The sequence below is a fragment of the Dreissena polymorpha genome, chromosome 9, assembly GCF_020536995.1.
Source record: "Dreissena polymorpha isolate Duluth1 chromosome 9, UMN_Dpol_1.0, whole genome shotgun sequence".
NCBI classification, from domain to species: Eukaryota; Metazoa; Mollusca; class Bivalvia; order Myida; family Dreissenidae; genus Dreissena; species Dreissena polymorpha.
This window is the reverse complement of record NC_068363.1, coordinates 45,751,234-45,823,322: the sequence shown is the minus strand read 5'-3', so window position 1 is coordinate 45,823,322 and position 72,089 is coordinate 45,751,234. Positions and strand designations below refer to the sequence as shown.

General features: G+C 35.6%; 2 protein-coding genes across 5 annotated transcripts in view; one reads left to right on the top strand and one right to left on the bottom strand.

Moving 5' to 3' along the window:
* The window catches only part of LOC127845120 (metabotropic glutamate receptor 2-like), a 27,890-nt gene extending 5,395 nt beyond the window's left edge, over positions 1-22,495 (top strand). Inside the window, exons 1-3 of one of the 2 annotated variants that reach the window (XM_052375820.1) lie at positions 17,166-17,229; positions 17,349-19,457; positions 20,191-22,495. In XM_052375820.1, the coding sequence (XP_052231780.1) occupies positions 17,349-19,457; positions 20,191-20,838 (2,757 nt within the window). In that variant the 5' untranslated portion in view covers positions 17,166-17,229 and the 3' untranslated portion in view covers positions 20,839-22,495. Of the gene's footprint in view, positions 1-17,165; positions 17,230-17,348; positions 19,458-20,190 lie in introns of those variants that run through there. The other variant, XM_052375819.1, reaches the window with a different exon arrangement.
* A 5,515-nt stretch (positions 22,496-28,010) lies between these two features.
* Positions 28,011-62,253, bottom strand: LOC127844397 (uncharacterized). Of its 3 annotated transcripts, none has more exons than XM_052374538.1 (10): positions 62,111-62,253; positions 53,980-54,169; positions 50,493-51,064; positions 48,611-48,910; positions 38,647-38,827; positions 36,792-37,040; positions 36,214-36,371; positions 34,861-35,062; positions 32,382-32,497; positions 28,011-28,241 (listed from the first exon to the last, which is right to left on the bottom strand). In XM_052374538.1, the coding sequence occupies exons 2-10, from the start codon at positions 54,149-54,151 to the stop codon at positions 28,107-28,109; spliced, it is 2,085 nt and encodes a 694-aa protein (XP_052230498.1). In that variant the 5' UTR covers positions 54,152-54,169; positions 62,111-62,253; the 3' UTR covers positions 28,011-28,106. The 3 variants fall into 3 exon arrangements, with proteins under 3 accessions (XP_052230498.1, XP_052230497.1, XP_052230496.1); XM_052374537.1 differs by lacking the exon at positions 62,111-62,253 and adding an exon at positions 59,478-59,747; XM_052374536.1 differs by lacking the exon at positions 62,111-62,253 and adding an exon at positions 58,865-58,951.
* Positions 62,254-72,089: the final 9,836 nt, after the last annotated feature.

Here is a 72,089-nt window from a genome sequence, read left to right as displayed (position 1 = left end):
CATAAGGCGTTTTATACAGGAAATCAATTGCAATGTCAGACATTGGCTGGGGGCAAAATAGCAGCAATTGAGAATAAAGGACCTATTATTTACAAGGATATTATTCAGATTGAACACATGACAATAAAATGACCACATGGATATTAGTTTTTGTGTTATACACTGATAACATGGCAGACGATTGACGCACTTTAAAATCTATTTCAACATTAATTATATTGATCATATCTACGGTACGCTCTTGTGACATAATAGTAATACAGGGTCATAATTATACACCACATATCACCCGTCCTAATAGTAAGTATGACTTTCAATAGTTTCTTTCATTCGTTTATTCTTTCGGCATGCCTGTCGAAAATAAAGTTCGACCAATATTTCCAGTACAACAAAACACCCATGCTGTATGTGTATACTTCAGTGTCACAAGAGACGACAGCGACTGACAACAATCATAATTGCATGGGAACAATGCGAGTTCACAGTTATTACCTTGGATTTGAATGCACGGAAATGTCTAGTAATCTAATAAGAGACTAATATCATGATCATATATGACGAAATCTGGTCAGATTATCTCATAACTTGACCGATTAATGCGCCATTAACACCACCAAACCATTTCTGATCGACTTTGAAAATGTGTCTGAGGAAAAGGACTAAACATTACTGCAGCGATGAGCTACCATCTTAGTTTGTAATGGATTTGGTCTTATTGTAGCAATTATGTTTGTCATAGTCTAAATTCCAGTCTCCAATAATTTCGCGCGAACGTGATATCGCAGTAATTGTACAAAGAAACATGTCGAAATGTTAACCATTTTGTTACTATTGCACTGAGAAAGTTGGTTCAATTCTTTCGAAAATGGCTGACCTGATACGTATTCTGATTGGTCAGCTATCGTGTGCGCAAGTAATAGCTATCGCGTCAGAGCTTTTTAGTGAATGCCTTATAAAATATTTCATTTGTCATTGTGATGGCACCGTTAATACATACTTGTGAACATGTTTTATTTAGAGATATACTAAGTATCCGTATCAACACTGACGTAAACACAACCATGAACATAATAAGGTTCTTTTTCTTCCATGTTTGTTGTAACGAGTCCACCAGCATTTCCTTCTTTACCATTTATTCTCTCAACGTTAGCTTTCTAAATAATTAGTTCATTAAAGACATTCCTCAAATAAATCATTGTCCTTATTGGCTCACTTAGTTTCGTCTTACCGTAATGAGTTTTATTCTCTAGATAGTTTATTAGGCATTATTGGAGAAAGGTTATTAACATATATATTTTTGTCCAATCCATGTTCGTTTGAAGCCTTCATTACGCTGGGAGTGTCCAAGTTATTATCGTCGTGTCTTGTAAATCGCAAGTACACAGTTTAAAAAATCAAGCGAAGGCGACCATTAACTTGTTAAAGATCGGTCAACTATTGCGTTTTGCAATTTTAGGTGTGCTAACATTAGCATGATTTGCGAAGTTCAATAACCATTCCACATCGACTTAAAAAAGTATTCCTTGATGAAATCGTTCATTTATGACATCTCACTAACCAAATTTCAATCATAAAACACCAATATAGGGACCACACTAAATCTTTTAATGGGATCAATTTCAGTAGCTCGTGCAATCCGCGCAGGCTAATTATGGACGGCATTTTCCGCATACACTTTCGTTCTTGCGTAAAATGTTTGAATTGTGTGAGGGCTTATGTTTGACCCTGATTCATATACAGTTTACACGTTGAATGTTGGAACGGATTTTAAATCCACAATGGTTAACTTTTACGCTAAATGCAATTTAAAACTATCTACATTTTAATACTAACTAGTACCGTGCAAACAAACACATTTACACATATTTCCATGAAATAAGATATAAACATGTACTCTTACACGAAAGTTTAAAAAAACAAAACAAAGCTGGAGCATCTGTATATACATGTAGCATCTGTATATACATGGAGCATCTGTATATACATGGAGCTTTTGTATATACATGGAACATCTGTATATACACAGCATGGATATGATTCAACATCTGTTTTTCACGTTTTAAAGTTTTGTTTTGAAGTTTACTCGTTTCAATTCTATCAGTATAAATTTATTTAGTTTTTCTCTAAGACAATTTCAGAAATGTACCAATGATGGCAAACTGTTAATAAATCAGGGTCAAAGCATTGTCCATAATGTGACCTACAGATGACTGGAGCATCAATCTCGAAAAATAGAGACTTGTAATAACCCGTTTTGCAATAAACCCGTTTTGCAATAAATGTATTGCAAAACGGGTTGGAATGTCTTTGCAATTTGATTTTTTTTACAACAACCCGTTTTGCAATAAACTCGTTTTGCAAAACAATTATTGCAAAACGGGTTGTAGTGTTTTATTAATTCAAATGGATTGGAAGAGTTAAAAGGGAGTTTCAAGTGTTGTATTAAAATAAAAATGTTATAAAAATAGACAAAACTGTGAGTTAAGACTTAAAATGCATGGAAGATGATGCATTTCGAGATTTAATACTAATTGTTTCATATTGATTTGAAACGGTATAACGGAAGTTTTAAAGTCGTCTCTAATGTAAATATGATCTTTACACTTTCATGACTAAGCGAATTTAACCCAGAAATCCAATAATGTTATTGCAAAACGGATTGCAGTGTCTTATTGCGATGTAAAAAAAGAAGAAAAAGCCCGTTTCACAATAAACTCATTTTGCACTAATACATCACACATGTAGTAATTAATTTCAATTGATTAGACACTTTTCGAAGAAAGTCTCAATGTTGTTAAGAATGAATAAGTTATAAGAATTTTTTTCAAAATAAGACAGAGGTGTAAGATTCGACCAACAAATAAAAGGCAGTTAAAGTGACCAATTTCATGAGTAAATGTGATTCAACAACACCGAATTGTTGTAGAAAATGATTTTAACCAATGCAATACTTAATTGAAGAAAATCGAGAAATGATTTTTTTTTATTGCAAAACGGGTTAGAGTGTCTTATTGCAATTTGAAATTTTCATAACAACCCATTTTGCATTAAACCCGTGCTGATTTTATTGCAAAACGGGTTTATTGCAAAACGGGTTGTTGTAAAAAAAGATCAAATTGCAATAAGACACCCCAACCCGTTTTGCAATAAATTTATTGCAAAACGGGTTTATTGCAAAACGGGTTGTTATGAAAATTTTAAATTGCAATAAGACACTCTTACCCGTTTTGCAATAAAATTATTGCATTTCTCGGTTTTCTTCAATTGAGTATTGCATTTGTTGAAATCACTTTCTACACCAATTCGGTGTTGTTGTATCACATTTACTCATGAAATTGATCACTTTAACTGCCTTTTATTTGTTGGTCTAATCTTACACTTCTGTCTTATTTTGAAAAAAAATCCTTATAAACAACATTTGAGACTTTCTCCGAAGTGTCCAATCACTTGGAGTCAATTAGTAAATGTGTGATGTATTAGTGCAAAACGAGTTTATTGCAAAACGGGCTTTTATGTCTTCATTTACATCGCAATAAGACACTGCAACCCGTTTTGCAATAACATTACTGGATTCCTGGGTTAAATTCGCTTAATCATGAAAGTGTTAAGATCACTGTTTATATACATTCTGTGTTTCTTTATCACATTTACTAATGAAATTGGTCGCTTTTAATGTATGTTTATTTTAGGTCGAATCTGACACCTCTGTCTTATTGTGTGTATAAAGACTCCATATATACGACAGTTGAAACTTTCTTTTCAGCGTTTCAAATTAATTTGAATCAATAAATTCATCTGTAATGATTTTATTGCAAAAAGGGTTTAGCGCACAAAGTGTTGTTATAAAAAAATGCACATTGCAATGAAACACTGCAACCCGTTTTGCAATACAAGTATGCACTTCTGGGTATTCTTCACTTAATTCCCAAATTGGTGAACATCACTTTATATAAACATTCAGCCTTGTTTTATCATATTTACGTTAGAGACGACTTTAAAACTTCCGTTATACCGTTTCAAATCAATATGAAACAATTAGTATTAAATCTCGAAATGCATCATCTTCCATGCATTTTAAGTCTTAACTCACAGTTTTGTTTATTTTTATAACAATTGTATTTAAATACAACACTTGAAACTCCCTTTAAACTCTTCCAATCCATTTGAATTAATAAGACACTCCAACCCGTTTTGAAATAAAACTTATTGCAAAACGGGTTTATTGCAAAACGGGTTGTTGTAAAAAAATCAAATTGCAATAAGACACTCCAACCCGTTTTGCAATAAATTTATTGCAAAACGGGTTTATTGCAAAACGGGTTGTTACAGAGGCTTAATGCAAGTGCGTAAGGTGTCGTACCAGATTAGCTCGTGCAATCCGCGCAGGCTTATTATGAACGCCACTTTCCGCCTTAACTGGACGTTCGCTAAGAACTGGCTTCATTAAAATGAAATATACCATATAAGCAGAAAGTGTCGGCCCTGATCAGCATAAGCATTTGACTGTTTATTAACCAATTATCAACAAAATTAAATCTCACTGATTTTTCATGCCTTTTCTAAACAAATAAAAAACGAAAACACATAACTTTATGAAGTGTATGCAGCAAATAAAGTGTATACACTTTTTTTCTCGATGTCTTAACCTACACTTCGAGATCTGACTGTGTTTTATCACATATAATAATGAATTAGGAACGTGTCTACAATAAAAACTACTTTCAAGCGTTTGAAGCCCCGCTGACCTTTCGTATCCTGAAGCCCCGCTGACCTTTCGTACTTTGAAGCTCCGCTGAGCTTTCGTATCTGTTAATCGTAACTTATAAAGTAACAATCAGAAAATAAATATCTAAAATACGACTTGTTCCAGTTTTAATTGATCGTAATAAAGTTTTGTCCGCACATTACTAAGTCGTTATTACATTAAGCAAAAACAAAAGACATACAATCTGCTCAATAATAAACATAGCAACATCGCTATGTAAAATTACACGATTATGCATAACATTTAATTATTTTAACGTTGATTATATTGACCTTAACGCTTAATAACTGTGTTGACCACATACATTCGAAGAAACCTGTAACAATATCGGTCCGTCCTATTGACGGAACAGATTGTTAGACAACATTGAAATAACCAAGAACCCTCATCTTAGTTCATCCAGCAATTGCTCTTGCTATCTTTAAACTAGATGAAGACGATCGGCGTTCAAATTATCACTGATTTCATTTTCGATCCAAATCAGCACGTCAAAATTTACCAGGTGAAAGCGGCTGTGGTGGCATTGAAACCCTTTCTGGACAATGTTGTACTTACCCTAATCTAAATGATAAAATCATCCAGGCGCCATTTAAAGAAGAAATGGGCTAGTTGTATGCTTTTCTAACACACAATATGTTGGATATTCCTAACAAAGACGCAATTAAAGACGTAAACGTTTTAGTGGTTGTCAATGGTTTAATAGTGTAGCATCGATGCACGGCAGGTTAGAGTAGTTCCCAGAAATATACGCCAGTGTTTCTGCAGATTTTGCAGCGCGCAAAACAATAATGATATTGTTTCTCGAAGCGTGTTAACGTTAACATTCTTTGGAATATGTTTTAAAATCTGATAAATTACTTCTTAAAAGATTATTTGGAAATGTATTTTGCTGTTTGAAAAAGGTAAAGTAGTACTATAATGTATAATAAAAACACAAACAAACTATATTTTATCGACAATTCATTATGATTTGATGCGTCTCTAAAAGTTCGTGTTCGTTGTTTAAATATCGGTGTGGGCAATGAAAAAACAAACACCTTACAGCTGTCTTTGAAATAATACTTATGCCATGCTCTACGAAAACTGTGCTAAATGCATGTGTCGTCATACATGGACTGTGCAGTCCGCAATTGATTGTGGGTTATCCGTGTCTTTGACATGTTCTTGTTTAAGCTTGCTCGGACAGGATTTTTATGTTCGAACATTCAGTTCAATGCGTTACATGTGTTAATGGTAGTAACCATTAATATAATGACACAGGCTATTTTTCACGAGAGTAAATAATCTCGGTTAATGAACCAGTTCTGTTTTATGTAAAATACCACCATATGCAGACCTTTTTGTATACAATAGTGTTTGCAGCATGTGTTGTTGTACATAAAATTGTTGATGTTTGTCAATGAGAAAGGCTATAGTAATCGTATTACCTTTCAGCAAGAATCAAAACGCGTTACATTATCTTTAATACAAGAGGGTTATTGAGGCCCTGTATTGCTCACATTGAACACGATGCGGTATTGTTCTTGTTATGTCCTGTTATAGTTGTACCGTTATTTATTATTTTCTAAATTGAAAGTCATCAGATCTTTATTAACCTTTTTTTGAAAATACCAGATGGGCCTTAACTAGCTTGCAAATAATATTCGGTAATTGTATGCGTTTTATCTTAACCAAACAGTGTATGTTTTAAAAGAGTATCAATCAATGTCTTTATATTCCAATGTTGTCTTAGATTAGGAAATAATATAGGGCTAACCAACATGCTATGTTTTGGTTTCTGTCGTTAGATGTCAGCCAATATTTTACTATACAACGTTATCGATATATGTTTGAATCTGATTTTTATGTGTAAATGTTCTTGATATTTATCAGGTGCCTGATCAATGGTAGATAACATGTGACTCAGACGCAGGCCTGTAAAAATGTGTGTTGTCGGGGGAGGGGGTAGGAGTTGCTCTTGTCAGTCCGTTCGTATGTACCTACGAATCTTGTTTACTCGATTCGTGTTGAACTGCTGGGTGAATTCCTCTTTAACGTGATCTGCCAAATGACCGTTATGTGCATACAATCGTAGAGGGATGCATTTGGACTGCGACGAGTTTTGGCCGAAATTGCACCAGTTGTTTCACCATTACAGAATGTGTTGTTAAAATTGTAATGTCTCAACTCCTTTCAAATTCTTCTTGGATTTCACTTAAAGGTTCAAAGCTTTATGGATTTTATGCCGATTGAAATGGCATACATTGGCTTGGGCAAAATAGAAACTAGTAAGAATTAAGGACCTATTATTAACAATGATATTATTGTGATTGAACACACGACAATAATATGACCACTTAGATATGATTTTTGTCTTGTTGTACACTGATAACATGACCGACGATTGATTCACGCTGACTCTATTCCAACAATTCTATTATCTTGATCATATCAAAGTAACGCTCTTTGTGACATACAAGTTATACGGGGTCATAATTATGAATCACATATCACCCGTCGTAATTGTAAGCATGACTTTTCAATAGTTGTTTTCATTCGTTGGTTATTTTGTCGTAATTGTCGCAGATCAATTTAAATCTATATTTCTTGTACACAAACAAGCACTCTAATACATGCGTATCACTCAGTGTCATAAGGATGTCCAGCCACCGACAACGATCATATTTGCATTGAAAAATGCGAATATATGAACATACAGCACTGACCCTGGTAGGGTATGAACGTCAATTTCTTATAAGAAAATAACATACTAATCTCATGATCAAAGAGGACACAATCTGGTCAGATTCTTTCATAACTTGACGTCATTAGCACCACTTAACCATCTATGATAAATTAAACAAAAAGTTTATTAAGTAAAGGACTAACTTATGATTGTCAAAGTCCTAAATTCCATTCGTCACTTACTACGTGTGAACGTGATAACGCACTAATTGAAGAAAATAAACTTGTCGAAATGTCAACCATTTTTGATACTACTGCACTGCGAAAATTCGTTTATTTTTTCGAAAATAGCTGACCTGATACGTATTTTCATTGGTCAGTTATCGTGTGCGCAAGTTAAAGCTATCGCATACGCGCGTTATAGTTAGCGCTAAATAAAATATTTCCTTTGTCATCTTCATGGCACCACAAAAACATAACTGCAAGCATGATTTATATAGTGCTATAAGTAGTGTGTGTATCTACTCTGACGTAGACACAACCTTAACATAATAAGGTTCTTTTACTTCCGTGTTTGTTGTAACGAGTCTACCAGCATTTCCATCTTTTACCATTATTCTCTCAACGTTATGTGTCTCAATAATATGTGCAATAGGAACTTTTAGCAAGTCAATTGTTTTTCTTATTGGCTCACTAAGTTTCGCGTTACCGTAATGAGTTTTATTCTCTAGATAGTTTGGTTTGTATAATTGGAGAAAGGTTATGCAACATATATTTTTTGCCCTATTCATGTTCGTGCGAACTGTTTATTACTCTGGGATCGTGCATGTTAATATCTTAGTGTCTCGCAATTCACAAGAGCACAGCTCAAAGAATCAAGCTATGGCGTTCATTAACATGTCAAAGTTAGATCGGTAACATTTGTGTTTTTCAATTTATGGTGCACATTAATGAGCATGATTTGAGAAGCTTAATAACCATTCAACATCGACGTAAACAAATTATTCCTTGTTGAAACAGTTGCCTTATTACAGCTCTCTGACCATAATTTAAGCATAAATCAAGCAAGGGATGACACTTTAACATTTAATGGAATCAATCTCGAAAAACAGGGTTTTAATGCAAGTGCGTAAAGTGTAGCACGAGATAAGCTCGTGCAATCCGCGCAGGCTAATTATGGATGGCACTTTCGCTTTAACTGGACATTCGCTATGAAGAGACTTCATTGAATCGAAATATACCATACAGGCAGAAATATACCATACAAGAGGAAATATACCATACAAGCAGAAATATACCATACAAGGCAGAAATATACCATACAAGCAGAAAGTGTGTCCCTGATCAGTATGAACATGTGACCGTTTGTAATTTAAAAAAATCAACCCATTATCAACAAAATTTAATCTTACTGTATGTTCATGCCTTATCTAAACAAATTACAAACAAAGCACATAACTTTACAATGATTATATAGAACCTAATATGTATACACATTTTGTCTCGCTTAATGTCTTAACCTATACGTCTAGATGTGACGTTGTTTTGTGACAAAAAATAATACATTATGAACGCGTCTAAGATAAAAACTACGTCCATTTTGGAGAAACTGGAGTTTAAGGCGTCTGAAGCCCCGCTGAGCTGTCCTATCTTTTATTATTAATTTTAAAGTAACAATCAGAAAAAATATCTGAAATACGGCTGGTTCCAGTTTTATCAATTGTTATCGTTCACAAATGACGAGAGGCATCAACAACAAAAGCAATGAAATCTTCTCAATAATAAACATAGCAACATCGCCATGTCAAATTGCAAGATAACATTTGATTATTGTAACGTTGAGTATATTGACCTTAACGTTTAATAACAGTATTGACCACATACACTTGAAGAAACCTGTAACAATATCGGTCCTTCCTATTGACGGAACAGATTGTTAGCCAATTGAAATAACCAAGAACCGTCATTAGCGTTTATCACCCAATTGCTATGGCTATATTTAAACTAGAAAAAGACGATCGGCGTCCGTATTAAAACTAATGTTATTTTCGATCAAAAAACCAGCACGTTACAGTTCACCAGGTGACAGCGGCTGAGTAGGAATTAAAACCCTTTCTAGGTTATGTCGTACTTAACGTTATCTGAATCATGCAGGCGTCAATTGAAAAAACAATTTGATGTTTTTATGCTTTTCTAACACACAATATGTTGGATATTCCTTTCAAAGATTCACAATTAGTGACGTAATACTGATATTGTTCCTCGCAGCGTGTTAACGGTAAAATTCTTTGGAATACGTTTTGAAATCTGATAAATTACTTTTAAAAAGATAAGTTGGACATTTATTTTGCTGTTTAAAAAGGTAAAGAAGTATTGTTATGCACAACACAAAACAAACAAACTATATTTTATCGATATTTCATTTTGTTTTTTTCTAAAAGTTCGTACTCGTTCAAATATCCGTGTGGGCAAACCGCTTGACTGTTATTGAAAATATATGCATTGATAAAGATAGTAATATTTGTCTTTTAAGAACCGAAAACTTAGACATATATCCACTATACTGGTAGTTATTTCGTTCAAACTAATGCAAACATAGAACATCAAACTTTAAAACATAAACTTAATTTCTTTGACCTCGCGCCTTTATTTCTCCAAAAAAGGAGGAATTACCCTTTCCATGCACGTGTCCGTCCATATGACGCCCAGTGCAGGCGTGTTACCAACCTATAATTTCCCGTAACTTTATCATGTTTCAGGCAATGTTTAATAAAACTCGCAACCAATTATTATGGTGGGGAGACGGTGTGTATCCGCCCTATCCCTAGTTTGAATTGAAAGGTTACCCTTGCAGGCCAAATTTTACGAATAGGCATAATACAATTCTTTCCGGACAGTAACTTTAACATTTGTATCACAACTTGCCTAACATTATCACCATACTGTCCCAGCTCAACGGTCAAACCAATAAGTTGAAGGTTGAATGCGGTCACATCACAGCGGTCTGTGCAATAATAATAGAGCCTTGCTCTACGAAAACTGGACTTGTCCTAGTTTAAGTTTATGTTTAGCTCGGATATGGTTTTTGTGTTCGAACATTCAGTTCAATGCGTTAAATGTGATAATGATAGTAACCCTTAATATAAGGACGCAGATTATTTTTTCACCGTAGTAAATTATCTCGGCCAATAAAAAAAGTTATTTTCGTATAAAATACCACCATATGCAGACCTTTTCGTATGCAGTAGTGTTTGCAGCTTCAGTTGTATTCATTAAACTGTTGATATTTAGGAAGCCGCTAGTTTATTTTTAACATTACCTCAAATTCTAAAGTTATTTACCTTAGAAGTAGCTAATGCCAAGTATGGCTAGTCACTGGTAAAATAAAAAGTACACTTTTGATTCATTGCATTATTTTCTTAATAAGGCAATTGAAGTTGAATAGTTAAAATATTAAATGACTTTGTATTATAATCTAATCTGTTTTAAGTCGAAAAAGAAGATTGAGAAAAAATGTTTTTTTACAAATGTGCAGTCACAATAACAATGTGTGTACTCATAATAACACACGATTTTCCGCTCTATTATTATGTATTATCTATGACAGCCAATGGGGATTGAACAATTGAGAGAGTCCAGTGTAAGTGTTTAGGACATTATGTGTTTGATTTTTACGTACGAGTATCATTTACTCCGCAATTATTTCAAACAGTAACCAAAAAATGAATATAAATAGTCTCAGTTGAAGAAACAAGCATGCAAAGCGCTTAAATCAGCTGTAATAATGAGCGTTTAAGTATATAAATGAACTGCACATGTTTGGCACTGCACCGGGTCATATCATTGTTTCATCAACATGTTGAATGTATAGTCGAATTTCTCCACCAGAACCGTTTTTTTAAGAAACCTTGGCGGATATGTTACTCGGAGGACATTGGTTGAATGGAATACCTATCAAGAAATTTGTAAATAAAGTACTAAATAGGGGGAAAATCCCTGCATTGTCAACTTCAATTAGCCATATTTCAATAAAGCCTGAAAAATGATAACCAGGATATTTCTAACATACATTATTATACCTCCTTTGTAAATACCAAAAGATATTTTAATTAAAAAATGCCTTTAAACAATTATAGAACTGGATTTACTTACCCTACCGAAAATTAGCAAAATTTAACGGAAACTTTTCACATCAGATCTGGTTTTCGGAGGTGTATACATTCCTTGCATTATTCCTTGATGCTACAAGCGCAGTTTTGTGGTAGGTATGTACATCTTGATGGAAATACGTATTGTACTTTCTGTTCTGCAGGGCTTCATAAAACAGTGGGTTGTCGGCGAAATCGCTCGCTTTTATTGCAGTGAGTGAAAAAAAAAGGTTGTCTGGGACAGTTCAAAATATGAACTAAGTGATCATTCAGCTGCACCATCAGGAGAGAATTCCTGTTATAAAAAGCGGTATTTTATTTATGGCAAAGCACCATTGCCAAACAAGTATGAACTATTCAAATGCAATAGATGCATGCACGTACAAAACAAAGTCAACAAACAACCAAAACTGGGATTAGCGCCTTTGGATAGCCCATGCACAGCATTCGGTGTTTAATAAGGTTTGAAGAAGCTCCTAACTCTAGACACAACACAAAAAAGTTCTCGTGCAGTTATAAATGACCAACATATTAACCGTTCTACATGTTTCGCTTAAAATTGTATTGCTAACATAAACATTGCCGATTTTACTAATTATCATGTAAATGTGTATTTATATGATCAAATAGATTTTGTTCTGTATGAAGTAATGATCGACTTACCACAAACACATTACATATGTAGGTTTCCAATGAGCATTCCATTTGTTATTGCGAATTAGCCAAAATTTCTTCATTATTCATGCTTGTGTTTGGCTTTATTGCTCAATCCATTCATTAAATTTCGGTTCAGTTAATGTCTCAGTAAAGAAACAAACATATGCCAAAGGGTTTTTGTTTTCGAGGTCATTTAATACGTTATCGTGACCGATATCCAGGTCTGCAGAAAACATTCAAATGTTTATTTTGCAAACATGTCATTTTGAACCCTAGTTTATTAGATGTTAATGATCTTCATATGGAAAGGTTAAGAATTAATGTAAACATGTGACATACGCCTCAGGTCTGTAAACGTGGGTGCGTGTGGGCGATGGGTATTAATAATTGCGCTTCGCCTTCCTTGTGTCAGTACGTACGAATCGAGTGTACTTTAACTGTTGTATTTCCCTTAAAAGTAAACCGCTGCATGATCTTCATGTATGTAATTATAATCTATGAGGATTTCGACTGCGACAAGTTTTAGCAGAAGTGTCCCTATTTTTTCCACTGCAGAATTTATATTAAAATTGTGTATTCTGAACTCATCTTTAAATTCACTCAACACGTTCACGGCTGAATGACATTCATGAGTAGGTTACCGTAAAGAAAGGAACTGTAAATGTTACGTATATAAACGTTATAAATATATATACATAATAGATATTCAAAACTATTTTTGTTAAAACTATTTGAAAGAATGGTTAGTTAATTTGTTCAAAAGTTCAAAAAATAAATGACAACCACGATGTTAAGACAACATAAATAGAAGGAATTGTAGCTGCAACGAATTTTGTTGAATTATGTCCTATTTGTAATATTTGTGAGTTGGTTACGTTAGTGTGCATATAATCAAGTACTCTTTAACTGTGTTTATTTGTCTGGATCTATATTAAGATGTCATTTGGGATTTAGTTTCTGTGAAGCATTGCGATTTTATAAATAATGATACATTACAAAAGTACATTTCCTTATTACAAATGTGTACTTTTCGTTTTCCTTCATTATATATTGATATATATGCAACTTTGACTGGGGACCATTTGGAAATTGGCATGAATTAAGGAGCTATAGCATACAAGGATATTGCTGTACAATAATATAATGTTCTTGTTATATCCTGATTATATGACAAGCGATCGACGCACATTATATCTATTCCTACACTTATTTTATCTTCATAAAACGGTACCTTGTGTAACATACTTGTTATATGGTTTCCAAAGTATATACCACATTCGCCCGTCCTTATAAGCATGACTTAACAATACTTATTTCATAAGTTGATTTTTTCGGAGTACCTGTCGAAGATCAAGTTAGACCTTTATTTCTTGTACAACAAAACACCAAAAACATACTATCGTATCAGTCAGTGTAATAAGGGTCGACAGCGACTGACAACAATCATATGTACATGGAAACATTGCGAACGTACAGCACTGACCTTGGAATGCACGACAATGTCTAGTAATCTAATAACTGACTAATCTCATGGTCAAATAGGACGTAATCTGGTCAGAAGTCTCACAACTTGACCGATTATTGACCTCCTTAACATCACTTAACGATCTCTGACCGATTGTGAAAAGGTTTATTTGGAATACGACAGTACATAGTTGCTGCGATGAGCTCTCATCTTAGTTTGTCATGGACTTGGTCTATCTCAAAACAATTATGTTTGTCGTAGTCCTAAATTCCATTATCCAATTACTGCTAGAGAACGTGATTACGTAGTAATTGAAGAAACTTGTCGAAATGTCAACCATTTTGTTACTAATGCACTTAGAAAATTGGTTCAATTCATTCGAAAATGACTGAACTAGAACGTATTCTCATTAGTCAGCTATCGTGGGCGCAAGTAATAGCTATCGCGTCCGCGCGTTATACTGACCGCTAAATAAAATTTTGCCTGTGTCATCTTCATGGCACCGTTTATTCAGTATACAATAGACATACAGTCCAAGAGCGTACATGTTCAAAACAAAGCAACATATATTAAGGCATATATACTATATACTAAATACTATTTATACAGTATACTGTGACAAAATGCTTTATGGACAAACATAGCGAAGTTTCTGTTGGTACTTGTATTATCGGATAGCATTATTATAATAAACTGTATAATTTTGGGTTTTTTTAAGCAATATTTATTTGTATTCAATTTCCTGATATCATCACATTAGAAACATTCCTATACAAAATTATATTCACTCTCAAGAAAATTGCAATGTTGACATTTTCTATCTTGAAAAAGTATAGCTTCAGGTTTATTTCATCTGTCTGATTCGGTTTCTAATCTATGAGATGAACCCCTTAATCTATAAAGATCAGATCTAAACTTATTTATACTAACATTTTACAAATAGGGTTACAATTTAAATTTACAAAACTGTCTTTAATGTATTGCACTTGAAGAATCAATAAGTTCTGACATCCTATTTTGGATAAATGTATCATCTTTTCATCAAGCATTTACCAAGGATGAAAACACTTTTCATCACCTTCACCTTGGTTGAGCCATGCATATTGAAAGCCTAAAGCTTGTAACAGATTAGAAACAGATTTTGCCCAAGAATGTGTATTTGGTTTATTTATTAAATTCTCACACGTTTGGCTATTTAAGCACATGACATACTTCATCTTCTAACTGAATAATTTTCAACAAATACCGGATTACATTAATGGCTCTTTTAGTAATCGCGGATGTTCTTCCAAGTTCCCTTTATTCAAAATTATTCTGTGTTTGAATATTCACACCTAATAGGGTTGGGGTTTTTCTCAATAGTTTAAGTGAACTCTGTCAATTGCTATTGAATCAGTTAAGCCGCAGATTTCTGACCAATAATTTAAAATTGATAAAATAGGCTTATCAAACAACTCTAATTGTGTATGTATTGAAAATATTGGGAAATTTACTAAATATGAGTTAAGCTAAAAACAGCCTTTGAGGCTTGGTCCGCAAGTTTTTTCTAAAGTTTTAATTGTGTTGTCCATAGTCTTAAACTAAAAATCCAGATTGAGAAAGAAATAGCCCTCAGTAATGACACATTACAAATCTTTGAACAAAAATGGAATCGGATTAAATTCTCATAATGTTTGTCCACTTATATACATTTCACTCTGATGTTAGTTTATCTTTCTAAAATATTTTTTGTATTTTTTTTCAATCTTATAAGATCATTGTGACTATACAACAAAACACACAAGTCCAATATGTTTTCTTCCCACTTTATACAACTCATCATTTTTCAAAACTATTATTCTGTTGTTCTTTTCTTTTCTCTTTAAAAAAAAAAGCACCTATCACAAACAACCAAAGAAAAACATATTAACCCAGTTTTTTTTGTTTTTGTTTTTAATCTTAAGGAAACCAAAAAAAGTATATATATTAGCATATCTTGTATAACATGTCTGAACTGTATTGCTTTGTACAATCACTTTGTTGTATGATCATATACATGTATACATTGTATGTATTATATTGAATTAAAAAAAGAAAAGTGTTTTTAAGTGTTTGAAAAAGATCCTCATGTAGTAAATACAATTTCTAAGTATGTAAATTATTTAACAATTTATAATGCTTGGTCTTTGTACCAAAATTTAATATTCCTCCTAAATTGCCCTCTAAAAAATCATAACATTTGTTTTATTTGTGTTAACACAAAATATCCACCTAAAACACTATTTCTATAACAGATACAAACCTTTAATTATTTCTTCCTCTTTTTCTGCAATTATAACAATGCCATGCGCATATGACAAAATTAATGCCAATTAACATATGATGTTCTTCTTCTAAGTCATTCAAATTAAATTTAAAAAAATGGTGATAATGATTTTTCTTGTCTTAAACCAACACACAAAAAACAGGGAAAATTTTCATTCCTTATTGTGTTACCTACTTTTATTCTTGATTTAACATTTGTATACATAGATTTGATGATATCAAGCATTTGCCTTTTAACGCCTAGCTTCAAAAAATTGTACCGAATGATACCCCTTACAAAAAAAATCGAACGCTTTGGTTTATAACCTAATATGACATATAATCTTTTTTACAAATAATTTATGACAATGTGTTATACAAAAATGTTATCAACAGTTCCCATATTTTGCCTGAATCCTGCATGTGGCTCTATGTAGACATGATACATAGTTGCAAACATGATTTATTACTCAGCAGAAGATTTATTGCATAAATCAGTCGGACGATTCCGGATTAGTCGATGTATCACGATCGATGATTTTCATAATGCTATTAATAGTGAGCGTATCTACACTGACGTAAACACAGACCAACGCATAATTATGGTCTTTTCCCTCCGTGTTTATTGTAATGAGCCTACAAGCATTTCCTTCTGTACCCATTATTTCATCAACGTTAGCTTTTTCAATAATTTGTTCATTAAGACCATTCCTAAAATAAATCATTGTTCTCATTGGCTCCCTTAGTTTTACCTTACCGTAATGAGCTTTGTTCTCTAGATAGTTTAGCTTGAATTATTGGGGAAGGTTATATAAATTGTATTTTTGTCCACGTCAAGTTCGTGCGAAACATTCATTACGCTGGAATCGTCGAAGTCAATATCTTGTGTCTCGCAATTGAAATAATAAAGCGAAGGCGTTCGTAACCGTGTCAAAGATTGGTCACCTTTTGTAAAAGTGTGCGTACATAAACATGATTTCCGGATTTACATAACCAGTCCACAATGACGTTGAAATATAAATCGTTGTAAAAAATCGTTCCGTATAGACATCTCATCTACGAAAACTCAACATAAAGGGATTTGGTGATTAATAGTCGTATAGCTTCTTTATACCACTGATAACGCTGACATTGATAGAATAGGTGTATTGAAAAATGTATGATATCTACTAGACTTTGGTAGAAAGTGGTGACGGAGGCGGTAGGGTGAGGGGAGAGGGTGGTTTTGAAAGGACAAGAAAGAACGAGTAAAAATTGTTTTGGGAATAAATAATCTGCAATAGCTCTATTCATTGACCCAGAGATAACTCAGGCGAGCTAACAAAACAAACATAAAAAATCAGTTTATGTAATATGTGTGTTTCAGATGACGTCACGCGTACCTGACGCACAATACCGTTACGTCGTGTGTTTCCTTCTGGTGTACACCTCGGCGCTGGGCCTCCCGGAAGACGTGTATATGGCTAAGTACCGCTGGGCGGAAGAGGGCGACATCAACATCGGCGCCATCCTCTCCATCCACTCGTCCAACTCGCTCTTCAACTGCACGGACACCATTCAGGACATCCGCAAAGTTCAGAACGTCGAGGCACTCAGTTTCGCCGTTCAGGATATCAACGCCCGGTCGGATTTACTGCCCAATCTTACCCTCGGGTTTCACATTCTGGACGACTGCCTATCACCGTCCATCGCCCTCGCTCGCGCGATCCAATTCATGCCGAGGAAGATACGGGAAGGCGCCAGTGACGTTCATGGGGAATCGTTGGGCAAGCCGTCCGTTGACGGCGGTGACGTTCAGACGTTCTATGACGTCGTGGGCGTTATCGGAACGTACACAAGTACGCTCAGCATCGTGGTGGCAAATGTCATGAGTCTGTTCAAGCTTCCACAGATCAGTCACACTGCGACGAGCGACGTCTTGAGCGACAAGAACAGGTTCCCCTACTTCTTTCGGATGGTTCCGCCTGACAGATATCAGGCTAAAGCCATTACTAGTGTCCTGCACGCTTTTAACTGGTCCCATGTGTCTATTGTATATTCCGAGGGAAATTATGGCAGAGACGGCGTGAAGGAGTTACAGAATACGTTTCAATCCGTTAAACACGGTGTCTGCATAGAGGAATCTATTGAGATCAATTACGGTTCCCAAGAGCAAGACTTCATAAACATTCTTGCCCGTCTTAAGTCCCACGAGGATACCAGGGTAGTGGTGGCGTTCGTTGAAATCAGCGACGCCATAGCATTGGCTGACGCCGTCGGTAAGGCGAACGTTGTGGGTCGGTTCGTGTGGCTCGGCAGCGACAGTTTTAGTTTAATTTTGGAAGAAGATGGCAACAAGTGCAGTCATTTTCCTGGCTCAATATTCGTGCATCCGTATGCTCAAAATATTGAACGATTTGGAGACCATTTGAAAAATGTAGGCGTGCATAACAGTCACAATCCATGGCTGCGCGAATTAATGGCTTCGGCACATGATAATACAAGCTCGAATGACATTAAATTGTTGTCGTCCGACGGGAAATTTGTTATTAAGCCCGGATTTGTAGATTCCTTCCTTATCGACAGTGTGTATGCGTTTGCGCACGCTATCGACAACGTTGTGAATAAATTTTGTTCCCCGCAGAATTGGACTCTTAAAGACATTCCGAATTGCGTCTCAAGAATAGGAATATTTAACGAACTTAAAACAATTCGGTTCAACGGTTCGCTGGGTGAAATAGAGTTCAATAAGTTTGGAGATGTTAAAACTAAATACGAAATTCACCAATGCGTCGTATATAACGAATCCAATGCAGCCATTAAGTCGGTAGGGTTCTGGGACATGACCGCCGAGGACTTACGGGTTTCCTTCGACGAGCTGATGTGGACCAAGCATACTCTGCCGTTCTCCGCCTGTCCCAGACCTTGCACAGACACCATAGGCACGATTTATTACTTCCGGAAGCAAACTTGCTGTCACGCGTGCGTGACCTGTAAAGTAAACGAAATCGTTACCACCAATGCAACACGTTGCGAAGTCTGCCCCGAACATTACTGGCCGGACGACGCTATGAGAACCACGTGTCTGTCAATACCTCCCGTTTTCTTTGGCCTCCAGAACGCCGTCTCGATCGGGCTCTGCGCGGCCGCCATCTTGGGTGTGATCACTTGTATCTGGGTCACCGCGACGCTTGTCAAATATCACGAGGAGCATGTTATTAAATGTTTCAGCGTAGAACTGAGCGGTATAATCCTGCTCGGGACGCTGCTTACGTACGGTCTGACCGGAAGTTTCCTCTCGGAACCCAACACGCTGAAATGCTACGTCAATCACGTGGGGTTCAGCTTGACATTCACGATCATCTACGCTCCGCTACTCGTGAAGACCAACCGAATCTACCGGATCTTCAATGCCGGCCGGCGGACGACGCGGAAACCTTGTCTGATCAGCAACAGCAGCCAGGTGACCATATCGCTGGCACTGATCATAGCACAGGTAGGCCACGTTGCAAATAAATTTCTAAGTGATGTGAACTTCCTCTCAAAGCACTTTATCAGCACATGAAGTTGCATTTAAATCCATTCAATGCTGATCAAGTTCTGCTTTGCACATGACAATAGCAATATGTTGTTATGTTTTAACAAACAATAATTAAATGGCAATACCGGTAATTGTAAAACTACTATAGAAAGAGTTGTGGTTCTTGCACATTTAACTTCCTCCAAAGGGTACTAACTCTGTTAATACTGAAGACAGACGGATGTGATCTGTCGTGTACTCAAAATATTCCCTATTATCAGGTACAAATATTTGAAGGTTCTTTTGTAGGCCCATAATGTACTTTGCACTTCGTCTTAATGTAACTTATCAATATACAAAGTGTATTTTAATACAACCATTGCTCCGCACACAAAACATTACTAGTATCAGAAGGGGAATAACTGTGTATATGGTGAAGAGAGAGAGAAAGAGAGAGTAACGGTTCATGTACGCTGTATTCCCCCCCCCCCTAAAGCCATCTATAAATATCTAACCTTCAAATATTTCCTGGGTTATGGTCTTCACATGTGACCTCTATAAGCCTACGTTATGTGGGAATATATAAAATGTTGATTTCAAGAGAGATAGCATGAGGTCTAAACAATTTCAAAAGCGGTTTTTAGGTAGTGTCAGTCAGTCAGTTGTGTGATTTGACGTAAATTCTTAATTGTGTGTTTATCTTTCCAAGGTTGTCATCGTCATCATCTCGACGAGCCTGCAGCCCCCGGAAGTGATACTGCAGATGCCACGCCGCAACGAAAAGTTCGTGGAACTATTTTGTAACCTTCCGCACGTGGGACTTCTTGTTTCGCTCTCGTACAATCTCGTACTGGTAGTTATTTGTGCTTTCTACGCGTTTAAGACGCGGAAACTTCCCGACAACTACAAGGAGTCTCGCTATATTGCATTCTGCGTTGACACGACCTTGTTAATCTGGGTCACATTCGTGCCAACGTATTTTACAGCCACGCGGGCGGCAGCGAAAACGACAATCTTGGCCGTTTCTCTACTTTTAAACGCATCAGTGACGTTAACGTGCTTATTCATAACGCGAATAATGTCTTTGTTCAGAAGCCTAAAAGATAGCTCAAGAAATCGCCACGACTACAAAGACTTTCGAATAGTTAAACACGTTGTTAAAAGAAAGCGTTCGTGTGATCATCATCTTGAACAGACCAGTGACATCGCCACCAAGAGACGCCTGACAAGCGCTCCGAGCGCCCAAACGCTTGCCAGTGGAGTCAATTTGTCGCCGGAAATGAGCTTTATTCTTTCACCAAGGGCAATTATGGCCATCAGCATGGAATCATGTGACTTTAATGAAGAGAACATCTAGAATTCCATTCCTCTAAATACATATCAGCCTCGCTCTGTGAAAATCTGACTAAATGCATGTGCGTAAAGTATCGTCCCAGATCAGGCTGTGATCAAAATGACAATTTAAAAAATATCATAGATTAACCAAAGAATGCACACGTGATATTCAAATTAGCGAAATAACAATACTACATGACTGAGATGATAAAAGTTTGTTTCATTTATGGATAATCTTAAATGAAACTCGGCTTTATAATTAGGCATGTGTAAATGTTTTTCATCGATAAAAGTTCGGAATGCGCGGCTTAGTTAAAAGCGCGATTGCACCAATGTTAGCAAGTTATGGTTGGAAAGTTAGCGGCATTTTAGCCATAAATAAAAGTAATAAACGTATACAATGTCGAAAAATTGTATCTCGGCAAAGACGTCGCCATCTTGTTTGTCACGTGATTACCACATACCGTACATGCGTTGTTAAAGTTTTGTCTTTTGGAATTGTGTATGGTTCTTGAATATTGTTAAATAAAATAAACAAAGAAAGCATCCAACGTGTCTTCGTATAATGTGTGTATTTGTAGCAGCAATTGTATTATTATATACATTTTTGCTAGAACACACATTGGCGCAATTTTAAGGACCAATATGTTTACCATGTAATTCAGCAACTGGTGACATGTAAGATATTTACAATTAAATACGCCCCTTTGGGTCCCCTCGCGTCACAGTTAATATTTTTCAAATTGAGCCTCGCTCTGGGACAAACATGTTTTAATGGATGTGCGTACAGTGTCGTTCCAGATAAGCCCGCACAGGCCATTAAGAAACGAAACTTTCCGCTTTAACGGAATTTTCGCTGAGAAGAAAATTTATTGAACGACATACCATAAAAGCGTCAAGTGCCATAGGCACAGGCTAATCTGAGACGACGCTTAACGCACATAAATTAATTAAAATTAATTACCGTTTTCCCAGAGCTCTAGTGCTCTATTTTATTTGGCCTTAGTCGAGTGCAAGTACAACCGTTTGCAATGTTTCGTTCTGTACACTAACAGAGTACCGGTAATAGCACCAGGCACTGAAAACAACGCTGTGTTAAATTGTTTTGTAAAACACAGTCGCGGCTGTATATACACATAACAAAGTTCGATGAAAAGTGTTTTAATTTTGTCCTCGGGGTCTGGAAATGAATATCTCGAGTCCATGGCGTATTTCAGTACAACGTTTTAAGTAAGGCGAAACGACCGCTACTGAGTGAAAATAAATGAGACGCACTATGTGGAAACGGTGCTTCATGCTTGTGCAAACGCACAGGCCACTCAGGGACGACTCTTTCCGCTTTTATGATATTTTCGTGTCAAGGAAGTGTCTCCTTAGTGAAAATCCATATAAAGCGGAAAGTGTCGTTCCTGCTTTGCCTTGGCAGTACGCACAGGCTAATCTGGGACGACACTTTACGCATATGAATTAAGTCCCGTTTTCATAGCGCGCATTCCAAAATTATATCGACCTGAGACCTTCCGTTTGGTTATATGAATTGTTTTTGAACACTTGACTCACATGAATCAAGATAATAAACAATCCGTCCCTTATTTCAAGATGCGAGAAGCTCTTTGGAACTATTACCGTAAAGCATTATGTGACCAGATATTTCCTTCTTGAGACTAATTTAGATCCATTTGTCAAAGCCATAAAAGCTTTTAAAAGAGTTCTATTTTATCTGTTGGTAAACAATAAAATCCGTTGGGATCTAGAATATTGCCACATGTTTGTTTAAAACGTAAATCATGATTGTCACGTCACACGATCGTTATTGATATTTTTATTTTGTATAATGTAAATAAAATGTATTAAAGGGGCCTTTTCACAGATTTTGGCATGTATTGAAGTTTGTCGTCAAATGCTCTAAATTGATAAATGTAAACATTGGATCCAAAAAGCTCCAGAAAAAAAAACAAGAATAAAATTATAAATTAAAGGGGCCTTTTCACGTTGAGGTAAATTGACAAAATTAAAAAAATGTTTCAGATTCGCAAATTTTCGATAAAGTTATAATTTTTGTGAGTAAACAGTAATACTGAACATTTGCCATGCTCTAAAATATCAATTAAATGCATCTTTTGACGATTTAAAAACCTGAAAAATATAAAGCGTTTCACCGCAAAACGATTCAATAAATTGGAGAGTTATGTTGTAGTTATATTTTGATACTACGAGGACTGAGTGGTCTATGTGATAGACTTTTACTCCTGGGGTCATTGGTTAGAGCCCAGTTGAGGGTTACTTTTTGTCTTTCTTTAAACAAGAGTTATATCATTCAAAACAGTAAACGTACTTTCGTAGTGTACGAAAACGACTTGTTTCAACAAGAAGAAAACTTAAGCGAAATAACTCAAAAGCTCTGCAAATCGACAACATTGTATAACAGCTTTGATTTCTGCCTTTACTATCACCTACAAGATCCTTCGGCCATGAAAGTTTAAGCAAAAGCCACAATACAGTTATAATACAAACAATTGTTACAGTTGAATACAAACAATTTTTGTGACTGTATATTTATGCCCCCCTTCGAAGAAGAGGGGGTATATTGCTTTGCTCATGTCGGTCTGTCGGTCGGTCGGTCTGTCGGTCCGTCCACCAGGTGGTTGTCAGACGATAACTCAAGAACGCTTGGGCCTAGGATCATGAAACTTCATAGGTACATTGATCATGACTCGCAGATGACCCCTATTGATTTTGAGGTCATTAGGTCAAAGGTCAAGGTCACGGTGACCAGAAATAGTAAAATGGTTTTTGAATGATAACTCAAGAACGCTTACGCCTAGGATCATGAAACTTCATGGTTAGATTGATCATGACTTGCAGATGACCCCTATTGATTTTGAGGTTACTAGGTCAAAGGTCAAGGTCACGGTGACCCGAAATAGTAAAATGGTTTCCGGATGATAACTCAAGAACACAAACGCCTAGGATCATGAAACTTCATGGGTAGATTGATCATGATTCGCAGATGACACCTATTGATTTTGAGGTCACTAGGTCAAAGGTCAAGGTCAAGGTGACCCGAAATAGTAAAATGGTTTCCGGATGATAACTCAAGAACGCATAAGCCTAGGATCATGAAATTTCATAGGAAGATTGATCATGACTTGCAGATGACCCCTATTGATTTTGAGGTCACAAGGTCAAAGGTCAAGGTCACGGTGACCCGAAATAGTAAAATGGTTTCCGGATGATAACTCAAGAACACATACGCCTAGGATCATGAAACTTCATGGGTAGATTGATCATGACTCGCAGATGACACCTATTAATTTTGAGGTCACTAGGTCAAAGGTCAAGGTCACGGTGACCCGAAATAGTAAAATGGTTTTCGGATGATAACTCAAGAACGCATACGCCTAGGATCATGAAACTTTATAGGTAGATTGATCATGACTTGCAGATGACCCCTATTGATTTTGAGGTCACAAGGTCAAAGGTCAAGGTCACGGTGACCCGAAATAGTAAAATGATTTTCGGATGATAACTCAAGAACGCTTTTGCCTAGGATCATGACACTTCATAGGTACATTGATCGTGACCCGCAGATGACCCCTATTGATTTTCAGGTCACTAGGTCAAAGGTCAAGGTCACAGTGACAAAAATCGTATTCACACAATGGCTGCCACTACAACGGACAGCCCATATGGGGGGCATGCATGTTTTACAAACAGCCCTTGTTTATAATAGGGTCATCATTCTGTTCAATTACGGCGCAATAAAAATTACTTACTTTACACGCTTTAAGGTCAGTCAGGTATGGAATTGCAATCAATATCAGCGAGGCATTCAGGTGAGTTCATTACATAAAGAATGGGTTATAACTTTATTATATATTGGATCAACACACTACGAGCCTTCATTCTGCAAATACCGATTGCGCCGAAAAGTCGTTTCTTTACGATCATCGGTACGTTTGGGACATTCAGCAAGTTTGAGTAAAATCGCCCTTACCGTTAACGATTTAGAGTACACATTTTGAGGTTAATATACTGGATCACAGGGAAATGGCCATTCTTAGCAAAAATGGTTGTAGCGAAATTCATTCCTTTAAGATAAAATAACATTCAGCTGTGAACCCTTGAGCGGAATCCACCCAGCAGTGAAAATGGAGTTGTTGACACAATCTTCGTTATGTACATTGTGCCTTACGTACACCTGCAATTCTTTATACCGCCCCCTTTGAGTGTGTGTGTTGTTTTTGGGGCGGGGGCATATATTAGTAAATTTGCAGAGGTATTGTACCCACAGGCTAATCAGGGACGACACTTTCCGCCAACATTGGATTTTTGCTAAAAAGATACTTCATTTAAACAAAAAATGTCATAAAAGCAGAAAGTGTCGTCCCTGATTAGCCTGTGCGGATTGCACAGTCTAATCTGGGATGACACTTTACGCACATTCATTATGCCCAGTTTTCTCAGAACACGACTCATAACCTTAGCCACCTCCTTTCACACATTGATATTTCGATGACAGTGGGGGTCAATCACTGCACCCACAAATCCAAAACCAACGAATGGTGCATGAAATTGAGCCCCGCTGCAGGAAAAAGGGGTTTATTGCATGTTCGTTAAGTGTCATCCCAGATTAGCCTTTGCAGTCCACAGTCTCATCAGCGACGACACTTTCATTTACTGATTTTCACTAAAAAGAGACTTTCTTTAAACCAAAAATACAACAAGGGCTGTTTGTAAAACATGCATGCCCCCCATATGGGCTGTCCATTGTAGTGGCAGCCATTGTGTGAGTACGATTTTTGTCACTGTGACCTTGACCTTTGACCTAGTGACTTGAAAATCAATAGGGGTCATCTGCGAGTCACGATCAATGTACCTAAGAAGTGTCATGATCCTAGGCAAAAGCGTTCTTGAGTTATCATCCGAAAATCATTTTACTATTTCGGGTCACCGTGACCTTGACCGTTGACCTTGTGACCTCAAAATCAATAGGGGTCATCTGCCAGTCATGATCAATCTATCTATGAAGTTTCATGATCCTAGGCGTATGCGTTCTTGAGTTATCACCCGAAAACCATTTTACTATTTCAGGTCACTGTGACCTTGACCTTTGACCTAGTGACCTCAAAAACAATAGGGGTCATCTGCAAGTCATGATCAATCTACCCATGAAGTTTCATGATCCTAGGCGTATGCGTTCTTGAGTTATCATCCGGAAACCATTTTACTATTTCGGGTCACCGTGACCTTGACCTTTGACCTAGTGACCTCAAAATTGATAGGGGTCATCTGCGAGTCATGATCAATCTACCCATGAAGTTTCATGATCCTAGGCGTATGCGTTCTTGAGTTATCATCCGGAAACCATTTTACTATTTCGGGTCACCGTGACCTTGACCTTTGACCTAATGACCTCAAAATCAATAGGGGTCATCTGCGAGTCATGATCAATGCAACTATGAAGTTTCATGATCCTAAGCGTATGCGTTCTTGAGTTATCATCCGGAAACCATTTTACTATTTCGGGTCACCGTGACCTTGACCTTTGGTCTAGTGACCTCAAAATCAATAGGGGTCATCTGCGAGTCATGATCAATGTACCTATGAAGTTTCATGATCCTAGCCCCAAGCGTTCTTGAGTTATCATACGACAACCACCTGGTGGACGGACCGACCGACCTACCGACCGACCGACCGACCGACCGACCAACATGAGCAAAGCAATATACCCCCTCTTCTTCGAAGGGGGGCATAATAAAAGCCATTCTAAATATAAAATACCAAGTGTCGCCCTTGCTTAAGCTGTGCGGACTGCACAGGCTTATCTGGGATGAAACTTCATGCACATGCATTAAACCCCGTTTTCCCAGAGATAGGCTCATTATAGTTGCTTTGTTCAGCAATCACATTCAAGTATAAAGAGCACAATTTTTTTATATGCGACGGAATCGCAGAGAAATAACAAACTGCAACAAAAATATAGCAATTTAATTCACGTTAATATGTGAATGTGACAGAATACAGCAGGTATATAATATATATATATATATATATATATATATATATATATATATATATATATATATATATATATATATATATATATATATTTAAATTGTTAATATACTATATATTTTAAAAACTTGTTTCGAAATGGTAAAAGACATGTTGGCAATGTTCCAATAAAAAACTTTTTTCAAACACGTGGTCAATGGGCATTATGATGCATTTTATAATAGAGTTATTTCAATGTAAAAAAAACAGACACATACAGCAAAAGTATGGGTGAAAAAACATACATAAGCAGAATCAAATAATAATGTAACTTAAATCAAATAACATGCAAAACAAAGTCATATATTAGTATTCCATTTAATTTATGTTGTCCTCTTGTTTAAAGGAAATATCAGTTTTAAATTAGAGATCATTGTTTTACACAGTGAAAAATAATAGAATAAAAATCGATATAGTTTTATGTTTAAGTGTATCTTTAATTAATGGTTTCCATATAAATAGTTAATTAGACAGATCTTAAATTATGCTAGACTTAAAAGAGCATAGGTTAATGACATTGATTTCATTATTATGCGGATTTCATGCAATATTTGCATAAAAATTAATTTTCATAAGAATGGAGTTCAAGCAATTGGTAAATACATCGTGAATCTTCCAGTCTTGCAATACAGACATGTTTAAATGTTATAGGAAGTGACCCAAATGCTTTCTTGCTGTTAAAATTCATATAACACTTGAATAATAATAAATCAAATTTGTTGATTTTATATCCCCCGCCAAGTAAGTTTTGTTTATGGACGGGTGCAGAGCTAAAAGGAAATGTGTAAGTGAAGGGTTGTGCCTTTCCTTAATTATGAATTGTCTTTCACTCATTTGTACCTGTGATAGATTTGCAAAAAACAAAAAATCAATTGGTGTATGGTCCAAAACAATCCTAAACAAATAGGGCATATTGAATCAAAATGTATAGTATTGTACAAATGTAACATAATTTCATTTACATGTATATGCTTAATTACCGAAGAATATTACGTTGTATATGTGGGATTGATGGCAAAGATGTTAAATCTGTTATCTGTTATTATACGCCAATAGTTTTGGAGGTCATACATTCGAGCAATGTGGGGAAGGGGGTAGGGCTAGATAGGCGCAAAAATAAGACAACTGTACAAATGATTGAATCAACAGTTACATAATGCATACAATACATAACAATTACTGAAACCAAGTCTGAAATCTTATTATTGAAGTACGTAAACATTATTTAAAAGATCACTTCGGCTGTTTATGAAGCCTTTTTAAAATAGTGTACTCGTCCAGTTTCTTGCGTAGGACCTGGTTAAAGTGGTACACCAGTTTCACGAGCCCACATGTGATCTGTTTGTCTTTCTGGTAGTCTTCAAGAACCTAAAAGTATCAACAAAGTTAGCCGTGCTCTGGGAAAATGGGGTCTAATACATATGCATAAAGTAGCCTCCCAGATTAGCCTGTGATGTGTGTGCAGGCTGTGTGTGTGGACCTTTGGTAAGAAGAGACTTTCTTTAAACGAAAAAATCTTTAAAAGCAGATAGTTTCGTCCCTGATAAGCATTTGAAGACTGCACAGTCTAATATGGAACTTTATGCACTTGCATCAAGAACCTTTTTCAAAGTGCACTGCTCGAGTGTAACTTTAACTGTACCAGCATGGGAGACAACTGTATTATAGCATGTGGACCTTTATTTATGGCAATAAACCAAAGGCTAAACAGTGTGACACAGCAAGAAAGCAAGAGACACAAGAAACAAATACACAACAAACACACATACATAAATAAAAACTGGGGTCAACTCCTTGCAAAGGTAAATTCTGAGTTCCAACAATTGTTTGATGCTCTCTAAGACAACATGAGCAATCATAGTTATGTGGTTTGTTTTAAGATAGCATAATTTAGTGACAACAAAACAGGCAAGCAGTAACACAGACATGAAAAAATGACAAATATAATGCTGGTCATGCATTATACCTGATTTTCAAGAGACAAGGTTAACGTCAAAGAAAAAAAAATTGTATGCATGGATACGGCATGGTTATAAGCAGCAACTAAACTATCATAAGTAGGTGCATTATGAACTTATTAAGGTGTGATATGCTGGTATAGATGGTAAGAAAACGGTCCTTAAAGTGATATTATGGGCATTTTTCACTGTTTAATTGAGCTGAAAATAATTAACAGGTCAAAAGAGTTAGTTAAAATGTGGTAACTGACCAATCATCTGCAACTCATCTTGCTACCAGTTATTTATAAAAATATATATTATATTCAATATTTTACCCAGTCCTCTAAGCCGAATGATCCGTAAAACAAAATTGTGTCTTTGTGTCATATGATCGAATCTGCACTAAAACTAAATTTAGATTCACATCGTACATCGAATCATTTCTGTCGTCAGTTGTCAAACCAAAAGTACGCTTGATATTCAAATGCATTAATTTTCTCTTTCCGGGATATTGTTTTAGCTTGTTGATGCTGCATTAACAAATATAAGTGTATATGAAGTGAAAACACTAAAAATAACCAACGGTTGTGATAGACACCTACATGTATAAACATAGCATATACTGTTAAATGCCCATAACATCACTTTAAGCAACAACTTTGTAAGTATCAAAGTGTTGCAGAGAGACACTTTTGTGTGAGACGCACCGATTACATATACTTAATCATGGTCCTATATGAAACAGTAAAATTTACATAAACATGGTCATAGACAAAACAGTTAAATCTATTTAACCTTCTTCCTAGACAACACGGTAAAAAACCTTGGTCCCAGATGAAACTACTTAAGTTTGGTCATAGATAAAACAATAAAATCTACTAAACCTTGATTCTAGACAAAACAGTTAAATCTAGTTAACCTTGGTCCCTGACAAAACAGATAAATGTACTTAACCTTGGTCCCTGACAAAAGAGATAAATCTAATTAACTATGGTCCCTGACAAAACAAATAAATCTACTAAACCTTGGTCCTAGACAAAACAGTAAAATCTACTTCACTTAGTTACCTGACAAAACAGTAAAATCTACTTAACCTTGGTTCTAGACATAACAATTTAATCTACTAAACTTAGGTCCCTGAAAAAACAGATAAATCTACTTAACCTTGGTCCCTGACAAAACAGATAAATCTAATACACCTTGGTCCTAGAAAAAAACAGTTAAATCTACTTATCCTTGGTCCTAGACAAAACAGTGAAATCCACTAACCTTTGGTCCTATACAAAACAGTTTAATCTACTTAATCATAGTCATAGACAAAACATTTAAATCTACTAAACCTTGGTCCAAGACAAAACAGTTAAATCTACTAAACCTTGGTCCTTGACAAAAACGGTTAAACTACATAACACTGGTCCTAGACATAACAGTTAAATCTACTTTACCTTGGTCCTAGACAAAACAGTTTAATCTACTTTACCTTGGTCCTATACAAAACTGTTAAATCCACTTAACTTTGGTCCTATACAAAACAGTTTAATCTACTTAACCATAGTTCTAGACAAAACATTTAAATCTACTAAACCTTGGTTCAAGACAAAACAGTTAAATCTACTAAACCTTGGTTCAAGACAAAACAGTTAAATCTACTTTACTATGGCCCTAGAAAAAAACCCCAGTTAAATCTACTTTACCTTGGTCCTAGACAAAACGGTAAAATCTACTTAACCTTGGTCCTACACTAAAATGGTTAAATCTACTTAACATTGGTCCTAGACAAAACATTTAAATCTACTTAACCTTGGTCCTACACAAAACAGTTAAATCTACTTAACCTTGGTACTAGACAAAAAAAGTTAAATCTACTTCACCTTGGTCCTCGACATAACAGTTAAATCTACTTTACCTTGATCCTACAAAAGCGGTTAAATCTACTAAACCTTGGTCCTAGACAAAAAGAGTTAATTCTTCTTAAACTTGGTCCAAGACATAACAGTTAAATCTTCTTTACCTTGGTACTAGACAAAACAGTTAAATCTACTTAACCCTGGTCATAGACAAAAGAATAAAATCTACTTAACCTTTGTCCTTGACAAAACAGTAAAATCTACTTAACCTTGGTCCTAGACTTAAACTGTTTAATCTACTATACATTGGTCCTAGATAAAACAGTTAAATCTACTTTACCTTCATCCTAGACAAAACAATTAAATCTACATAAGCTTGGTCCTTTCCAAAAACTGTAAAATCTACTAAACATTGCTGCTAGACAACAATAGTTCAATCTACTTAACCTTTGTCCAAGACAAAACAGTTAAATCTACTTTACCTTGGTCTTAGACAAAATATTTAAATCTACTTAACTTGGTCCTATACAAAGAAGTTAAATCTACTTAACCTTTGTCCTAGACAAAAACTGTTCAATCTACTTAATCTTGGTACCTGACAAAACATTTAAATCTACTTAATCTTGGCCCATGACAAAGAAGAGAAATCTACTAAACGCTGGTCCTCGACAAAATTGTAAAATCTTCTAAACCTTGGATCAAGACAGTTAAATCTACTGAACATAGGTTCAAGATGGATAAAACTACTTGATGACAGTAAAATCTACTCAACCTTGGTTCAAGACAATTAAATCTACTAAACATAGGTTCAAGACGGTTAAATCTACTAAGCCTTGGTTCAAGACAGTTAAATCTACTAAATCTTGCTAAAAGACAGTAATATCTAATAAACCTTGGTTAAAGATCGTAAAATCTACTAAACCAAGAGGTTAAATCAACAAAACCTCAGATCAAGACAGTAAAATCAACTAAACCTTGGTGCAAGAGGGTAAAATCTACTGAACATTTCATAGATGGAAAGATGTGAGGACAAGACTAAAATACTTACCCATTCATAGTATATACCCACTTTAATGAGAGACTCAAACCCATTCATTGTATATACCCACTTTAATAAGAGTCTCAAACCCATTCATAGTATATACCCACTTTAATGAGAGGCTCAAACCCATTAATGGTATAAACCCACTTTAATGAGAGTTTCAAACCCATCCATTGTATATATCCACTTTAAGGAGAGGCTCAAATCCATTCATCGTATATATCCACTTACGGTAAATGAGAGGCTCAAACCCATTAATGGTATAAACCCACTTTAATGAGAGTTTCAAACCCATTCATAGTATATACCCACTTTAATAAGAGTCTCAAACCCATTCATTGTATATACCCACTTTAATGAGAGGCTCAAATCCATTCCTAGTATATATCCACTTAAATGAGAGGCTCAAACCCATTTATAGTATATACATGTATCCACTTTAATAAGAGGCTCAAACCCATTTAATGGTATATACCCATTTTAATGAGAGGCTAAAACCCATTCATTGAATATATCCACTTAAATGTGAGGCTCAAACCCATTCATTGAATATACCCACTTTAATGTGAGGCTTAAACCCATTCATTATATATTCCCACTTTAATGAGAGACCAAAACCCATTCATTGTATATACCCACTTTAATGAGAGACCAAAACCCATTCAATCTATATACCCACTTTAATGAGAGGCTCAAACGTGGCTTTCCCGGCTCCGCGTACGCACTTCAAGTGTATCCTCATGGTGAGGCAGTCGCTATCAAGGTCCCTCTCTGTCTTATAGTAGTCCTTGCGATCTGAGAAATACAATATTGCATATGTACGATTTATATATGCTGATAACCGATTCATAAAGTTTGAGGAAAGCATAAAAGTCTTGCTATGGGAAAACAGGGTTTAACATGTGTGTGTAAAGTGTTGCCCCAGATCATCCTGTGCAGTCCACATCAGGGATGACCCTTTTCGCTTTTATCGTATTTTTTGTTTAAAAGAAGTCTGTTGATAGGAAAACTCCAGTTAAGGGGAAGGTTTCGTCTCTGATTAGCATGTGTGGACTGCACAGTCTCATCTGGGACTACACTTGAAGCACATGTATTAAGCCCGTTTTCACACAGCGAGGCTTATTTGCTGATTACCAATTTATACAGGTTGAATAAAGCATATATTATTTTTTTTTATTTTTTTTATTGTTTTAATGTGTATGTATGCTTGACACAATTAAAACTTGACATTTATCTGTTAGCCACATCAGCACCCACATCATGCATTATTCTAACAAGAAACCGTCGGAGACGGGTGATGCTCCCCAAAGTTTTTTTTGTCACAATATTGCACTATATATTCAGATAAAAGGAAACGTCTTGAGGGCACAGTAATTGGAGGGACAATAATTTTTTATATATATAAAATTTCAAAGGGCCATAACTCTGTGAAAAATCATCCAACCGGAACCCGCTGATAATATGCACATATCCTCTTGGTAGTGAAACTTTCCATAAAGTTTCATTGAATTCCGGTCATTTGTTGCTGAGAAATAGCCCGGACAAGAATTGCACTAAATGTACAGTTAATGGAAAATTTCAAAGGGCCATAACTCTGTGAAAAATCATCCGACCAGAACCCGCTGATAATATGCACATCTCCTCTTGGTAGAGAAGCTTCCCGTAAAGTTTCATTGAATTCCGGTCATTTGTTGCTGAGAAATAGCCCAGACAAGAACTGCACTATATGTACAGTAAATGGAAAATTTCAAAGGGCCATAACTCTGTGAAAAATCATCCGACCATAGCCCCCTGATATTATGCACATCTCCTCTTGGTAGTGAAGCTTCCCATAAAGTTTCATTGAATTCCGGTCATTAGTTGCTGAGAAATATCCCGGACAAGAATTGCACTATATGTACAGTTAATGGAAAATTTCAAAGGGCCATAACTCTGTGAAAAATCATCCGACCATAACCCGCTGATAATATGCACATCTCCTCTTGGCAGTGAAGCTTCCCATAAAGTTTCATTGAATTCCGGTCATTAGTTGCTGAGAAATAGCCCGGACAAAAATTGTGCACGTACGAGCACACAGACGGACGGACAGACGAAGCGGCGATTATATGCTCCCCCCACATTTTTTTAGGGGAGCATAAAAAGTCCACTTATGTAGAAAATAACTAAACCAAAATATACAGGTGGCAAGTTTATATGCAAGCTAATATGTTTGTAAAGTTGTACCTCAATAGCAGCAATACCTTTGGGTTACATGCAACACAGGTTATAACAATACCCCTTGTGTTAAAACAAGCGGACTGTCAAGATCCTTTAATGCTCACCAGAGAAACTGTAGCTAAGTCGTAAAATACTTGTGATGGATTGTTTGGTGCTACTTTTGACGACAAGGGCACAATTTTGAAAATATGAATTTTGCTATGTGAGTCTATAAAAAACATTCACAACATCGCACAGCTGTAGCCAACTTGGAAAGTTTTCACATAACATCAGTAAAACAATTAATCCTTAGGGGACAGGGGAGTTTTGACCCCAAGATCAGTATTTCAACAAACTTTGTACAGGGCCACTTTACAATAACACAAAACTAAATACCAAACCTCTGGGCCTTTTTGACCCAGTTGGATGATTTGAAAAACATTCATTGAGGACAACAATATGATGTTGCATACCAAATATAACACAAATTCAGTTCCATGACATTGGTAACAATTTCATTTCTAAAAACATTTGTTTGGCCATGACACCAAAATAATCAATGAATCAGTACTACTAGAATTCTGCACAGGGGCTCAGAAGATAATGCCACTTGAAGAAAAACACAGCCTTGAGAAGGGAAAGTTGAGCCCATACTTACTGAATGTTTCATTAAACACACAGACAGCCAGTGAAAAGTGAATTTTAAGACATAGTTATTGAATTTTTCATCGCACATGCAGACAGCCAGTTTGAAGGGAATGTTGAGGTGGCAAATGATTCATTTCACATGCAGACAACCAGAGAGAAGGGAATGTTGAGGCCATATTGACCAAATGTTTAATTGCACACACAGACAGCCAGAGAAGACGATTTTGAGGCCATACTTGACAAAGTCATACTTACAAAATGTTCATGGCACACAGAGAGAGCCAGAGACAAGGGGATGTCGAGGCCATACTTACCAAATGTTTCATTGCACACACAGACAGCCAGAGAGAAGGGTATGTTGAGGCCGGTAGGAAGCTGGCCATCCTTGTGGAGGAGATTGGTCACGCACTGAAACTTAAACTTCTTCTTCTTGCCGTGGAAATAGCAGTCCTCGTCCCAATCTGCCGGCGTCACCCGCTTCAACGTCACCAGTCTGTTGTCAACCATGTCAGGCCTCTGTTCAATTATACATTTAGGCACATTCTGGGAAAACTGTGCTTAATGCATGTGCATAAAGTGTCATGCCAGATTAGCCTGTGCAGTCTGCACAGGATTATCAGGGACCACACTTTCTGCTTAGACTGGATTTTGTTTTTACTTGATTTAAATGAAAATTTCCATAGAAGTGCCTAGTGTCATCACGGATTAGGCAGTGCACACTGTACAGATTAATCTGAGATGACACATTGCGCACATGAGTAAAGCCCAGTTTCCCGAGAGCATGGCTTCATTTATCCCATCATTATGCATGTGTTGTCAATATAAACCCCCCAATGAGCAAACTTAGCTTGATTTCAGCATCAATAGAATAAAGATGTCATGGGCATAACACTAACAGTGATGTCATTTTGTTAATATGCATGATGTCATTTGAGGTTTTGCTCTTGCTGACAAATGCTGCACTTTTTTTGGTTCGATGAAGATTTATGATGGAAAAATGCTAGGATTAATAGAATATCAGGTAATTGTTAAATACAGATAAGTTTATCTGCACAAAACACAAACCAATTGCTAAGACTCGTGGTTCAGGTTTTCTTACTTGCCGGTTCTATTCTCTAGAATTGAACCTTAGTCTCTATCTCTGTAACTAGCCTTGGTTCATTAAATGCTAATTAGGCACTCAGGGGTTTACAGACCAGTCACTATTTTCTGTTGCTTATATGCTTAATATGGACCTGGCAAGCTGAATATTGATTATTGATGAATATCCAAACAGTGCCTGTATGGTTTCATAATCATAATAATCACTATTTTCATAATCTGACATTATATATGAAGTGTATTTCACAGCTAGAATCTTTTGTAGATTAGAACTTTTTGGGGAAGTTATGCAATTTTTGTAAAGATTTTTGCTTTTAAAATTGCTGGTTTTAGGAGCCAACATGTGCGCTACAATATAAGAAATAGAAAACAATACTTCAGGCCCAACCACAAGCCTTTCTCTGACACTTTTAATTTAGCTTTCTCAGAATCTAAATTTCATGCATATGCCTTTCAGACATTTTTCCTTGTAAATATAAATGTATTAATTTTAGCATTTTTTTATTTTTTGCATGATCAAGCAACATATTTTGCTGAAATCTATATAAGTATGTTAAGAAAATTACATCAGGTAATGCAGCCGCTGTGGTAGCCGCCGTAGTGTGTGTGAATCTCTCAATGCCCGATGCCCCTGCCACCCCAGGCACGCCCCATCCAGCTGCCACACCCCCTTCAGCTCCACCCTCTCTACCAGATGGGCCTGGCTGACTGGCAGCCTCATTCACTGCAAACAGTTCACACCAGTATTTCATTACTTATCTTAGGGAATACCTGGCCTCATAAATGCATGACTGATCAGGGATCCTATAAATATGAAACAGATTATTTGGCATTAAAGAAATTTAACTGATCTACACATGTACAACAATTTATATTGGATGGAATGCAATTTCAAGCTCTTTAAAACAATCACTTTTTCTTGGAAACCTATATTCGAGGATTTATGATTTTGAAAAGAAAAAGACTTTGCATCTGTCATTTGCAATGTGTTTGAGTTAAATTTGTAGATCGGTCAACCCCCAAAAAGAATGAAATCTAATGTCCCACTAATAGTAATGTTTTTCAGTATATGACTTGCATACTTTTCATCATTTCAAGTTGTTTCAAACAGTAATCAGTGCAACCTGTACTCAAGCCCACTCACATCGCTTGACAAAATCCACTCCAGGCAGCTTATAATCCTGATGTAACATCTCCGGATGTTTGGTCAGAATTGCGTCATATGCGAATGCAAATTTGACCAGACTGAACCAGGTCTCTGCGTTCTCTCCTCGGTCGCACTGACCAATCACAGGCTGAATGATGGTCTGACACTCGTGGGGCCATTCTCCGAGGGCATGTTTGAACCTCTCCATGTTGTGGTTGATAGTCCCCGGAAAATACAGGCGCACATCTAAAAAAACAACATGCAAATTAGTGAAATTGATATCCCTCGCCAAATAAATTTTGTTTATTTGGATGGGTGCAAATCCCTTGATAAACGGTATAATCCAACAAATATTTAAGTTAAGAGTAATTTGTTTTTATACATTAAGATTCTCCTAATTGATATATACACACCCATGAAGTTCCATGTTGAAATCTTGTACATGTATCTGATATATAGCCCTGGAAATTTGCATCATACAAAAACAACAAAGAGCAATAACTCTTAGTTTAGATATTGTAGGATTATGGTTCGTGTGCAAGGCAATTCTCCTTATTGATATCTATACACCCATGAAGATTCATGTTGAAATATTGTATGGTATTTGAAATATGGACCTGAAAAGTTACATCATATCAACAAGAGATGTGTTTGTCAGAAACCCAATACCTCCTACTGCGACACTTTGAAGCCATATATTTGATCTTTGACCTTGAAGGATGACCTTGCCCTTGACCTTTCACCACTCAAAATGTGCAGCTCCATGAAATACACATGCATGCCAAATATCAAGTTGCTATCTTCAATATTGCAAAAATTATGACCAAGGTTAAAGTTTTGGGACAGAATGACAGACGGACAGGCCAAAAACAATATACCCCCGATCATTCGATCTGGGGGCAAAACAATATACCCCGATCATTCAATCCGGGGGCATAACTCTTATTTATAGTGTAGGGTTATGGTTCATGGCACATTTCCTCATTAATATCTATACACCAATGAAGATAAGGGTTGATATATAGTTTCTAATATATAGCCCTGAAAAGTTTGTGATTGACAAAGTGACGGATGGAATGATGGACAGCCAAAAGGAACGACGGACGGAAAATGCCACCATTTCTATATCTCTCCGCCTTGGGGGGGGGGGGGGAAATCACACAACATGTAGATAAATCAGTCATGTTCTGGGACAACTTGCCTTATTTCATGTGCATAAAGTTTCATCACATATTAAACCGCACAGTTCAGAGATTAACTTTCTGCTTTTCTGGTATTTTTCATTTAAAGAGGGAAAGTGTCGTCTCAGACTTTCCTGTGCAGCCTGCATGTGTATTAAGCACTGTTTTCCCAGAATGAGGCTTTATTACTTGTCAGTAACTAGATTGGTTACCTCCCCTTATCTATCGCATACTCTCTATATAGGGATCAGTACAGGCTATTTTACCGGTCCAAAATTGGACCGGTTATTTTTAGAAACATGTTCAGGGGAAGTAATCCGTGTACCATTTCCGGTTTATTTTCCCGAACTTTTTGACAGCCGTTTTACCTAAACAGCAGCCATTTCAACTAAACAACAGCCGTTTTAACTAAACAACTGCCATTTTACCTACATGTAAACAACAGCTGTTTCGACTAAATAACAGACATTTAAAGTAAACAACAGCCGTTTTATCTAAACAACAGCCGTTTCAACTAAATAACAGTCATTTAAAGTAAACAACAGCTGTTTCAACTAAATTACAGCCTTTTAAAATAAACAACAGCCGTTTAACCTAAACAACAGCCGTTTGACCTCAACAACAGCCGTTTCAACTAAGAAACCACTGTTTCTCCTAGCTACACCACAAACCTGGCCTTGGTTCATCGCACACGCAAATGAACCTCCAGAAAGGTCTGCACTCCTTTCGCGCCAGGTTGATGATTGTGTAGCAGCGGGACAGCATGAACTGGAACGTGGCCGCCCACCGCCGGTCATGGACTAGACAGACAGACGGACGCTCCTCCGCGCTGGCTGCTCCACCCATCGCAGCCTGACCAATGGAAAAACTTGTTTGGGATTTTGCCTGACCAATGGAAAAACTTGTTTTGAATTTGGCCTAACCAAAGGAAAGACTTGTTTTGTATGTGGCCTGACCAATCGATAAACTTTTTTGGATGTGGCCTGACCAATGGAAAATTTGGTTTTGGATTTGGCCTCACAAAATGAAAACTTGTTTTTGATTTTGCCTGACAAATGGCATAGCTTGTTTTGGATGTGGCCTGATTAATCGAAAAATTTGTTTTGGAGGTGGGCATATGGTTTTGATGTGATATTTTTCCACACTTTCACAAGTTATACATACAGAACAGGTGTAAAGGACTTGTTCACAGATTTTAATATTGATAAAAGAATTAAGTCATGAAATGCATTTTCTGCAATATACTATACTTTTTCAAATCATGTACTATAGTTGTCATTGAATAAAAATTGCAAAAAAAACTGCTTTTTTTGTAAGTGTTCAAAATCAGATCTGGTGAAAGCAAATTCTAATGCCCTAACCATTCTGCTCTTAAAGAGTTTTTTTGTTATCTTCCATATTCTAAACCGAACATAAGAGATACATCGGTTTTAAAAAAAAAATTGAAAGAAAGCATTTTAAGATTTATAATTTATACAACAAGATTTATGATATAAATCATTAAATGAAACAATATTTGTAATGTGATTCTACATGTAGGTCATAAGTATTATTTAACTTGTTCGTAAACAATGTATAATTCAGGTTTGGAATCCATCACATCTAACAAGATGTTAACCCATGTATGCCTAGTAGACTCTGCCATCCTTCTAAATTGGATCAATTTATTTCCAAAATTAGGGATGTCTACTATATTCATTTCTATATTTAGAATATTTCTTACAGAAATTCCTTTAAGCAAACAGCGCAGATCGGATGAGACGCCGCATCATGTGGCGTCTCTTCTGGGTCTACGCTGTTTGCCAAGGCCTTTTTTCTAGACGCTAGGCATAAATGGGTTAATATTACAAGTAAAATTGTCATTCAGCAAATGTGTGAACATGTCTCTCTCACACTCCCGCACAACAGTGTTTCACTCTGAAGGCTCACTCGATTACTGGAACAGGGTAATAAGAATATCAACACACTGGGGCTGTGGCGTAGTGCATACGGTGTCTGCCTGGCGACGGGAGGTCAAAGGTTCGATCCCACCTGTTTATGTGCTATGTAGATCTCCCCCCAAAAAACAAGTACTGGTTTAACACAGGAAACAGACTCGAGCGTGTGCCAAAAAGAAGAAATCTTTCTACGCATCATCAAAAATAAATAGGTTTAAACTAACACCTTCAGTGATTTGATACTTTTTTATAATAATGTATGTTGTCAAGTCATTCCACTCTATTAACCACATGTTCGGGTAAGATCTTGTGAACAATATTGTGCATAGTCATCAAATTGCTTTTTCATGTATACCAATTTTCATAATAATATATATAATTTATTTATGTTGTTTTTCTTTAAAATCTGTTATAAGTAAAATTCACTTGACATTTGACCTCTGGAGAATCAAGGGTCAAACATAATCATGCCATCTCTATTAAAATATAAATCATGTTTCAAGATCACATCTTATGTATTTTCTAAATACTTATAATTTTTTCAGAAGGACACACACAGACACTGGGATGGATTCACTGACCTATAAATGGCAACCCAATCAATATTCAATGTTTCCTGATTATGATTATCTTTTGAGTTATTACAATATAAAGTTGTGTTATATTTTTAGTTACAATTCCCTGACCTACAACATAGAAATGGTGAATAACTAAAGGTTGAACATAATCAGCATTTTGCGCTTCATTAATATACCAGGTTTAATCTAAGCATCTTAAATAGTTATTGAGAAAAACAAGGAATGCAGTTATATCTTATGTACTTTTTAAATTATTTCAGTTTTTATGGACAGACAGACTAACTAACAGATGGACAGTGGTCGGGATTGACAGACAAACTATTGTAAACCTAAATCGCAATTTGCACACCAAGGGATCGACAGGGGGCTATGGTTAACCTTAAGCCCAATGTGTACACCAAGGGATCGACAGGGGGCTATGGTAAACCTTAAGCCCAATGTGAACACCAAGGGATCGACAGACAGACTATGGTAAACCTAAAGCCCAATGTGAACACTAAGGGATCGACAGACAGACAGACTATGGTAAACCTAATGCCCAATGTGAACACAAAGGGATCGACAGACAGACCATGGTAAACCTTAAGCCCAATGTGTACACCAAGGGATCGACAGACAGACAGACTATGGTAAACCTATAGCCCAATGTGTACACCAAGGGATCAACAGGGGGCTATGGTAAACCTATAGCCCAATGTGTACACCAAGGGATCGACAGGAGGCTATGGTAAACCTAAAGCCCAATGTGTAAACCAAGCGACAGACAGACAGGTTATGGTAAAAAAAAGCCCAATGTGAACACCAAGGGATCGACAGACAGACTATGGTAAACCTATAGCCCAATGTGTACACCAAGGGATCAACAGGGGGCTATGGTAAACCTAAAACCCAATGTGTACACCAAGCGACAGACAGACAGACTATGGTAAACCTAAAGCCCAGTGTGAACACCAAGGGATCGACAGACAGACTATGGTAAACCTAAAACCCAATGTGTACACCAAGGGATCGACAAACAGACAGACTATGGTAAACCTATAGCCCAATGTGTACACCAAGGGATCAACAGGGGACTATGGTATTGGTAAACATATAGTCCAATGTGTACGCCAAGGGATCGACAGGGGGCTATGGTAAACCTAAAGCCCAATGTGTACACCAAGGGATCGACAGGGGGCTATGGTAAACCTAAAGCCCAATGTGTACACCAAGGGATCGACAGACAGACAGACTATGGTAAACCTTAAGCCCAATATGTACATCAATGCGTATCCCAATGGATTGACAGACTATGGTAAACATAAAGATCTATGTGTACACAAATGTGAACACCAATGGATTGACAGACAGACTATGGTAAACCTAAAGCCCAATGTGTACACTAATGTGCACACCAAATTTCATGGTCATAAACATTCTATGGAGAATGTTAGTTATTACAATACTAAGTTTAGTTCTACATGAATTATAAGTAACTGTGACCTTTCTTTGACCTCTGATGTAAAACAAAAGATTGTGCACAAAATCCACACATTATTAAATATCATACAAAGTTTTATCTAAAGACAGACAGACAGGAGGACATTAGAACAGACAGACATGACCGTTGAAGTGTTCCACCTCTCTGGTGACATTGTCAATGGACTTCAATGAGTCTACATGGTCAAGTGATTTCACTAAGTCTTATCTCACAGAGAAAGGCAAGTATAAATTGCATATATCTTCTTTCTTAAACGTCCTTTCTTTAATGATGTTAGGAATGCATTTATTCCAAGATATTATAAAACGCTTCTAAATATGTTCAACTTTATGAAACTACTTTATAGTTTAAAAAAAATTGTATTATGAAAGCTACCCATGTTTAGTTTAAAATGGTTTAAAATATGAGAAAATGTCATATATATGTAGTGTAAAATAATAATACATTCTTACAAAAAAATAAGGTAAGAATTATGTCATTATTGTTGCAATTGTTAAACTATACGCATATAATTGTGTAGTCCTTCAACCTCATCCATGTGACATTTTCATTTGTGTGTTATTCAATGTGGTATGTTATTTTATTAAGTATGTTAATGACTATGAGCCTCACATTCTTAAGTAAAAAAAACCCCTAGTCTGTTCCGTTCTGTATAAACATTTACCACTCAGATACAAATTTTGACGCGTTTGTAGTCACTTAAAAAATATAATTAAATATACCGGTAAGACCTTTCTTACTGTATTCAAGTTTTAAAGGCCTCATTTCAAACCCTTAGATACTTAAGAGCAGCAAACGGTAAAAAACATCATCAAAATGCAAGTTATTTGCGGAATGTTCTGGTTTTATTCTGGTTCCATAAAGCTATTTTCACTTCCCATTTGAGCAGGAAAGGGATAAACAAAACAAGAGGGCCAAGATGGCCCTAGTTCGCTCACCTGAGAGGAGTCGGTTCATTTAATCAAACGTCAAACTTGACCAAGATATTGTCCAGACAAACATCCTGGTCAAGTTTCATCATTATTGAACCAAAACTCTGGCGTATGGAGTGTTTTTGTTTTTGTAAGACTTGTCCTGGTGACCTATATTTTGAGTTGACCCCCTTAACAAACATCAAACTTTGCTTACAAAAATAAATATTATGACCAAGATTCATAAAATCTGAAACAAAATTGTGACCTCTAGAGTATTTTCAAGGAGTTGTATAATATAATGAAAATTTTGACAATCTTAGGGCAATAATTATGGCATTAATTATGTGATTTTGCTCATTATCAAACTTGACTGTGATCAAGGGATCAACAGGGGGCTATGGTAAACCTATAGCCCAATGTGTACACCAAGGGATCGACAGGAGGCTATGGTAAACCTAAAGCCCAATGTGTAAACCAAGCGACAGACAGACAGGTTATGGTAAAAAAAAGCCCAATGTGAACACCAAGGGATCGACAGACAGACTATGGTAAACCTATAGCCCAATGTGTACACCAAGGGATCAACAGGGGGCTATGGTAAACCTAAAGCCCAATGTGTACACCAAGCGACAGACAGACAGACTATGGTAAACCTAAAGCCCAATGTGAACACCAAGGGATCGACAGACAGACTATGGTAAACCTAAAACCCAATGTGTACACCAAGGGATCGACAAACAGACAGACTATGGTAAACCTATAGCCCAATGTGTACACCAAGGGATTGACAGGGGACTATGGTATTGGTAAACCTATAGTCCAATGTGTACGCCAAGGGATCGACAGGGGGCTATGGTAAACCTAAAGCCCAATGAGTACACCAAGGGATCGACAGGGGGCTATGGTAAACCTAAAGCCCAATGTGTACACCAAGGGATCGACAGACAGACAGACTATGGTAAACCTTAAGCCCAATATGTACATCAATGCGTATCCCAATGGATTGACAGACTATGGTAAACATAAAGATCTATGTGTACACAAATGTGAACACCAACTGATTGACAGACAGACTATGGTAAACCTAAAGCCCAATGTGTACACTAATGTGCACACCAAATTTCATGGTCATAAACATTCTATGGAGAATGTTAGTTATTACAATACTAACTTTAGTTCTACATGAATTATATGTAACTGTGACCTTTCTTTGACCTCTGATGTAAAACAAAAGATTGTGCACAAAATCCACACATTATTAAATATCATACAAAGTTTTATCTAAAGACAGACAGACAGAAGGACATTAGAACAGACAGACATGACCGTTGAAGTGTTCCACCTCTCTGGTGACATTGTCAATGGACTTCAATGAGTCTACATGGTCAAGTGATTTCACTAAGTTTTATCTCACAGAGAAAGGCAAGTATAAATTGCGTATATCTTCTTTCTTAAACGTCCTTTCTTTAATGATGTTAGGAATGCATTTATTCCAAGATATTATTAAACGCTTCTAAATATGTTCAACTTTATGAAACTACTTAATAGTTAAAAAAAATTGTATTATGAAAGCTACCCATGTTTAGTTTAAAATGGTTTAAAATATGAGAAAATGTCATATATATGTAGTGTAAAATAATAATACATTCTTACAAAAAAATAAGGTAAGAATTATGTCATTATTGTTGCAATTGTTAAACTATACGCATATAATTGTGTTGTCCTTCAACCTCATCCATGTGACATTTTCATTTGTGTGTTATTCAATGTGGTATGTTATTTTATTAAGTATGTTAATGACTATGAGCCTCACATGCTTAAGTAAAAAAAAAACCTAGTCTGTTCCGTTCTGTATAAACATTTACCACTCAGATACAAATTTTGACGCGTTTGTAGTCACTTAAAAAATATAATTAAATATACCGGTAAGACCTTTCTTACTGTTTTCAAGTTTTAAAGGCCTCATTTCAAACCCTTAGATACTTAAGAGCAGCAAACGGTAAAAAACATCATCAAAATGCAAGTTATTTGCGGAATGTTCTGGTTTTATTCTGGTTCCATAAAGCTATTTTCACTTCCCATTTGAGCAGGAAAGGGATAAACAAAACAAGAGGGCCAAGATGGCCCTAGTTCGCTCACCTGAGAGGAGTCAGTTCATTTAATCAAACGTCAAACTTGACCAAGATATTGTCCAGACAAACATCCTGGTCAAGTTTCATCGTTATTGAACCAAAACTCTGGCGTATGGAGTGTTTTTGTTTTTGTAAGACTTGTCCTGGTGACCTATATTTTGAGTTGACCCCTTTAACAAACATCAAACTTTGCTTACAAAAATAAATATTATGACCAAGATTCATAAAATCTGAAACAAAATTGTGACCTCTAGAGTATTTGCAAGGAGTTGTATAATATAATGAAAATTTTGACAATCTTAGGGCAATAATTATGGCATTAATTATGTGATTTTGCTCATTATCAAACTTGACTGTGATCTTTCAGCATCTTTGATAAAGAATGCTTGAGAAATGTGAATGCTAGAGTGTTTACAAACCAAATGTGTACGGGCGGACAAAGACCAATCCTAAAACCTCACCTGAGCAATCAGGTGAGCTAAAAAGTGTGTTTCACCGATCCCATTTTCCAACTTGTCCGAGAAATCAATACAACCAATGTATTGACTAAGTTTCAAGATGATTAGGCAAAAAATGTGACTTCTATAGTGTTCGATCATAAGGTTTCTCTCTAGTCACAGAAGGAAAACTGCCCCACCCCCCTGGCAGCCATGTTTTTGACCGATTGGGACCATTTGCAAACTCATTTGAGATATATATAAAACCAATCTTTTCACCAAGCTTCATGATGATTGGGCAAAAAATGTGACTTCTAGAGTGTTCACAAGCTTTTTTTCCATATAGATATAAGAAAACTTCCCCCCCCCCCCCCTGGCAGCCATGTTATTCAACTGACCGGAACCATTTTCTAACTCAACTCTCATATCAATTAAACAAATGTTCTAACCAAATTTCATGAAAATTGGGCCAAAAATGTGACTTCTAGAGTGTTCACATGTTTTCACTATATACATATAGCGAAAAATGCCCCGCCCACTGGCGGACATGTTTTGTCACCGATCTGGACCATTTTCGAACTCATCCGAGATATCAATAAAACCAACGTTTTGACCAACTTTCATGATGATTGGGCAAAAATTGTGACATCTAGAGTGTTTACAAGGTTTCTATATAGCCAAATAAGGAAAACTGCCGCGCCCACTGGGGGCCATGTTTTTCAACGAACCGGAACCACTTTTGAACTCAACCAACATATCATTAAGACAAACATTTTGACAAAGTTACATGAAGATTGGGCATGAAATGTGACTTCTACAGTGTTTACAAGTTTTGTCCTTTTTTTTACCTAGTGACCTAGTTTTTGACCCGGCACAACCCAGTATCGAATTCGACCAAGATTTCATTGGGACAAAGCTTCTGACCAAGTTTCATGAAGATCGGACGATAAATGTGGCCTCTAGAGTGTTTACGAACAAATGTGAACGGACGAACTGATGGACAGATGACGGACAAAGACCTGTCACAAAAGCTCACCTGAGCAATCAGGTGAGCTAATAAAAAAACCAAATATAGATTATTGAATACTTTAATAATAAAATCATCAAATACACAAAAGTACATTTGTATAAAACTATTCATGTAATCATGTTTTCCGGTATATATTTAACTAAAAAAGCAACCATTTTAAACCTTTATATCATGAATGTTTATTTTTCGTGTAAGTAATACATTTAAAATATATATTCTAAAAATATATATGAAGGAAAGGCAAGGACAATCGGCCAGTATTACAAATAAAAATATGAGATAGGAAAGGGGTCATAAGTTGCTCACAGTGTTTTCTTCCACCATTTTGGGAATGGGGCCAGATCCCATTCGATTGAGAAAAATTGCCTTGTTTTGACTTATTTTGGGAAATAAATGTTGTTGGTTTTATGATTACAAATACTTTAAAATTGATAACAAGGCTATTGTCAAGCAATATTGTCCCCTACCGGCTCCACCATTGTCAGAAATTCCACCATTTTCAGAATATTTTTTGGGGGGTTGCCAAAGCAACCACAATTTTTGACATAGGAACGAAATGAAATGACGTGCATAATGTCCCTATTGCCATCTATCCATGTTGCAAGTTTCATGAAAAAATATTAAGAACTTTTTAAGTTATTGCAGGATCCATAAAACCACCATTTTCAGCAGTATTTCTAGTCTATTTGTTGCCATAGCAACCAGAATTTTTGACGTAGGAACAAAATGAAATGATGTGCATAATGTCCATATTGCCATCTATCCATGTCTCAAGTTTCATGAAAAAATATTAAGAACTTTGAAAGTTATCGCAGGATCCAGAAAAGTGTGACGGACGGACTGACTGACGGACTAACAGACGGAGCGCAAACCAAAGTCCCCTCCAGTGAAACCGGTAGGTGACAATAAAAGTGATTTCAATATAATATTTTCTAAGGTTCAACTTATAGAGGTGGATTTGGAGATGAATGACATTCTTAGAGATATTAAAGAAGTATTTTTGGGGGGGAACCTTCAATTTGGAAATTTTTAGGTTCCATTTAGGAAAAATATATACTTTTTTCCATTGGGAAATTAAAATTAGTATATTATTTAATATTTGTAAAGCTACTGTTGCATAATATATAGTTGTGTGACTGTTAGCCAGGTTTTTTAGACAGTCTTTAAAAAAATACAGTTGGCAGAATAATTGTTTATAAGATTCTCAGCTGTAATTGTTGCTTTTCATACATTATCAGAATTGTGGATTGATTACTTACCATATTTCGTTATTGTTACCGATTAATAATAAATAGATACACATACTGTCATGAGTGTTACTTTGTTACCCTTAATATGCTTTAAGGGAATAAATGTTTTTTAAACTACTATGACTTTTGTCTCTGTACAATAATGGAGCCAATCAAACAGTCGCTGTTTGACATTAAGAAGTTTTTGTATTGCCAAATTTTTAAATATTATGACATACACAATTTAGGCCAATGTGGAGGATAAAAAAAAATGTTTATTGTACTATTTTTTTTCTTTAGATAGTTTTGTATTCTATATAGGTTTTATTCTCTTTACTGTATTAAGAATGGAAATATACAAAGAGAACATATAAAGCTAGATCATCCCTTGTATATTACAATAAGGGTGCAAACTTGTCACAACACATGTCTGTTAAATGTCTAGGTAACTTAGCTAAAGACATGTGATAAGATTAGAAGATTTTAGTTAAAGAGTGGCCAACTTTAGTTGAGCAAAGTTTGGATTAATTCATAAGTGATTCAGGTGATCTGGCTGGTTAACATATTTGGCTGAGATTTTATGCCCACAAACATTGTGCCTGAATTTGATAATGATACAATTAAAAACAACTTTAGTTAAAGGGCCAGCGGGATTGAATTTGCCAATTTTTTCAATAAATCCTAGGGCCAAGTTAAATATGGCAAAATGCTTACATCAAGTGTTTTCATAATTTGCACCCTTTTTAAACAGCATATAAACATAGTTTAAAGAGTCTCTTTTGCACTTTGAAGTTCACACTGTTAACAGTTTTGCAATGAAATGTTAAAACGACACTGTGTTCTAATGTTTCTGGCCTAATTTCAGCACTTTTCTAGGGGTTTCACAATCATTACTCACAATTGGAGCATCCGCTGCCGGCCTTTTTCCATTGGCATTGGGACCCGCATTGCGATTGTCTTCTGCATTTGAGGCCCCTTCTTGACTGGCAGGATTTCCAAAAGAAGCTCCCTGCTGATTGGCTGCAGCACTCAAAGAAGCCCCTCTCTGATTGGCTGCAGTTCCTTGAGAAGCCCCAAGCTGATTGGCTGGAGGTTCATCAGTTCCAGTGGCTCCAAGTGATAGGTTAGCAATTTCAGCAGGACTTGACAAATTTCCAGAGTCGTCAGAATTTACAGAATCATCTTGTTCCATGTCCACCTTAAAGCAGAAAATGTCACCTTTTCACCTTTTAAGAAATGGGACAGAGGTCGTATGTATTGAAAATAACCAAGTTATTTTTACTTGAATTGTGAAATTTAATTTGTTGCTTTTTGCTAGCAAATACTTAAGAATTAAAAATAAGTGCTTTCAATATTATATTAATTTAGTTTCAACCCATAGAGCTGCATAGGGAATTTAACTCAATGTTACATTTCATTTACAAAAATACCCAAACACTGATATGATTCTATAGCATTTATCTTTGGGGAATATGGTTAGTGCCACATTGAATGTTGTTTGTCACCCTTTGAGGTAGACCTACAACAATCTCCATGATGATGGAAATGATCCTCGACACACACAAACAACACTCAACATTTGTAGGTCTGAATATTGTATTGTTGCTGTCTGTTTCCTTATTAAATTATATGAAAATATAATGTTGTTGGTAATCGTTGAGCGTTGGTGTGCAATGTCGAGTGTCACATCGGGTGTCAACTCATTACCAGACAATGACCAACAAAGAACTATAAAATATTCTGTAAATATCGTGTACATTCAGTTTCGAATCTGCTAGGGATGACAGTAAATAGACAAAGAAAACTACTTTTTCCTGAATGTTTCACCTTAATAGACTTTTTCAAGTAATGTTTTATTAATGAACTACCTTTTCTTTATGTTATTTAACAAAACAATGGTTAATTGACATCAAAACACCAATATAGAAGAAAAGACGTCAAATATCGTGTAGCTTAAAAAAGGTATCCAACTTTTATCATAGATGGCCCTCATTCATCTGCCATTTTGAAATATAAACAAAAACAAGCCTTGATAACGTTTACATTTACATTTATGCAAAGTCATTTCAAAATCCATCAAACAAATTGTTTTATGGCTACATCTGACCTTTGACCTCTAAGTGTGACCTTGACCTTTTAGGTAGGGAGACGGATGTTACACGCAACAAGATGTCTTAAGATGGTTGAAATGTGTGCCAACTTATTTTCAAAGCCATCAATATATGGCAAGTTAGTTAAGGCTGAGACAAGAATTGGTGGATGGACATCCAGACACTTCTACAGTCAGTGTTACTGCTATATGCTGCCTTCAATAAAGAAGTGTTTTAAAGGACAAGCTTCGAAAAAGTGCTTCCAGTGGGCAAAGTTGAATTTTAATTCATCTGCGTAAGTGTAGTCCAAGATTATGTGTAGTCCGCACAGGCTAATCAGAGAAGACTATTTAAACTTTTACTGTTTTTTTTCGTATCAAAGCGTCAAAGCAAAAATTCAGTTTAGACGAAAAGTGTAATCCCTGATTCTGGGACAACACTTCACGCAGATGCATAAAGTCCAGTTTTCCAAGGAGGCTCATTTAATGAGGTCTGGTATAATCTAGTATGGTTCTGTAAAATCCATCATTTAAAAGACATGTCCTGTATTAACTTCCCCTCTTACCTATGAGTTGCAAACAAACAATACAAACAAACAACAAAAGCTAATTGTTATGTATTGTTGGTCTGGTGAGGTAACAAAAAGTGCCATGCTTCTTATGTAATGTTTATACTTGACTTGATACTTACATTGCCTTGATAACGTTCCAAACTGGACTTCTCATCGTCAGCTAATGCTTGCAGGTCATCATATATTTCTTTCAGACTGTCAACGTTCTTCACCTTCTTGGTAATCACTGCATTTACGATCCTTCTTTCCCCATCTTTTTTGGACTCAATAACTATCTTGCACGCATGGCGCCTTTGCAGGGGAAGTAATTTAGAACCATTATTGCCGATAATGTGCCCGATCATTTCTTCCGTTATCCCGCGCAGTTCAAAGGTTTGGGTCCGCTCAACACGAACAGGAACTCTTGGCTGTTGTTGTTGAACGCTCTGCCTTGTTGATTCAAACATACCATAATCTTGTTCAATACAGCGCCGCAGGAGGAACAGCAGCCGAAGGGCGCTTGATTGGCGAACAGGATGTGGGCAATCTCTATTGGCCTTCTGTTCATTGATTTCGCCAGCTTTTCTCAGATCTTCCAGCATTTTACGGATTACCTGGCTGGCAGGGTTTCGTGGATTCTGAGAGATGTGGTTGTCAAGGAAGTTTACAGCATCAGCCAAATGCTCATCAGTAATCGATTCCCAAGGATTCCCTAGAAAATAACAAACAGAAATGATAATAAATGTAATAAAGCAAACATGCATTACAAAGCAGGGCAAACAATAATTTTAGGTTATTCATTAGTTTTCGAGTGAAATTTGGGGCCAAATTCCCAGTCTCAATGAGTCTCTATTTTATCCAAATGACTGCTTTAAACTCTCAATTGAAAGTTAAAAAACAAAATTGGTAAAAAAAATAAATGTTTATTTTAGTTCATCTCCCTATCAAGCTGAATTAGTTGAACCTTAGTTTATACAGTTTTAACACTTTTATTCCAAATATTTAAAATTTGATAGACAAAAAAGTACATTTTCCCAATTTTAGTCAAAATGACAAGTTGTTTTCCCATCCAAAGTGCCCCAGACCAATTGATTCCCAAAACGGCGGAAAAAAACACTGTAATTAAACAGTGATGTGTACAATGCCGTGATATATCTGGACAAGAAGAGAGGTGACATACCACTGTGAAATATCTTGACAAGTAGAGAGGTGACTTACCACTGTGATATATCTGGACAAGTAGAGAGGTGACATATCACTGTGAAATATCTGGACAAGTAGACATGTGACATACCACTGTGATATATCTTAACAAGTAGAGAGGTGAAATGCCACTGTGATATATCTTGACAAGTACATTTTGTGTATAGAGGTGACATACCACAAGCCCATAGGAAAGTGTGATGTGAGTGTGCCAGTTGTGTACAAGTAGAAATATGTCACAGTATTGTCCACAAAGCTGTTTAATAATCTTTTTATTATATACCTATATACATGTTGACTCTTCCACTCTTTAGTTTTATTTACGTGAAATGTACAGTGTTTCATTTCACTCAAATATGGGGCCTATAGAAGAACTCATTCTCACTGGAAACAAGTATATATTTTTTCCAAATGGGAACAACAAAATTCCACATTGAAGGTTTAAAATAAAAAAACTTTAAATAGGTATCAACATTTTGTTTAATTCTTATCATGTTCTTTAAGTTAAACCTTAGTTATATTGAAATTAGTTTTAGTCTAAATTTTAAAGTATTCATTTTCCAAACAGCAACAACACTTAGTTCCCAATGTAAGTCAATACGTCATTTTTCCATTCCCAAAATGGTGGAAAAAACATTGAAATATGATACTGTTTCCTAAAAAAAAGTGCCCTCAGAGAACATTTAGTACGTTATTTTTAGCCTATTTTAAATGTGGTATATACTATTGAACAATAAATATGCAGATCAGCTAAACCCCTTGTAGATTCTATCATTTTTACATAAAGGATACATTTGCAGTCGACTTAAAGAAGATCAGACATGTTCCCTTAACTCTTTCAGTGCTGGAACCAAATTTTGAAGGCCTTTGCAAACAGTTTGGATCCAGATGAGATGTCACAGAACGTGGCGTCTCATCAGGATCCAAACTGTTTGCTATTCTGAGTATTCTTTGACAAAAAAAATCGAAGAAAATGCTAATTTTAGAAATTCAGCAGACAACATTTCAGCCAGCGATTTTTTTCCTTCTTTATAAAGTACCGGTAAACGTCACTTTCCCAATTACGAAAAAACTACAAATTTCCCAATTGCTGTCCAAAAAATTCCCAATTTAAGGTAAAAACAAAAACAAAAAAAAAAATTTTTTTTTTTTATTTTTGGAAAATGCAACATTTTGTTAGTTTTCCTATGCAGCTCTATGGTTTGAACCTAGGTAAATATAATATTGACAGCTTGAAAACACTAAGTTATCAATTTTAAAGTATTTGGGAGCATAAAATCAAATACACCAATTTCCCAATTTGAGGATTTCACGACTCGATTTTTCCCAATTTTCAGGCTTTCATGACTCAATTTTTCCCAATTGGACCGGTACGGGTACTTTTTCCAATTGGACAAAAAAAATCGCTGTTAGCAGACGACAAATTTCCCAGCATGCAAAGGGTTAAAATAGTTGCAAATAATGGACAGACATGTGGTATGACAGCTGATTGGATTTGTTTTTTCGTGAGTTATATCTGGGTGTGGCATATCTTCAAGAAACTACAGGCACTTAAAGGTCTTGCACATAATCATAGAACTTAACTCACACAATATAAACTTGCCCTTCAGCGATTTTTTTGCCCAATTGGGAAAAGAACCGATATCAGCCTAATTCGGAAAATTGTGCGCGAAAAATCCTGAAATTTGGAAGATTTGCGTCATGAATTCTTCATATTCAGAAATTGGTGTATTGGATTTTTTGCTCCCAAATACTTAAAAATTCATAACTTAACTCAAGTTGTCAATATTATATAGGTTCAAGCCATAGAACTTCATAAGGAAACTAAGTAAATGTTGCATTAGATATAAATTAAAGTAAAAATAACAAAAAATATTTTTTTGGACATCATCAATTGGGAATTGGTTTGTCAGTAATTGGGAATTGTTTAGTTTTTTCCCTACAGGGAAAGTGCCGTTATTCGGTACTTTATATAGAAGGAAAAAATTGCTGCCCTTATTTCTATATGAAGTTCGTTGAGGAAATACAAGGGCAGTACATGTAGTAAGAAATGATATAACTTGTATCCATCTGTAACACGGTCATGTTGCTTAGACCCTGTCTTCCGCGTTATATTATTGTTACAGTGTAATATGATATATGAAGAAAAATATTTATAATATTTAAAAGCTACATTTTTGCTTCCACCTTAAGCCATAAAGGTCAGGTTTACTGTGCCTAGTGCAAAATAGTCAATGGATACAAATTAGCATATTTGGCTGAAAAAAATCTGCTAGGGAACAACTTTTTACCAATTATGGTAAAATTGGCTATTACAGAAAACGTTGAGCTAAGGGAAGCACAGAACGTCCAAAAGTAAACTTTCTTAAATACATTTTTCATGAGAGCTTTTGACAAGTGGGTTTTATCCCAGTCTGTACTAACCCATTTCTCTGGCCACGTGCTCCTCACATGTGCACAGCAGGTGGTAAAAGCGAGCGATGTACTTGGCAGGAATCAGCGTATCGCGCAGGCTGTTCAAAAGCCAATTCACTTTGCTGCGCCAATTTGGATCATGTTTGCAACACTGACCGACCGGTTTGCTGCTTGCCATCATTAAGAGAACGTACAGCTTCTGGCAATGAGAGAGATTTGCAATCAATGAAGAGGCCGTATAAGTCGCCGTTGTGTAATGGATATGGTGTCCGCCTAGCGACCGGGAGGTCACGGGTTCGATCCCCCACCATGGGAGCGTTCGTTAGATCTCCCCCAAAGACACCAAGTACTGGTTCTAGGCCCAGGAAACGGACTCGAGAGCGTTCATATAAGCCTAAGGCTTTCGATGCAATCGAGCTAAAATAAATAGGTTTAAACTTAACAAAAAATGAAGAGGCCTTTAAATCTATAATTAAACATACACAAGAAGCTGTCACAGACATTGTGTCCCCCACATTGTTATCAAAAGCCCCACTTGGGAAAAGTACCTTTATTGTACCAATTGGGACAAATTTGCACATACAAAACTCAAATTGGGAAATTTCATGTCATGAAATCTTCAGTTTAGGAATTATGGGTCATATTAATTGCTTAGTATAAATTGCACAAACCAATTCAAATATTCATTTACATGCATCTTGGCGTGAAATATTCAGCTTCAGTGCTCATGTTATTTGTTAACTTGCAGATAATACTAGTGTGGAACAAAATTTATAAATTTTTCATCTCTTTTGGGAATTTTCCAGATGGTAGTCTGAAATATTGTAGTTTTGTCTCAATTGGGTAAGTACCTTTTAAGATGACTTTATGAAGAAGGAAAAAAAATGTGCCATTTTGTCTTAAAGTAGTAATCTGCTAAATTTGTTCAAATTATGCTCCAGAGGTCAAAATTTACCTTTCCTCACCGGTAAAATGATTTAACCCTTTCCTCCATAAGAACAAAGTGAAAATGGCTTTTGCAACCAGCATAAAACCATAACAGCCTGCAAGTAACTCGCAGTCTGTGCAGGTTTAATGCTGTTTGCTGCTCATCAGTATCTAAGGGTTTCAAAATGAACCCTTAAAAACTTGAATCTAGTAAGAAAGGTCTTAAATTAAATATAACTTTCTGAGTGACTTAAAATGCGCCAAAATATGTATCTAGGTGGTAAAGAGTTAAATAGCCACTTTTAGTGTAAATATCAATTAAACCAAATAAAGTTTATCTCTGAAACTGCAAGACTCTATAGTTCTCCTCTTATAGGTTTGTTAAAATGATGTCACTGAGGTCAATACCAACAACACTTCAGAGGTCAAATGATTAATACAGACTTTTAAATAAATTTAGAAATCTTATCCTCTGTTGTATGAGTAATGTGTTTATTATTTAGTGTACGGCATGGTATGGAGGTTCTCCACTCAGTTTGCTCAAATCATGCCACTAAGCTTAGAACTGGTCCCACCCTACGGGTAACATGTTTTTCTTATGTGTATACAGTACAAAGTTGAATTTCATCTCATATTGTCTCAGACCATATCAAATCTGTGTCATACAGAATAAATGCGCGGGGGTAAAACCACCGTAATTACACAAACATCACATTGGTTGCTTCATGCCACATGTGAGACATAAAAATCATGGTCTTTAGGCACTCTTGTTTTGTTGATGTGACTTGAAGGCACAGACAGTGATATTAAGAGTGACAAGACCAAACTAAAGGATACAAGGATTGAATGTGGAAATGCTTACCACTGCTTTGTACCAATTGGGAAAAATAATGGTACCAGTCTGAGTCCAAATGGAATAAAATTGCGCGTAAGAAAATTCACATTGTGAAATCTTCAAATTCCGAAATATGTGCCATGTTATTTTCAAATTGGGAACTTGCAGTCTTTTAAATTGCTTGCTATTTAATTGCATATATCCATTAAATAGTTTTAGTTTAATGTTTGGAAAATTCTCTCATTATTTCTTTTTCCTTCTTCATAAAAAACCCGTAATAGTCACTTTCCCAATTGAGGAAAAATTGCAAAAAAGGCCAGTTATGTCAATTTCATTCCAAAAGTACATTCTATGAACAAGTAAAATGAGTACTGAAACTCAACATTTAGGAAAAAAGGCATGTCAAACAAGAGCTGTCAGAGGACAGCGCGCTGGACTATTCGAGTGCTTGACAGTATAACGTAAGCCATCATGCAGAAATTGTTCATATTCAATCATTTATTAGACGATCTTTCAAAAATTAAAAAAGGAAAAAAAAAAAAAATGTTGGGGCGGGGGGAGGGGGGGGGGGTGAGAGGGGATATAATGTGGGGTGTGGTCATTTATTAGACGATCTTTCAAAAATAAAAATAAAATGGGGGGGGGGGGTAGGGGGGTGAGAGGGGGGTATAATGTGGGGTGTGGTAATTTATTAGATGATGTTTAAAAAAAAAAATTGAGGGGGGGGGCAAGGGGGTGAGAGAGGGGTATAATGTGGTGTGTGTAATTTATTAGATGATGTTTTTAAAAAAAGTTTTTTTTGGGGGGGGGGGTTGCGGGGGGGGGGGGGGTTGCGGGGGGGGGGGAAGGGATTCTGGCTGGGTAGGGGCCTGGGGTATTGTTTGGGTGGAATCCATTGTGGTATTCATGTAAGTGTTGTTTTGTCAAAGTAATAATAAAATGTGATTATAAATAAAGAAGTTATGGCAATTTAAGCAAAATGTTCAATTATCTAAGTGTAAAAGGGGCCATAATTATGTCAAAATGCTTGATACAGTGGTCTGCTCTTGTTTATAGGTTGGGGTCATGTTGGTAAACAAGTATGCAACATATAAAAGCAATATGTCAAAGGATATAGGAAATATTTGGGGTAGTACGCAAACTTTAACATCGATTTATCAATAATATGCATATTCTAAGTATAAAAGGGGCAATAATTATGAAAAAATGCTTGATAGAGTTGTCTGCTCTTGTTTATAGGTCGGGGTGATGTTGGTAAACAAGTATGCAAAATATGAAAGCAATATGTCAAGGGACAATAAAAATAAATGGGGAAGTACAAAAATTTTAACATTTGCTGCATATTCTTAGTGGAAAAGGGGCCATAATTATTACAAAATGCTTGATAGAGTTGTCTGCTCTTGTTTATAGCGTGGGGTCATGTTGGTAGACAAGTATGCAAAATATGAAAGCAATATGTCAAGGGACAATGAAAACAACTGGGGTAGTACCAAAACTTTAACATTTGCACGCTAACGCTCACGCTGACGCCGGGGTGAGTAGGATAGCTCCACTATATATATATTTCATATATAATAGTCGAGCTAAAAATATAAGATTACATAAACAGGTTTGTGAAATTTAAGTACGAAGCAATTAAAAAGACCCATTATTCCAAATCTGAAGATTTCAAGACCTAAATTTTCCCAATTTCTGGGGTTTTGGCGCTAATTTTTCTCCAAATGCAGCGGCAACAGTTCATTTAAGAATTAGGCAAAACATTTCTGGCACAGTTAAAATGCTTAATAAGGACTGACCATCTTTATTGGAGTACCGTAATTACTCCAAAAATTTACCGAAAATTTAGATATGGAAAATATTACAAAATTACAGGTGTCCAAAAAATTAGGGACAAAAATTAAATGTCGGAAAACTATAAAAATATTTAAATAAAAGCAATAAATAAATGCACAATAGTGTTTCTACTTTAAAATAAAAACATCTTCACAGCTTTGCTTACTCTTGCCTGAAATGATAAAGAACAAAAAGTATTTTTTTTTAACATATTGCTTCCTTAATAGGAAGATATCATTTAAAATGCTGTTGGGTGAAGCGATTGTTTTCTACCGGTATACATGGTTATTTACCCAATTACAAAAATGTTATGGTCCTTTGCCCTTAGGCATGCGTCTCCCAGGTTTTATGACCTTAATCCATTTCTAAAACCCCATGATCAAGTGTCACAAGAGAAGCGAATACAGTGCCAAAATCTGGTAAAATAGGGATGTAAAATATATTGTCCCAAAATTTAGAGTCATTAAATGATATACGAAAACTTGCATGTCGGAAAATTAAGAATCGCGAAAAATAATTATTGTGGCCAAAAAGGGGGTGTCCAAAAACTTAGAGTGTACAAAAACTAAGAGAAATTTCGGTTTTTTGTTTTTTTTATTACGTTCAATAAACTGAGAGCCTGACTGATGCACTTATGGGGCTTGGTTTGATACTGAATCAGACTGGCTATATTCAGGCTACAGCAGCTTTCTTATTCAGACTTTGATTATGGCAGGCATCCAAAAGGCTGATGGTCTTGTTTAATACTTTTACGGGTGCCACGCTCGGCTGCGATAGCTTGTCAGATTTTTTTTTTAATTTTTTTTTAAGAGGTCACAGTGACCTTGACCTTTGATCTAGTGACCCAAAATGGGTGTTGCATGTAGAACTCATCAAGGTGCATCTACATATGAAGTTTCAAAGTTGTAGGTGGAAGCACTTTGATTTTAGAGGCAATGTCAAGGTTTTAGCACGACGCCGGCGGATGGTGGACGACGAGCAGGCTATGACAATAGCTCGGGTTTTCTCCGAAAACAGCCTCGCTAAAAATGAAGAATTAGCTGAATATATCAATCTATCAGCCCAATTGATTGTTTTGTTTAACCTGATTGAAGCAAAATTCCTTAACTTGCTGATAACAGCACTTTGGAACAAAGCAGAAACAACTGTCATTCCTTTTGAGACTTTCTACTGGATGGCAATTACAAATTATCCTGGTCTATCGTAAGTTCGTGGATATAACAAATAGAACAGTTTTATAAGCAATTTCATTTTTATTTTGATCAAATTAATATAATTAAGCATAAATTAAATCATTACCTGTGTGAATAATAAAAAAGAATGAAATTCAATTGTAATCTTGGTTTCCAAATTCAAGTTAACAAACACCATCCATCAGTATGAACCGCCACTCTGAATTCATGTAAGTTCGTGGATGACACATGTGACGTCATTACTCCAGAACAGCTGATTAGGCCAAATGTAGAAATTAATGTTTGTGTTCTAAACATGTTTTAATACATGAATGAAAACAATAAAAAATGTATATGTAACTGAACATTAAACATTTATAAAGAACATTATTTAATGGAATATTTAATGTTTCAATAGAGGTAGATTGGCCTGTAAATAAACACAGGCGGTTAGAATTTGGCTATGTATAAATTAGTGAAAACATCATTTTGAATGATAAATAATAAAAATATGACGAAAAATCAAATTTTCTATAAAAAAAACAACACTATCAAATATTTATATAACAAGGTATCCAAATCAAGATCACCCGAAAACAGTCCCCCCCCCCCTGGATCGGCCTATGCTATACTCTGTGAAGATTTCAGTCTTAGATCGGGTCTGATCGACAACGAGTAAAATTTGTGCCTTAGGAAAATGGAGGTCAAATACACTTATGGACATTATTCAATTTGTTTACCTGTTTAGAATGCATTTCATTTCAATATTTTGTTCTCAGTTGTACAAAGATTGTTTGCAATACTCAATTCCGGGTTTCGTCTCCAGGATGTCAAAATCTAGCGCGTGTAGTTATTCCAAACTGAAAATCTACGAACTTACACTATCCACGAACTTGGACTATGCAACGATATTTTTTTTTTTCGACAGTTTAATGGCGCTTAATTTAAGAAGAAAAATGACAGGATGTAATGTTCCATCCCAGCTACAAATTATCCTTAATTTTCAAGCATCAAACATCACAAACATTCCAAAGAGCACTTGGCATAATCGCAAACAAAATGCATTATGCTCCATTGTTTTTATAAGAGCAGCTTCAAAGTATTTGATATGCTAGTGAGATGATTGGAAATTATTGCAGACTAATTTAAATACAGTCGAAAACTGATAGCTCAAACTTGCTTGGCTTGAATTTACAGTTTGCTGGAACTGTTCATGAAGCACCAATTTGTTTTTGCTATATTTTTATATAAATTTCTTTTGGATGGTTGGAAGTCGCAATGGTCAGATGGCTGGATCTGTTGTCAAAGTCCTGGTAACAATTTTCAAACGCTGTTTTGATTGTTTGGCTTACCTTGCTTTGAGTTGCATAAAGCTGTTGAGGTTTTAATGAGCTATTGATTAAAGTCAGGCATGTCATTGACTCATGAGTTAATTTATTTGAGCATATTATAAAGAAGATGCCACACCAAACCCAAAACCAAAGAGGTTGGCATAGTGTAATCCAGGAATATAAACCAGAAATATCTTGAGGAGTGCGAAGATTAAAGAATTGTAAACTATCTATCTTGATGGAATAAAAATTTTAATATCATGACGACAACTCATGAACACAACACAGACTTACATAATGTCACTCTTTACAAAGTAAATAATTAAATGTAGTGCTTTTAAATAATTCAGCTATGTGTATATAGTGTTTATGCATTTTTTAAACTTTTGTGTACCTGTTAATGAGCTACATTAACATGTTGATGTAATAAACATTTATTATATGATATTTGTTTGATTGTATGTGTATTACTGTTTTAAAATGTTGATTGATACAAATATTTAGTATACTGGTCGGGTACGTAATTCCGGCCACTTTTGGGACTATTTTAACAAAATCTTTTGTTTTAGGCAACTGGTTGAAACTAAACTTCACATATATAATCCTGGGTTCAAAACTCACCTAGCATGAAAATTTCAATAGAATTAGATCAGTGTATGTTACTTTTATGAACAGTAATTAATGACATATAAACTATCAATTTTCGTAGGGCAATTGTACCTAAAAAATCGGCCACTTTTCAGTTTAATCTGCAGGTACAATTACAAAGCAATATCTTTAGACGAATGTCCTCATTTTAAGAGTATTAATACAGGATTACACAAACACAATTTTTGACTTGAAACTTAATATATATGCGACGTTTTTATACCAGTTACTCCCCCTACCTATTTTAATAAATATTAACAGGCCTGCACGGTTAATGGGGAACTGCAAATTCATAAAAAATATTTATTTTCAATAGTTTTAATCAATTTTTACTAACATAGCTAAGAAAGTAAAAACATTTTGTTTAAAAAGTTGACTTTAGTGTCGATTTTTAGTAAACGCTTATATTTAATTCTACAACATGTAAACTATTAGTATTCAAATCAAGGGAGGTAATTCATATATTAAAAGTTTATATTTAGGTCCTGATTTTTTTGTTTTAAATGTATGTTTTTATACAATTAATTAAAAAATACCTTAATAAAAGTTTATCAGAGAGAAATAATAATAATTTTATCAAATATATTTGTTTCTTATATAAGTATAATTTTTTGCATTGGCTAAGACGTCACTTTTCCCATGAGAGAAATATCTTGTGTTATGTTTGAGACATTTTAATGCAGACGTTTACAGTGATATGCTTCTTTAATTTGCAAAATATTGAGAGTAGGGTTGGTTTTCAAGTTGATTGTTCTAAAAATAATCAAAACATGTGTGTTTAGATCATGAAAATGATTAAACACAGGTGGCCGATTTTTTACGTACAGGCCGGAATTACGTACACGACCAGTATATTGGTTCTCATATTCAGAAAGTAGCACGGATTTTAGGCAGAATGAATACTCTTCAGCTGTAGATGCAAATCTATTGCAGACTCATGTTCTTAAATTTATAAAAGAAATTAGTTGTCTCGAATCCCAGGGGGCTTGGACTTTTGTTGTTGGTACCCGCAAGTTCGAACCTATGGCTATGATTGGCATTTGTTGACTATTGAACAGATATCAACCCAAAGCTGAGCTTGCAAATTCTGAATTTTGTTTTGATCTTGCAATTGAAGTTGTAATCATATTGTCACACTGAGTAATTGTGCTATTCACAATGGTCATCATGACCTGCTGCAAATATTTAGGTTATTTTTCATTAATTTAATGCATGTATGGGCAATGTACAAAACTTAAGACAACTGAACAGGCATTTTGAATTCAGTTTTCATTCATATGATATACCCTTTTCATGAACGCGTGTAATTACAATTTATTTTTTCGGAATTAAAATAGCACTGACTAAATGATATAAATAACAAAATCATTCAACAAGTGATAAAATAATTTTACCAATTCCAACTTTCGATTTCAAGAAATAAACAAATAACGACCCAACATAATATCGGCCAGAAGCCACACCGGTCTGTAAACGAAAAAGTCACAATAACTTGTACAATCAGATGTTGAAGGCAAAGCTATGTGCAAACTCTTGCTTATTTAAAATTAGTTATGCCTCTTCAGCAAATTGTATCTTTTATAAAAACGTAATGCGAAGCTAGTCATCATATATTTTCGAAATATAAGAATTTCGACTTCACTACTTTTACATTATGTGCGTTGTATTGTTCACGCTTCTCGTTGCGGCATTCATATCTTTATTTTTTATCTGCATATGTACATTTGATTTAAATCGTTTTAAAGGCGCGTTTGGTTTATGAATACATCTGGGCTAAGTTTGATATTTTACTGGCTCTAAGGTTTAAACCCAAATACCTGGCATAGACCGCTCTAATGCGGTGATCAATGCTTTAATTAGTACATGTTCATGTACGGTGTTATGTTACGAAAGTGGTGGGTAAGAATGTCTCTTTTTATATTTTTTCTGGGTTTTCAGTGTTTGTTATAATATGATAATAGGTGCTACCTAATTTACGGGCAAAAGCTTATTTGATGTTTGTTAAAGATAACATGGGTAATATATGTCTGCACATTATCATGCAGCAAAACATTCAATTTCTTTACAAAACAATATGTAATTTAGCAAAGCAATAAAATATAATTTGTTTTAATCTTAAACAAGTTTATGAAGCTATGCTTAATGTATAGTAACCCCTTGTACTGTTTTAAAACTCTTAAACATTTATTTCATTTTTTGTTTTACTTTTAAAAAACAATGTTAGAATGCAAAATGCAAAGTTCGGAAGAATTTAGGAAATCTCTAGAGCTAACCGCCAACCTGAAAGGAAATTTTTGGATACTCGGAGATTTTAATTACCCCAAGCTCTCCTGTGATACAGAACACAGACCCACAATAAAACCTGGATGTAATAATGTAAAACTTTATGATGACTTTATTGACTTGCTTGCAGATTTCAACCTTACTCAAATGGTGACTGAAAACACAAGAGGAAACAACATCTTGGACCTTTTCCTGACCTCTAATCATACTCTTGTTAACTCTGTAAAAACTCTTCCAAGTATTTCAGACCATGATATTGTATCTTTCATTTCAGATCTAAAAGTAAAAATAGCAAAACAGAAACCCAGGGTTGTACCGCTGTATAGAAAGGCAGACTGGGATGCTTTTAAAACATACATGCAAGGAGTGAGTGACAGGGTTCTTGAAAAAAGTGAAAGTACCTCGGTAGAAAAACTTTGGTCAATTTTTTCAGATGAGATATGAACTGGTATTAAACAATTTATTCCCTCAAAAACTATAGGTACAAGAAGATCACTACCATGGATTACACAACCGATAAAACGACTAATGAGAAAAAGAGATAACCTTTATTTCAGACTTAAAAACAATGGAACACATAAGACCAGGAAAATGTTTCTCAATATTAAAAACCTTATCAAACGAAATACTAAAACTGCTTATAATAAATATATCGAGTCCATTTTAGGCATTGAAGACCCTGACGCCCAAGAAGAAAGATCCAACTTTAATTCGAAGAAACTGTATACTCTCTTAAAAAACTCCAAACAAGACGCTCAAGGTATATCTACTCTCTTTGACAATGTTTCAGGAAAATCAACATCTGTGAATCAAGAAAAGGCCAATGTTTTGAACCAACAATTCCAATCCGTTTTCACACCTATGTCCCCCCTTACCCTCAATCATGTCTCTCTTTTTTTCAGAAATCTTAATGGAATTTCATCTTCATCTTTCAGAAAATTTCCAACAATGCCAAAGATCACAGTCAGTGTCAATGGGGTGCAGAAGTTGCTATCCAATCTTAAACCAGACAAGGCAGCAGGTCCAGATAACATCAAACCTCTTGTTCTTAAAGAATTAAGTAAACAAATTTCTCCCATAACAACACTTCTTTTTCAGAAATCATTGGACTCCGGAATTCTACCAAAAGTATGGACATCTGAAAATGTAATACCACTGTACAAGAAAGGAAACAAAGAAGACCCAGCAAATTACAGACCTATCTCTCTTACCTGTATTTTATGTAAATCCTTAGAACATATAGTTTCCTCAAATCTTTCAGCTCACTTAAATAAATATAACATACTTTATGACTTACAGCATGGCTTCAGAGAAAAGCGTTCCTGCGAAACACAACTTCTACAACTCATTGATGACCTGGCACGAAATATGTCATCTGGACAACAAACTGATCTAATATTGCTTGATTTCAGTAAAGCGTTCGACAAAGTGAACCATCTTAAACTGCTTTTCAAATTAAAGGAAACATGGTGCGGATAAAGATACTCTCCCATGGATCAAATCATTCCTTATAGGTCGTACTCAACGTGTTGCTCTAGATGGAGAATTATCATCCGAGGTACCAGTGACATCTGGGGTACCACAAGGGTCTGTGCTTGGTCCGTTACTTTTTCTTCTTTATATAAATGACTTACCTAAATCTATTACTTCTCAAGTTCGCTTATTTGCAGATGACACTGCCGTTTATTTAACAATCAACAATAAGCATTACTGCCATACTCTACAAGAAGATCTAGATAAACTTATGAAATGGGAACATCTTTGGGACATGGAGTTCAACCCAAGTAAATGCCAAGTTTTAAACATAACCAGAAATAAATCAAAATTCTCTTTTAATTACAGACTCCATGGACAAATACTAGAAACTGTTGACAATGCAAAATACTTAGGTGTGGACATCTCAAAATACTTCCTGGAACACCCATATAAAAAGAATTACAAATAACGCTAATAAATCTCTTGGTTTTATACGCAGGAACATACAGACACGAAATTCCAACATTCGCCAGCTGGCATACAAGACAATAGTTAGACCACAGGTTGAATATGCTTCTTCCGTATGGAGTCCTCACACTTTACAAAATATACAAAAAATTGAAAAAGTACAGCGTCGAGCAGTCCGCTGTGTCAAGCATAATTATTCTCCATATGACAGTGTCACCTCCATGCAACAGGAACTTGGTTGGCAGACCCTACAAGACAGACGAAATGACACTAAATTAATAATCTTTTTCAAAATTGTTCAAGGTTTAGTAGCCGTGCCGCTGCCGTCGTATATCGAGCGACCCACCAGATTCACTCGTCACATGCACCCCCTCTCTTTCAGACAGATCCATACCACTGCAAATTATTATAAGTTTTCATTTTTCCCAAGTGCTATTGTGATGTGGAACAACCTCCCTGCCACTACAGTATTACATTCTGATCTTGAAGGGTTTAAGCGGTCTCTGCTTTCCCCTTCTGCCCCTTGAACTCCGAGAGACATGTTTTTATCAGCTTTAACCTTCAATCACTTCACCATGCATGATTAATCGAACATACTTTTATTTTTCTCACTTATTCACTTTTAACACTGTTATCTTGCACTGACTGCGCACCTGTCAATAATACCCGCAAGGGGAGTCAGACAGTATAGATAGATAGATAGATAGATAGATAGATAGATAGATAGATAGATAGATAGATAGATAGATAGATAGATAGATAGATAGATAGATAGATAGATAGATAGATAGATAGATAGATAGAATTTAAAAAAAAAAAAAATCTCGCGAAACTGTGTTTTATTGATGTTTTCCATATGCAGGGATGCCATTTATGTCTTAGGGCGCGATTATTTCTAAAACGATTTTATTTAACTTAAGCATAAAAAAGAAAGGTGCCGTACCATGTCTAAATCATCGACATCGTAAATGCAACAATGCTTGCGGGAGTGTTTGCATCTATCTTGAAAGAAGTGCATAGACCTCATTCACTGCGCAAAATTACACAGACCAGAAATATCACCTTTGGCTTTGAACACAATACTCTTTGCATATCTTCCACACTGTTAGAGCTTATGTCATGAAAGGTGGTAAACTTATTGTATTTTTCTGAATCCTCAGGAATTAACAGTTGGTAAAAACTATCGCTTATGGCATACACAGATTGAACATTACTAGGTTGGTGTTAAGGAGAAAATACTAGTAGCAAAAATTTAGATTTATGATGAAGACCCACATCATAAGCTTAACGCTAAATATATGAGTGTACCTGTCACTTTATGTGTGAGACAAAATATAATCAGCATACTTATTATTACGAATTTACTGTTATCAACAAGAATTGTTTGACCAGTAAATAATTTACCAAACCATATTTAAATAAAATATAATCAAATATTTTTCACCTGAATTTTAATTACATTATTTCGTTTATTTTCATTTCATTTCATTCATTTTCATGTTTTGAAAGTAAAGATATTCAGTCATTATGGAATGTGGCATTAAACATATAGAAAGCAGCTGCGTATTGCATGTGAATGAGGCAGTTTCCACATGAATATGATTAAAAAAATAACAACCCGATTATTAAACTGCATGTACATCCCAATTGATTAAAGTCAAGTTTTTGTATGTTCAAGCTCATAAACAAAATAACACATTCAGTATGTTCATTTATACCCTTATCTTTTCGCCCTTGTTTCTGTGCACTCAACATATGTAGTATTAGACACACTGTTATGAGTTTGCATATATTCGGATAAGTTCCTACCACGCGTTTGTTAGTTAAAAAACACGCTCAGTCATGGCACTTGTGACTAAATGTCAATGAGTTGACTTCATCAAAGATGTAGAACGAAAAAAAATACTCCACTCATCCAGTACGCCTTCTATGAAGAAATAATAACAAGCAGTCATCAAATAAAATGAATACCGTATCCTACACTTTCGCTTCTTATATGGTCTTCAAAAAATTAATCAGAGACAGTTGACAAGACTAAACCTCTGCTTTTGGCTTATTTGCAAATTTTTCAAAGTGTCAGCATAATGTGCAAAATAATAATGGTAATACACAACATGGTCTCAGGTGTGTCAAATGTATTTTTAGGCAAGGATTATTAATTATAGGTATAAGTTCAAGTGTACAACACAATCTTTTGTAATAAAAATATTGCAAAGTGTGCTACTGGCACTGCATTATGCAAATTTATATTTAAGCAAAAATTAACATTCATTTATATAATAAACAAGAAATCTGATACTTAAAAACAACTTAGTAGATATTGTTTAATGTACAATGTATTACTCAAAGTCATCATCACACAATGAGACAACACAATGGTCTCTAAACAGAGGGTGCTTTTTAATTGTGGCATACATTTTATGAATTAATACTAGTAATAGAAATACAGAAAAAAAAACGTCTAGAGCTGCCTGGGAACTATCATTTTTAATATCAACAATTCATTTGACATGCCTGATTGCAAATTGTTAATTCCACTATTCTTTCACATTGTTTTCACACCTGATATTTGTTATGCTGTATACTCTTTTTGCTTACAGACATACAGAGTCTCTTCACAATAATTGCAGTTTCTTTACAGTCCACTAACGTTGAACATTACAGAGTCACAGTTGCTAATGTTTCAGTCCCGGTCAAGCTTTATAGGTCCAGAATTGCTTCGTTGTTGAGTACAAAGCACGCAATCAGTTTTCTCAGCAGAATGCTGCATGGAATGTGTGAAGTCCAGCATTTGACAGAGCAGCTTCTAAAAGAAAATCAAAGAGAATCCATAAAATGTACATATGAATTAGTCTATTTCCAATGTGTATGTAAGCACAGTTTGATTTTTTACAGTTTGAAACAGTTTGGTACGAAAATGATCGAGTATGAGTCGGAGATGCAATATTGTTTACAATCACAACGTAACTTAATACATCACAAAAGAAAGGGTCTTTAGAATAATCACGTAGGATTTACTCAAGAAATAACTCCAATACTTAATAAAATGATAACTTTTATGTTCCATTAGTTTGACTGAATAATAATGACCTTAAATTTAAAATCGGCGAAATTTTGTATGTGCCGAAAACAGTTCCCATGTTATCAAAGGTAATCTTTAGCAATAAAATTATAGATTGATGTTTTATGTAACCAAACGCAATATTTTAATTGAATAATTACTTACCAATCGAGTGCATTCCATTAAGTTATTAAATTTCAACAATGTAAACATCCACCAGAGTAACTATGTCAGTTTCAATTTTCACTTCTTAATGACGTATTGACGAAAGCAGTGACGTCACACAGACATGTATAGTTGTCGACGAAAGAAACGCGGCCGTTAATGTTGTGAAAAAATTAAACTTTTAAACAATTGTTTATTTATGTAAAGGGATAATATTAACTATAGAATATTGGGTTCATTGAAGAAGTTAATTTGAAACTAATCTTATTCGATATTGTAAACCGGAAGTACGCAAATAATTTAGACGGGTTATCTTTTTTAAGATTTTGTTAACAACATCTAGAGCAATTTTCATTTTGCAATGCATTATGGGAAACAGGAAGTGTCACACAGGGAGGCAAACAGACGTTTTTTTATCGTAGAAAATCATATAATGCAAGGAGATAGAGTACCATTACCTACAAAATAATAAATTTCTTGTCGTATTTTTTATTGAGGTATGCAACTAATGCGATATGACGTTTGCCGAGGTGTCTGTGTTGCTACATCGGTCAAGTAAACTGCCCATGCATCGCGAAAACAGACGACGCGGCAGGAAATATTTGACTTCAATACCCTATCAGATAAGTAAATTTGTATTTCAGAAAAGTGATACAAATAAACGGTCAACGCCCTTCGGGCTTTTGCCCGTATTACATTGACAGGGAGTATTAAATAATTGCCTTATATATAATATACGTCTAGAAATTTACTCAATGTCTACCATATCAAAATTGTTAAATTTTAACTCTTAAATGGGCCAGTATAAATATCTCTTGTAGAAAATTGAAATTACTTGTTGAATGGTATTAAAGTAAGACTACAGTTCAGATTTTCAAAAGTTATATACCAACATTATTGGAATCGCTAAACTGGACTCATTGAGACTTCGGGCGTTTTAAAGCTGCTAATGATGTATGGTTTTCTCGGGCATATACATACTAGTAATCCATTCGTCATACATGTAATATGGTAATGAGAAGACGATGATTAAGTGAAAGAAAGGCGAAAATCACAGTTAATCTCAGATATGCAGACACAAAAGCTTGATATTTGAGTACTTAAACTAGACTTGTTCACCGACCAAGTCATTTTTAAGTTCGTCATTAAATGCTTTAAATTGATAAACGTAAACATCGGAACTAAAGAACTTCAGAATAAAACAAAAATAGAATCAACGAATGAAAAAAAAGTTTTCCCCCACTTTTACCACTGACATTTCGATTAACTTGCCGCCGCCTTGAACGCTCTGCCATTTGGACTGTTAAAATATATAATTCATTTCCGGTATGTATTAAATATAAATGATGCATATATTGTCACAATATACGTGTATAACGAAAACAACAGAAATGCTATAAAGTATCAAATCTTTTTCGCTCGCAATTTTATATAATTTCTTCAATTAAATAATGATGATTACTTAATTATCAACGAAAAAACTTATGAGTCTACGCCATTTGGTGTTAGTTTTCTCCCTGATGCGCATGGTTCTCAAATATTTGACTCTGTGACAAAAGTTGGAAAATTTGACAATCTCCGGACATGTCCGTTTACAATTTGGGGTTCGTCTACCTGAATAAAGCGCATCAAGAATAAGACTGGCGACATATTGCCAGTCCCACTCATTTAAACCAATACATCTATCTATATTTTTTATTGAAACTCCTGCCACCTCGAAACTCTCGAACCGCAAAGTGGGGAGATTCATTAGCAATGTATTAGTCCGTGCGTCTGCCCTGATTCGATATAATGTGCAGCTGTCATCAGTCAGTCTGTCCAAAGATCTAGCAAGAAACAGTGTATTTATAGCTCTTTGATCTGTCATGCCGTTTCATGTTCCAGTGTGAGCGTCTTTAGTGTTTAAGACATTGAGACACTGGGGTAGTCAGGCTAGCTCGAGTTTAAAGTCTCACTTGAAGGTCAAAAGTTTAAGCTTCTAGGTTTGTGACGGTCTATATCTCCTAAACCTTAGAAAGGATTGTCACCAAACTTTCTTCAAGTGTTGAAGTCATTGAGGCATACGGCATGCCCGTTCAAAGTCAAGATCATAAATAAATAATAAAACAACTGTGAGCTAGTCTTTATTTTCGTGTACAATCCATATCTAATAAACCCTTTGGTGTACTTTCATGTAACTTTGCTTGCAAGTGTACGTCATTGAAACAATATCACGCCGGTTCAAGGTCAAGATCAAAAGTGTCTCATACAAATGAAACATTGTACATCCTCATTAAACAGGGTGTAGAATCAACGGGGTTTTCAGGACCTTATACACGGGCTGTATAGAATGTAAACACACCGTTAAGAACTTTATTTTGGAAAACATCTCAAGTTAATGAAATACATTTGAAAAAATCTTTCGTGCATAAAAGACAGATTTTCTTGTAGTTTGTGTCGATATCTTACGGTATAAGAATAAATCCTTCAAAGGATCCACAAAATTATTAACAATAAAGTAACTAAGAATTATTTTAAAAATACTTCACTTGAATAATTTAGTAACTTTTTACATTTTGTACATTTATACTTTGGCATTAGTAAATAAAAAATAGCTTAGAATATGTTTAAAATCAAAGTACTGACAGTACTGGTGTGACGATGCTTTTAAAGAGGATGGATATAAAAGCATCAATTTAAGTTTATCTATATTACCACAATTGTGTTTGTGGGTACAAAATTTTGGGTACGAAAAAAAAATCGGGTACAAAAATTTTGGGTACGAAAAAAACTGGGTACGAACAAAATTTGGGTACGAAACTGGGAGGCGGTTACATTCTCGATCAAATACAACAAGAAATATCTTTAAAAAGATAATCGGCGTGTATTTTTTGTACTACTTTTTGTAAAAACTTTCTATTACAATAAAATGTTTTTGGAATATTAAAATTACGTTTCAGCAGATATATACAAAACATGACATGATCATTAATAACACCTGTACATCATACCCTACCTTTATTTCGTTGTTTACGTTCTTAATTTAATAATCTTATATGTACGGACATGATTTCACATGCACATGGGCATGGATATATGCTTTTTTTCTGTTGAATATTGTTTGTTAATTTAAGTTCAATACGCATAGGCATGTTTGTTCATGAAGTATGGCAATACTTTCATGATGATTCTCGAAAGTAGGTATGAGCACATAGCCGGCCAAGGTGAGCTCAATCGTAAGAGCACTTGACTCAAGAGTTCGCCCAGGAACATATGGATAAGTTAACTAACCAAAGCGATATGACCTTATATGCTGAAATCTAACAAACGAACGAATTATCAAACATGTTATGTACACTTAGGTGGTTGTGTAACTTCCTGTTAGAATATCGTATTAAATATGTACATTTAAAATGATTGTGCCCGCACGTGAGTTTGTTTCCTTTTTAAGTCTATACACGCCTAGGCTGCACCCAGTGTGTGTATTTCTGTATTTCCAAGGTTATGAGTTACCTCAGCGCCTAAGGCTGCATAATGTTGGGACCCGAAGTGTGTCCAGCACTCCTACCTAATTAGCTTAGACTGACGACAGTTGGGACGAATTTAAAATGATAGCTGCTATTTCCAGCTATTTATTGTTTTACTTAAATACTTTTTAATTTTAGATATGATCTTGTGCTGTGGAGGATAGGATTTTCCGGAGAAAACCGCACCTTTCCGGTATTGTGACCACAAAACAAACAAACAAAAAAAAAACATTGCGCCGGGAGCGGGAATCGAACCGATGTCGTAGAGGTGAAAAAGCGTACATACGTGCTGACCACTGCGCAAGCGGGACGGACAACTGCTCAAGTATTGTTTGTTGTTCTGAGTTTATTTACAGGTCCCACGCCTCTTCACGGAGTCATTTTAGATGTACCTGACCCTGTGACCTTTCAGGG

Excerpts from the sequence above, each read along its gene's own strand:
- LOC127844397 (XM_052374536.1), bottom strand. The coding sequence starts at position 58,936 with ATGGTGTTTGTTAACTTGAATTTGGAAACCAAGATTACAATTGAATTT. Across the intron at positions 54,170-58,864 it reads CTTTTTTATTATTCACACAG|AAGCTGTACGTTCTCTTAAT; the intron begins GTAATGATTTAA and ends TCTCATTGCCAG. Across the intron at positions 36,372-36,791 it reads AGTGGATTTTGTCAAGCGAT|TGAATGAGGCTGCCAGTCAG; the intron begins GTGAGTGGGCTT and ends AACTGTTTGCAG.